Below are 60778 nucleotides of genomic sequence, written 5' to 3' on the forward strand. Positions count from 1 at the left end.
GAATATTTTTTAAAAAATCTGACCTTTTTTTCTAATTTTGAAAATTTACTTTTTTTGTATTTTGAAAATTAAATTCCAGAATTTTTAAAAATCTTTTTAATTTTAAAAAAATCTGATTATATTTTCTGATTTTTTTCTAATTTTTTAAATTTCCAAAAAAATCTTAATAGTTTTTTTTATAATTTTTAAATTATTGAAAAAAAAATTTCGATTTGACGTGGAAAATTTTTTAAAATTATTTTTCAATTTTTAAATTTTTTATTTTTGAAAATTATTTTTCGATTTTTTACATTATTGGAAAAAAAACTGAATATTTTTATGTTTTTTTTTATTTTTCTAAAATTATTTTTCGATTTTTTAAATTTTTGGAAAAAAAAACTGAATATTTTTATGTTTTTTTTTATTTTTCTAAAATTATTTTTCGATTTTTTAAATTTTTGGAAAAAAAACTTAAATTTTTTTATTATTTTTTTTGATTTTTTTGTTTTTTAAAATTTATTTTTAAATATTTTTAAAAAAAATAAAAAATGAAAAAAAAAAGCCAAGTCAGCGCCACGTCAGCGAATCTGCTGAGTTGGAGGGGGGAGGGGTGTTTTCCGGAAAAAAAAAATTTTACAAGGGTGTAATTCAAACAAAATTTTTTACAGGGGGGAAAACCGAAACTCGCCCAAATTACAGGGGGGTAAACACATATTAACCCTTTTTTTATTAACAGAATTAAATCCATTTTTTTTATTCTCGGTGTATAATTTATAGAGCTTATATTCTACTGTTTGTGAGTGAAAAAAATAATCTAGTTTTTATGATTTCTTTTATCTCAACGAATAAACCTACAATTTTGAAATATTTAACTTTTTATGGAACTTCTATTTCACTTTTTCCCTATTTATATGCATTGGCCAACTATTTTTTCTACGCATAATCCAATCAAAACATGTCTAATATGTATTTGTAGAGATATTTTAATAACTAATCTAAAAAGTTGATATCATACAGTTATTTGATTAGATGCAAATGCACATATAAAAAGGTTTACACAGTATATGCATACAAATTAAATCCAAATAAAAAAATTTATTTATTAATTGATTTGTTTTTAACAGAAAACTATTATACTAAACGATTAAAAATGCATAAAGGACACATAAACACGTACAGAGGAACAAAAATAATATGGAAAAAATTATATGTTACAAATAAAAGGGAGTAGATTCACGCTGTTAATAAAATAGGCCACATTAGACTTTTTTGATACATTCCTTTATTCAAATTTTGTACATGTAGACTATCACTAGATCTATACCATTCATTTTTAAAATAATAAATCCAAGGCTAAAAGTGTGTTTGTGTATGGGTACACAAATTTAACAATTTGTGCACCCTAAAAGTCGCCATATATTATACTCTTTAACCTCTTCTCAACAAAAAAGTTATACTCATTAACCATGTATTACAAAACGCATATTTAGCCATATATTATACTCTTTTGATTATAGATAATATTTATCAAAGACTTTGCATGTGTACGTTTTTTTCCTACAATTCCTTAATTAATTATAATTCAATATCTTCTATGTAAGAGTCTATTTAACCCCTACACCACTGCTATCTCCCTTCACAAATCACCATAGCAAAATATCTTCTCAAGGGTATTCAAAAAAGAAGAATTTGTTTCCTCTTGTGTCAAAAATATGCAAGTGCTAATCTCTTGTGTTTTGATTCTTGGTTTTGTTTCACCTTGTCTATGTGGAAGGTGGATTAATGGAGCTAAAATAAACAATAATATATACAATGTGATTGCTTATGGTGCTCGTGGTGATGGCATATCTGATGATACACAAGTATGTATATGTGTTTCTCTCCTCTTCTTTTAACACACGCACACACAAACACACACTTCATTAGAAACTTTAGTCTATAATGATAATGATTTGTGTATCTTCACAATATTTTTATATTTTGAATTGAATATAGGCATTTTTACGTGCATGGAATCATACATGTGGAGCAGAAGGGACATCAACACTAGTTATTCCACCAAAAAAATTATACTTGGTGAACAACTTGGAATTCAGAGGTGCTTGCAAGGCCACAAGTATTCTCATTCAGGTCCATACTTTAAGTCCATACATATCTTCTTTTTTTTTTTTGAAAGAACCATTAGATTAAAATTAATTATTAATTATTTAAAATATAACTCGTTTGGGTTGACTAATGATGTTGACTTGAGATCTTGAAATGTGCTCCTTTCAAGATCTTATGTTTGATTCCTCTTATGTCAATTTCGATAGATCTGTTCATATAGAACTTTGATCCGACTTTAAAAATATGGTCTCCTCACAAGTGGACAATAAGATTGAAACCCTCAAATGTCAAGCAAGATACCTATTTGTTTTTTTAAGGAACTAGAAATGATTTCTATTGTTCTCATAATTTCAAATAAATATCAATGATATTTTTATAATTAATAGTGTCATATCAATCATTAATTTAAATTGTGTTACATTCTAGTGTTCGTAGGAATCCTATTATTTGTTAGTGTACCTAGTACAGTTCTGATGCTTATTTTGATCATTAATAATTTTTTCCTGATTAGAAAAAAATCTTCAAATTGAATATTCTCAATTTTTTTCTATAAAATATGATAGAGGCCATTGAAAACAATTAAATATTTTTATACAAAAAATATTAAAATAGAATGAAATCAAACTTACAATAAAATATCGTCATGTAATATTTAAAGAGGATTTTAATGTATTATTACTTCTGATGCTTATTCAGATGGTAACAAATTATAAAGAAATTTGATATGCTGGTACACAAATTCAAATCAGTAACACCATATTATTTATAATTAGTGTGAGTTTTACAGTTAGAGTCTTTAAACTTAAAATGAAATCATGCTATGAGGTTCCTCATCTTTGCACTTAAGGGGGTACATTTTGCTCCTTTAACCAGCAATGAGATTTTTCATTTTGGTAATTAAGCATGTCTAACTCACATTTTTATTTATTTATTAACTTTTTTATTTTGCACTCTCTCGTGCATTGCAGCTTAAAGGAAAAATAGTTGCCCCTCCTAAAGAAGCATTTAAGGATGCCTCATATTGGATTAAGATCCAATATGTAAACAGTCTCACGATTGATGGCACACGCAGAGGAAGAATTAACGGCTATGGCTCTACTTGGTGGCAATGCAAAAGTTGCCCTAGACCTAGAGTATGATTATTCTACATGTTGTGCTACAAATACATTTTAAAATTAAGAAATTTCAATTGAAGTATATTGTAGTCATGATCAAGAGATTTGTTGTAAATTATTTTGTAAAACAATACTTTTTTAAAAGGCACTCTTTAAGCATTCCTAATGAAGAAATTATTCTTTAAAAAAAATAAAGACTACAATTTCCAATGCAATAAATGCACAAACTTTCATAAAATATTACCACTTTAGGTGCTTAAAGAGTGCCCCGGGGGCACTCGTTAACATTTCCCTTTTTAAAATAATCACTTTACTTTCATGTTGATGGTGCAGATATTATCTTTCCATGCCTGCAATGATCTTAGTGTTCATAATGTGAGAATCACTAATAGCCCAGGAGCTCATGTAACCATAAATGGTTGCAACCGTGCAAAATTCTCCAATTTAGATGTTCAATCTCCTCCATATAGCCCCAACACTGATGGATTTGACATTTCTTCTTCCAAGAATATCTTGATAGAAGATTCCACTATTCGAACAGGTAATCAAAGTTTATTTTTATCTTATAAAATTTAATTTAATTATTTTGAGATGAGTTTAGTATATATGTGCAATTTTTAGATGAGTTGGTTTTCTTATAAACAGGTGATGATTGTATTGCCATCAATGGTGGCTCCTCTTATATAAGTGCATCTCGTGTTGCATGTGGACCAGGTCATGGGATAAGGTTATTTTCTATAATGTGTATTTTATTTTCTTTAAACTTATAACTGAATTGTAGTATATTCCATTATAACTCATATTTCCTTGAGATAATATTTATAAAAAGAAAATAGAGATCATATGCAGTATGATATTGTTATTATTTCAATATATTTGAGAAATCTCATAAAATGTGTGAATTAAACAGTATTGGGAGCCTTGGTAAAGGCAATGCATATGAGACGGTTGAAGAAGTTAATGTACGAAATTGCAGCTTCACTAATACTACAAATGGAGCAAGAATCAAAACATTTCCTGTGAGTAACTAATATCTGGGTGAGAATTTATTATAATTCAGCGACTTATTTTTAGAAGTGTAGGAAGGAATAGTTGCCAATTTTAAATTGTATAAGAGCCTAGTTTAGATTTGGTTTTTTTAGCAGATCAAGCTTATATATTGAAGAAGGAAAAAGTACAATTTAGGTATACTTTAATCCGATGCAAAATGAGATACAGAGCTTAAATAAATCATTTTGCAATGGGTTCGAACTCAAAATTTTCCACTTCACAGTTGAGATGATAGCTTAGTTTTATACTCTCATATAACAGAGTTCAAATCATTTCGTAATGGTGTAAAATTGTCATTAATATCATTTTAATTAGCAAACATTTCTCCCTTTCCCATGAAAAACAAAAAACAATCAGAAAGTAAGAAAACTAAAGAAGATACTCCCTCCGTCTCACAATAATTGTCTCTTTAGCATTTTTTATTTTTCTCAAAATAATTGTCACTTTACAATACCAATGCAACATTTATTATGTTTTTCCATTATTATACCCTTATTTATTGAATTTCATCCAACTTAACTACTCCACTAACTACATTTAATAAGGGTATTTCAGTAAATGCCACTAATTTTACCATTGAAATCAACACAACTAATCATTTCCTTAATTATCGTGCATAAACCTTAAACGACTAATATTGTGAGACGGAGGGAGTAATGTTATTTTGTGACCTCCAAATCACTAAGACCAAAGATTTTGTCCCTAAATTATCAATCTTTCAAATTTCGTCCTTAAATTATATAAGAACTAATATGACATGTTTATATATATTTTAGGGACTAAACTAATGAATTTCATATAGGATAATAATTACTTATTATTTTTATATATTTTAGACACTAATTGAAGATAGTGATATTTTAGAAACTTTTAGGCACTAATTGAAAATAGTAATATTTTAGAAACTAAATTGGTTGTTCATTCTCAATTCTATTAACTCCATGCTCTAGATGTCTAGTCTAAAACACCATAGGTTCAAAATTTAACACTAACATGACAATAACTTTTAAAACATAAGGGGTTTAAATTCCAATTCTAACACAAGGGGTTCAAATTCTATCCATAATTATCTCTCACGTATGGATTTTCTCTTTATAGGGTGGATCGGGTTATGCAAAAAAGATTACTTTTGAGCAAATTCAACTTACAAATGTTGAGAACGCAATAATTATAGATCAACACTACGGCAGTAAAGTAGCAACGGTACATATTTTACTCTAAATTCATATATATATATATATATATATATATATATATATATATATATATATATATATATATATATATATATATATATATATATATTCATTTCAAAGATGTGTTTTCCTATTTTTTTTTTGTAGTGTCGAGGTTTGAACCCCGGACCTTACCTGCATTGTCCCTTTGTCCCTAAACTCACGAGGACATTTGTTTTCCTATTTCATTTCATATAATAATATATCATAATTATGTTTAGGAATCGGCCGTGCAAGTGAGTTATGTGACATATCGTCGGTTTAGTGGAACTTCTGCCGGTGATTTAGCCATTAATCTGGATTGCACGAGTTGTTTCAATGTTGTATTGGATCAAGTTTACATTTTCTCTTCTCAAGAGAAAAATGAGGTTCATTCCTTTTGCAAAAACTTTCATGGAAAAATTGGCTCCACTATTCCAAGAGTCTATTGCAAATAAAATGTTAGAATCATTAATTGGTTGTCATATGTAAAAAGTTATGTCATAATTGTATCATGTATCAAATTTCAATGAGAGTTGTAAAAATTTATCAAGTCGCAATGTAATATCGACACTTCTGGCTTTCTCATAATATGCCATTTCTAGCAAATCAACATTTGAATTCTTTTCATCCATGCAATCACCAACTTGGATAATAAGCGTATAATCAAATATAGTTGATTCTAACTTGGTATTTTTGATTCCAAATTCTTAAAGTCAATTATCTCCCTCACTCTATTATCTCCCTCTCTCCATCCTCTCTCGTCTCTTTCTCATTCCCCTTTATGTCTCTCTCACTCTCTTTCTCATCAATTATATCTACATCTATTAAGGATGTTGTAATAAATTTGAACTTATTTTGTTTGTGATGTCCATTGTCAACCAAACATCTTACAATATAAAAAGTTGTCAAATACCTTAAAAACTTGTCATGTGTTGTTATGTCTGGTGCTTATATTTTCCAATTCATACATACCCTTAGTATTTTTGCGTTCTTGTGTAAAAAATACTTGTGTTATGTGGCATTTGATTGTATAGGGTAAAGATGCGATTCTAGCATAAAGCCTCAAATTACGTTGAAATAGTGAATGCATACTGCTTATAAACGACGTGATGTGGCAAAATAAAGAAGAGTGAAGATCAAACTTCACAATTTTTAATCGGTTCAATTTAGTATTCAATAAATAATAAACTCAAACTAGTCTCTAACAAATTGTTCGCTTTTTTCTTTCTTTTCTAAGAAGCCCTTGTGTTGCATGTGTTTATAAGTCGGGCAATCCTCACCTCACAAGCTGATTTTGTGGGGTTGTATTAGACCCCGCCACGATTTCTAAAACGCGTCTCCCGCCCTTTTTCACAAAAAAAAAAAAAAAATGTTCACTTTTTTACAATAACTTGTCTTTAGCAACGGTGAAAAAAGTACACATCTGCAAGTCAAACACCAAACAACAAACTCAGTTGATTCTCGTTTACAGTAAATGGAAGCAAAGAGTTCAATCTTTTTTTACCAAATGAAGCACACAACATTCCAAAAACACATGAATAATAAGATAAACACAACACACGAATAATAATAGTATATATCAAAATGATGATGACTACACATTGCCACAACACCACATGATAAGATCAACAATGAAACCAAACCACCAACCTTTCACAATTATTTTCCATTATTATTAACTCACTCTTCCTTAACACAGCTCAGCAACAACACGTTTCAGAAATCTTCTCTGAGACATTTTAACAAACACCTTTTGGGTAAAGAAGATGAGTTTCAGAGAAGAGAGTGGTGATGGAAGGGATCTTCAGAAACCGTTTCTTCATACGGGTAGTTGGTATAAAATGGGTTCAAGACAATCTAGTGTCATGGGTTCAACTACTTCGGTTATGCGGGATGGTTCTGTTTCTGTTCTATTTTGTGTTCTTATTGCTGCTTTGGGTCCAATTCAATTCGGCTTCACGGTTTGCTTCAATTCAATCCAAATTTTGTTTTAATCAACTCAAAGAAATTAAAAAGTTCCTGATTTTGATTTTTTTTTTTCTGTTTGGGGAAAGTGTGGATATTCTTCACCGACGCAACAAGCTATAATCAACGATCTAAAGCTCTCTGTTTCGGAGGTTTTGTTTGTTTTTGCTATGTGTATGCTTTCGAGTAAATGCTTAGTGTATGCTATAATCAAATATATGGATTTTAGTGTATGCTTGGTTTCACTTCTAGAGCGGCTAAAATTGATTTTGAGATGATTGGTTGCTTTCGAGTAGAATTGATTCTACTTGAAGATGAGATTTGTAACTTTTGATTCTAGAATTGATTCTTACAGTTCAACTCATTTTTACATAATGTATCCAAACATAAATCACTTTATCTTTAACTCAATTTTAGTCAGAATCAATTTTATAAAATCAATTAGCTCAAAACCAATTATTGTCATCGCAAAACCAAACTTTGTGAAACTTACTTTTGGCGTTGATATTTGGATAGTTTTCTCTGTTTGGATCTTTATCCAATGTGGGTGCTATGGTGGGAGCTATAGCAAGTGGTCAGATAGCAGAATACGTTGGGCGCAAAGGGGTAATTTTTCCTATTTTATGGCAGTGTTTGTTTGTTTTGAACTCATTCTGACAAAGGGATGATTGTGATAAGTGATTTTACTGTTTTTTTTGGGTTGTTGTTTGAATGTTGCAGTCATTGATGATTGCTTCGATTCCCAATATAATAGGGTGGCTCGCCATTTCTTTTGCCAAAGTAAGTAGTACTGTTTCCAAGTGGCATCAGTGGTTTTGTTTTTATATGCTATATGGTGGTTAGTTTGTATGTGTTGATCAGGGATTTTGTCTGATATGATCTGTTGGTTTTATAGGACTCTTCCTTTTTGTTTATGGGGAGATTGTTGGAAGGTTTTGGCGTTGGGATTATCTCTTATGTGGTAAATTTGATCACTTTTAGATCTTTTTATTTCTTGAGCCTATTTGCAAGGATGCTGATTGTTGAGTTTAAGCTGTCTGTGTACTGCTTTCCCCCCTTTTTTAGGTGCCTGTTTATATAGCTGAGATAGCACCTGAGAACATGAGAGGTAGCCTTGGATCGGTGAACCAGGTTGAAAAAATCGTTTCTGAATCTCAAGTCTTTTCTTTTCATTTTCTATATTAATTAGAGGGCGTGCCAGCGTGGAGGTATTGAATTTGGAATCTAATATTTATGTAATTTTTCTGGCTCAGCTCTCTGTTACAATTGGAATAATGCTTGCTTATTTGTTGGGCCTTTTTGCCAACTGGAGAGTGCTTGCAATCCTAGGTAAAATCCTAGTGATTTACTTGGCTAAGTTTTTGTTGATAGACAAATTGAACTCGTAGTGATCTTGTGGTAACAAGTTTCGTTAAGTTTTCATATAAGCATATACAACAAAAATGCTTGGAGTATGGGTGTGCTCAGAGGAGGATCCAAGTTTATAAATAAAACAGGGTCAGTCATGAGGGGAATAGTAAATATGCTTGGGGATAATTTGTGTATTCAACACCTTGTTCATAAAGTAAATTCAAAGTTGTATAGTGGTTTTAGCTTTAATCTTTCAAAACATTAATGTGTACAACATATTTATGCCTTTTGTTCTGTTGCAGGAATTTTGCCTTGTACAGTATTAATACCCGGATTGTTTTTCATACCAGAATCTCCTAGATGGTTGGTATGGATCAAATGTTATGCATTGTTCTGATTGAATTTTTGTACCTTTCTTCTTTTTAATACACATATTCCTTCCAGAAAAGGGATGGCAAAACACTCTACTCTTTCTAATTTTCTTTCTTCTTCTTTTCTATTTTCATTGGGCCGGTGGGGAATTGTAGGCCAAGATGGGGATGATGGAGGAGTTTGAGACTTCGTTGCAAGTGTTGAGGGGATTCGACACCGATATATCTGTTGAAGTACATGAAATTAAGGTATATGGCGTAATTTCATATTGTTATATGGCTAATTTTTGCTAACCAAGTAAAATATATAACAGTAAGCATCTTAATAGTATAATTTTAGAATGTTTACGTAACAAAAACATGCAATCCTAACTACTTTGCTTTTTTTAGAAAGCTGTGTCATCAAATGGAAAAAGAGCTACAATCCGGTTTGCGGATCTCCAGAGGAAAAGATATTGGTTTCCTTTATCGGTATAATACATTCCCTTGGTTCTGATTTTACACGATCTTTCTTCCCAAGCTTGTCCTTGTGTAATTTATCTGAAAAGTCGAACATAGATTTTGACTAATTGAGTACATGCAGATAGGAATTGGATTACTCGTACTTCAGCAATTAAGTGGTATCAATGGAGTTCTGTTCTATTCAACTAGCATCTTTGCAAATGCAGGTTATCATTGACTTTTTTAGAATTTTAAAATACTAGTATTTTTCATATTGATGTCGAGGAGAGGATGAGAGAACAGGGAAACATAGGTGATAGTAGTTTAAAACCTTCAAATACTTCAAATAACCATGTTTAGTATAATACAACATTGTTTGAGATGTTAGAGATACATTAGAAAATTTATGTTTAATAGGTTAGAATATATAAAAGGAATATATAAAAGATATCTCAATATATATCAATATTGTATCTTTATTGTATTTTAGTCTTCATACCCTTAACCATCCAACTAAGAAGACAACCTATGTCAAAAATCTTAGATCATTTAATCCCACTGCCATGTCCTCCTTCCGGCCTCTAATATAGGTACTCTGTTCTTGTCTCAATCTCTAAACCATCCATTGTTTTCATGTTCACTTTTCATTATCAATCATTCTTCTGGCTTCTTTCCTACCAATGTTTATATTCTAATGTGTTAGTAATTAATATTCCGTGGTTCAGATCAGCCTCCAATTGCCACAACCAAAACCATAAAGGGAAACAAATGGCAAAAAGAAATAAATTTGGTTTTAGAATTATTTTGGTAGTCATAACTCACAACCAAAGTTTATTAAATCATGAAACTTTGGAAAACCATTTTATTGAAGAACTGGTCTACAAAAACAAACATGGATTCATTTGTGAAAATGGTTTGCAGATGAATTTGTAAGTTGCTGGCATAATGGTCACAAACATGGACACTGACATGTGGACACCAATAATAATTGAATGTACTCACATGTGCTGGTGAGTGATGTCTGACACTGACACATGTCGGACACCGGACACTCATTCAGACAGAAGTGTCGTTACTACAGAGTTTATTACTGTAGTAGTGTTGTACCCATATTTTATACTGATATGCCCAGATATGTATCCAAGCCGCATCTCCTGACTTTTTTTTTCATTATTGGAATGAAATTATTGAACCATTAGTTTGGGATACCCTAAGCCTTAAACTCGCCCTAATGCATTTTGTACATTTTGAAGTATGCCTTAATTCTAGGATATTTTGCAGCATCTTAGTATCTCTTAGGGAGGGTTGGTTTCCATGTTTCTTTATTTAATTTCTTATTCAATTAGGATTAAGAATATAGTTTAAGTATAAACAGGAATGAGTGTTGTCTTTTGTAACACGCCAACACATTTCAAATCAAGTAAATTTTAAGTTGAGTATTTTGGTCCATTTGACTTGCTAAATAGTGAATAACTAGGCTGGATAAGAAAAATTGTTCCATGTTTGATTTCTTTCTAAAATAGTCATGGGAAAATGAAATCTAGAGGTGAGGTACAAGACAGAACTCTAAATTTTATTACGCCACAAACCATGGGATAAATTTTTGTCCCAAAAACTACTTGACAAGACGAAATATCCATCTTCTACTCAGCAACCATTCTCCTCTTTTCCCTCCCATATAGTAGAAAAGATGGTAGAAAACAGGCTTAGGTGGCTTGGACATGTAGAAAGAAAACCTATAGATTCTGTAGTAAGGAGACCAGATCAGATGGAGGATAATCATATCACTTGAGGCAGAGGAAGACCTAGAAAAACTATCAGGGAAACTATTAGGAAAGATTTGGAAATTAATGAGTTGGACCAAAATATGGTGTATGAGTATGATAGAACATTATGGCGTAATTTGATCCATGTAGCTGACCCCATTTAGTGGGAAAAGGCTTGGTTGTTGTTGTTCTTGACTTGTATTAGAATTATATAATGGCCATCCCGCTCTCCACCACTGTTAAATGTGTATTATGTTTTTTTTTTTTCGAAAGAAAATGTATATTATTATATATTATATAATTTCATATTATAATATTAGTAGGAAATAAATAATGTATTATACAAAGACTATTGTAGTAAATTTCATGAAATTTTGTTTGTGTTGTGTTGTGTTGTGTTGTGATCACCAAACTGTATACTTGATAAAATGCTTTGTGCATCTGTGCGTCAAATGTACCCTTAGTCTATAATCTCTATTCTCTTACTTGCATCCTTCCCAACCTAAATCTGTATAATTTCAATGACTTTAGCTGTTTTTTTTATTCTAATGATGTGTTGTGGGTTTTTACCAAAAGGAATGTAAAGCACTATTTCCGTTCTGTTTTTACTATATCTTTCTTTCAGTGGTTTGGGTTAGAAACTAAAATGAGGTTTTAGATGACAGCCATAATACCTCCAGATCTAACTTTGTTTCTGTATTTGACTTCTGTATTGTAACAGGAATTTCATCCAGCAATGCTGCTACCGTTGGGCTTGGAGCTATTCAGGTTGTAAAATAAAGCCTTGGACTACAAATTGGGTTTCATGTGAATTTATAGATACTATAGTGAACTCAATTCTCATAATCAGCATTCTTTTCCAGGTCATAGCTACTGGAGTAGCTACTTGGTTGGTGGACAAAAGTGGGCGGAGGATGCTCCTAATAGTAAGTATGACGTAGCTTTCGTTACTTCATTATACTGCAAGAAGCAAATGGAATTTAATATTTGAGATCCATTATAACTTTGCAGATATCCTCATCTTTAATGACAGCCAGCCTTCTCGTTGTATCCATAGCATTCTATCTGGAGGTTGGTACAAGTAATTATAATTGCTTAATTCAATTTCCAGAACTTGGCTATCCTTTTGACACCTTTATTACATTGATACCAGGGAGTTGTAGAAAAGGATTCACAGTATTTCAGCATTTTGGGAATAATATCTGTTGTTGGCCTTGTGGTATCTTTCTTGACTCCGTTGAATTTTTCTGTGAAAGTTTTAAGATTTTTAGTGCTCATCATCAATTTTATCCTCCTTCTTTTTAAGGTTATGGTAATTGGGTTCTCTCTAGGACTTGGACCAATCCCTTGGCTTATAATGTCTGAGGTATGAAATACTTTAGTATTCATAAGCTAATAATCTGAAGAAGAATCAACTAATTGTTGCACTATTTACAATTTTAGTCGATGCTTACAATTTTCATCAGTATTTTTTGTTGTGAGTGCACCATCCTGCTTTTGGCATTGAATTATGGTTGCAGAAGTCGAGTTAATTTGTGTTATTGAACATATTGAAGTGTATGCAATTTCTCACTTGTTAATCAACCTTTACAGATACTTCCGGTGAATATAAAGGGTCTTGCTGGCAGTACAGCAACCATGGCTAATTGGCTAGTTGCGTGGATCATCACAATGACTGCAAACTTGCTTTTGACTTGGAGCAGTGGAGGTTTGTATTTGGGTTTTTGTCTTCATGTCTGCTGGGTATATTCATGATTCATACATCTCTCGTATACTTGTCGATATAATGCTTTCTTCTTTTGGTTGTTTACAGGGACATTCTTAATCTACACAGTGGTAGCTGCTTTTACTGTTGTATTTACGTCACTCTGGGTACCCGAGACCAAGGGAAGAACATTGGAAGAAATCCAGTTTTCCTTAAGATAGAGTATGTTTTGGGAGAAGCATTCCGGCATGAAATTATGTGTGTATGATATCATGTATTTTTATAGTCCTGTGTATTCATTAAGTTTTCTGTAGCAAATGTAAGAACAAAAAATGAACAATAATCAGTGCATTGTTTTTTTTAATGTACAAGCTGCTGTGGGAAAAATATATAATAGTCAAAGAATGAGAAAGAAACTTGTTTTCTAGTCTTAGGATAGCCTCACAATTTACCAAGTTCATTTGTATTATGAGTTACATTATGCCCTGATTATTGGGAAGAAGTAAAGAGCTTGATGCACCAATAGATATGGGGCACTCCAAGTTAATAAAGGGAATAGGTTACAACATTGGTAGATAGTGCAATCTTGTAGCATTTTCTGTTTGTAATCCAAATATATCAATAGTGCAATCTTGTATCATTTTCTGTTTGTAATCCAAATATATCAACCCTGAATGGAATTTTATGAAATAAACTCACAAAAAAATGAAGAAACGCAATTGAAGATTATAGGAAGTTACATAGTTTAAATAAATAAGAAATACAAGCAACTAAAATTTGGAAGGAGAGCATACATTGATATAAAAGTAGAAATTTGAGAATCATTCTTTTGATTTTTTTTTTTTTTTTGGGTAGTATAGACATCCATTTGATAGCTTTAATTATATTTATGATATGGTATAAGACTTGTTTGATTAGCTAAAAAAAAATTAAAATATTATTTTAACAATAGTTTTTTTTTGCTCATATCATGTTCAAATAACCCAACCACACGACAGGATCTTGATCCGATTATAACAATGAAACATTAATTAATATCACTCCTACTAACATGCATCCTTTTTTGAGGGGTGAGAGTGGATATGTCACATGATATCATTTGATTTCCACATTTGTCGTATGTCCACTTATAAGCATCTCATATCCTATTTGTTCCTGCTTAATCAACTTAATTGTTAATTAGTGTTTTCTACTAACACAACACCTTAATTAATTCAAGGTTCAAACTCATCAACCAACAATAATTTGATCTTGTACGTAGAGATCAGCAATGCCTGTGGGGAAAGACTATGATGATGTTAGGATCCTTAGGAAGCCATTTGTCAAAAACAACATTAACAATGCTGGATCTGGTTCTTTTTATATTGTGCTATGTGTTCTCATTGTAGCTTTGGGTCCTATCCAATTTGGTTTCACGGTGCTTAATCAATGCATCCAATTTTAATTTGTTTTATATACTACCATGCACATGCATTTATAATGTTTATTTATTTATACAGTGTGGCTATTCTTCACCAACTGAAGCAGATATGATTCAAGATCTTAATCTCACAATTTCGCAGGTATTGTGGATTTTTCTTCAAAACTTGTTATAACTAGAAAATTTTATTTTAAGTAAAGAACAACACCAAAAAATACTTCAAAAAAAAAAAAACCTAAGGTTTGTCTCTTTAATTTTTTTTCCTTCTAATTAAGTTTGTTTTATATCAAATAATTAGTAACGTTTTGAATATCTTACCCCAACAGTTTTCATTGTTTGGATCATTAGCCAACATTGGTGCAATGGTTGGAGCAACAGTCAGTGGTCAAATAGCAGGATACTTTGGGCGTAAGGGGGTATATTATACCATGATGTTCTTTACCAAAAAAAAAAAAATACCATGATGTTCTAACATATTCATATTTTTTTTTTTTTGTTAATTTTGTTTAGAACTTCCTTTTGAATTTTTTTTACTCATTTGAAAAAAATTGCTAACAAGGTGTATTTTAACTTCAAATTTCTTATTGTTATATTAGGATTAAATGCACTTTTAGTTTTTTTCCGTCATTTGTTCCTGATATTAGTCTCCTCATTTCTAAATAAAAAAATATATACTCCAATTTTCAAAATGTTTCTTCACTATTGAATTTAGGGTTAACTTTTGCCAATCTATCAAGTTAAATTCTTCACTATTGAATTTTGGGTTAACTTTTGCCAATCTATCAAGTTAAATAAAGTTGAAGTTAAAATGAAAGAAGTACCCTTTCTTTTTAAAAATGGAAGTGTTTTAGTTTCTTTTTTTTAAAGAAAAAATGGAAGTGTTTTAGTTGTGTCATGTATTTCGTCCGTATACATTCTCAACGTAAATAGTTTTTGCAATATCGATTAATTATAACCTCAAAATCATAAAAATCAACTGTCTTTAATCATAACTAATTTTAAAATCACATATAAATAATTGTGATTTGTTGATAGTGTAAAACTTTTACATAATGATATATTAAAATTAAACATACTTATTTGCTCTGGGATTTTATTTATTTACAAACAAATGGAATCACATTTTCCTTCTTAAAATAAATCAAAATTTTCTTTTAGTCTCCTAAAACTTTAGGCATTATTTATCTTGGAATTTTTTTAATCTTGAAATGTATCTTTGTGGAATGTTAAATTGCAGTCACTAATAGTCGCAGCAATCCCAAATATATTTGGATGGCTAGCCATCTCCATAGCCAAAGTAAGTACTAATAACATGTGTAGTTTTTTGTACCAAGAAAAACCATGTCTAGTTTTTTTTTACCATGAATGTGGTTTTCAACAAGCAAAATTCTTACTTCCTTACGTCAAGTTATATTATTTACTCCTTTTTCTAGGACTCGTCGCTTCTATATATGGGAAGGTTGTTGGAAGGTTTTGGAGTGGGAATAATCTCTTATGTGGTAATCTTCATTTCCTATATCTTTTCATTTCTTCATTATAATACTTGGCCTTATCATATTATATACACTTCTATTTGAAGAGTTATTTTATAGGAAAATTGTAAGTGGTTGATACGTTCGAGGAGTATATCACCAAAAAAAAAAAATGTTAGCGGAGTATTGTGATTTGTTAATAGAGGTTGAGTCCGGAACCTCATGCATAATAATCATTCGGTGTTTTCTCCTTCAAAAAAATCATTCGGTGTTTCTAAAAAATATAACTCATTTAGTGTGGTTAACTCATGTTACTATATAATGAATGGTAATTGAAAAAATAGAATGAGAATAGAAGTTGAAACAATTAGAGAGAGAATAGAGTTTGTTGTAATGTGGTTTACAACTTATATTTATACAAACATGACTTGTAGGCCAAGTTATTAGAGTTAACTGACCAAAGTCTAACTAATGCTTAACCAAAATGGAAAATCAGTTTTATAACTAACTTTTAGTATTATTATTATTATTAGGGGTAATAGTCACTTTGATCCCTGAATGTGTAGCAAGTAGTCACAATAGTCCTTCAATGTATCAAAATTCCAAAATAGTCCCTGATTGTCCACTTTGTTGGTCAAAATAGTCCCTAAAACTTAAATAACCCTTTAATACTCACAATAACTCTTTTGATATAAGGACTAAAATGATAATAAGTAAGTACGTATAAGGACTAATATGACAATAAATAAGTCTATTGAAGGACTAATATGACAATATTAATGAAATATTTTAATATCAATGACTATTTTGACTAACAAAGTGCACAATCAGAGACTATTTTGCTATTTCGATACATTGAGGGACTATTGTGACTATTCGTCACTCATTCAAGGACCAAAGTGACTATTTCCCCTTATTATTATTATAGATTAACTATCTAATAGTTACTAAGGCTATTTGTAAAGTTTAATTTTGATGTTATATCAATAATTTTGAAGGTGGTTATGAACTTATGATCAACGTTAAATTTTTTTAATAATATAATTATTTTGATTTTGATTTTTTGGTTTGTTTAGGTACCTGTCTATATAGCAGAAATATCACCGCGAACCATGAGGGGTAGCCTAGGATCTGTGAACCAGGTTGGATTTATGTTGCTTTGAAACAGAGAATTACATGCGTTCATTTTTATTATTCTTGTCATTAATAATTGATACGAATATTTCTTATGTTCTTTTCTTGTAGCTATCAGTTACAATTGGGATCATGCTGGCTTATTTGTTAGGCATGTTTTTCAAATGGAGAACGCTATCAATACTAGGTAAATTCTTTATCTTATATCGATTGAAGTTGTTTATTGAGTTTACATTGTAAGGTTGGATGTATATATGTGCTTCGGGCACCATCATTTTATGAGTTAACTTCTGCGAGATAGATTTAAACTCATTTGATATGGTGTCAGAGCCGGCTAAGGACGACAATGTGAGAATTGAGTCTAGACCCACGCTAAGCGTAAGGGTGGACAGAGTTGTATTAAGGTCACATTGCCAAGGTTCTCTATATAGGTTGCAGTACCCTAATCTTACAGACTAATAGCTAGCTTTTGAGAGTGATATTCAAGTCCATCTAACAATATCTACCGCAAAATTACAATACATTACCATTTTCTATTATCATATTCTTTTATAGAAACTGGAATATGCAATTTTCAGCACTCTTTTTAAACTAATGAAAAAGTAAATAAAAAAGGATTTATCAATATAATGAAGCATTACCGTGTTTGGTTTTGCAGGAATTTTACCGTGTGCAATATTAATACCCGGGCTGTACTTCATTCCAGAATCACCTAGATGGTTGGTATGCATCATATATACTACGTTGATTCATTTGATGTATATACTACACTATTACCTATTTTTGTCACACTTATATTAAAATATTTTAAATGTGTAGGCCGAAATGGGAATGATGGATAAGTTTGAATCTTCACTACAATCTTTACGAGGACCCGATGTTGATATTAATATTGAAGCACAAGAAATACAGGTACTTGCTAAATTAATCTAATATTATTACTATATAGTGCCAAAATTGGGCTAAATTTACTTCATTGGACCTTTTTAATGAGAAATGTTCATGTTTATCATGTAAGGGGTCATTGGCATCGAATAACACAACAGATACTGTCCGCTTAACAGATCTTAAGAAGAGAAGATATTGGTTTCCTTTGATGGTATGAATTCTATTTTTCTTGTCAATTTTTCTCACCTTCCTCCTCAATTGTTTGGTCGATTTAATTCACAAGTACTTTTTGTTGTAATGATTTCTTATATCATCAATAAATTATAACTATCAAATCCTTACAAATATTTGACTATAATCGTAACTATTTATAAAAGTAAAATGTTTGGCGTACACAGCCATATTGGGGTATACACCTCGAGAGAAAAAGAGAAAGGAGAGGGTAATATGATAGAGAGGGTGTTTTCATAGCCCATATTTTCTACAAAGCGTCCAAAATTTCCACTCGACGCTCTTATGATAGATTATGATTTATTGACAGTTCAACAAATCCATATAACTTGTGGAAACTGAGAGCATGCACAATGTTGCAGGTAGGTGTAGGATTGCTTGTGCTGCAACAACTTTCTGGTATCAACGGTGTATTTTTCTATGCAAGTAAAATCTTTTCAAGCGCGGGTAATCAACTCTATCTTTTCACCAACTGACTTTCATTTCTTTCCATTTTATAGACAAATGTTAGTTTTTTAATTTATATCTTGAATTTTTCATGGTATAATTAATAGGAATTTCATCCAGCAATGCTGCTACATTTGGGCTAGGAGCTATTCAGGTTAAAAGCTATACAATAGACATGCCTTCGTATATATGAGTATAAAAATATCAATAGCAACAAAAAATCATTTACAAGCTATTTTAATTATGCAGGTTGTAATGACTGGGGTTGCTACTTGGTTAGTAGACAGAAGTGGTAGAAGGGTGCTTCTTATAGTAAGTATTAAGACAAAGAGAAATGCTAGCAACACTCTCTTTTGAGCACTCTCTCTAGCACCCACTCTTTTATTGGGTCAAATCATTGTAGGACTAACACTTTGGAAATGGAACCCACATAAAGTGGTGGGACATACATTGATTTCACCCAATAAAAGAGTGAGTGCTAGAGAGAGTGCACAAAAGAGAGTGTTGCTAGCATTCCTCTTAAGACAAATTAGTTTATCATAAATTTCTATCAAACCTATTTTACACATAAAAAATTCTATAGTCATTAAGCATTTTAATTAATTTTTATTAATCTCTTGTAGGTATCTTCCTCTGTGATGACTGTTAGCCTACTGCTTGTTGCTACAGCATTTTATCTACAGGTTGGTAATTAATCACATCACTTGAAATTCAATTCAATTTTTATACTAAATAAATGATGTTATTTAATTGAACTCAGGGAGTTGTAACAAGTGGCTCTGACCTTTATAAAATGATGGGGATGCTCTCAGTTGTAGGGCTTGTGGTATGAAATTTATTGATTTGCCATATGTTTCTTTTGTGTGAGGGGTTTAATTTTTTTTTTCTTCTTCTTTGTATTGTCAAATTAACTATTTACTAATTGTTTTTAGGCTTTGGTAATTGGTTTTGCTCTTGGCATTGGACCAATCCCTTGGCTTATAATGTCCGAGGTATGCACAAAGAACTATTTCCACTTGCAGAATTTAAATATGGTTCTTGCTTCAATTTTTCATAAAATCAATTACTGTAAAGTATCATGTCATAACTCATTAGAATCGCCGACATATGTTATAGCACTCAAGAAAAGGGTGATGTAACCATAATCTATTCTTTTAATGATAGTAATTAGATAAATTTATCTATTTACTGTTAGTAGGGGTGCACATCTTATAGATTCAAGCCCAAAAACCCTAATATGGCCCAAGTCGACTTCATGTGTTATATGACCCACTTTCGTCCGTGGATGAAAATTGCTCTCTAGGTCACTTATATTTGCTCAAAAGCCACTCAATTTATCGGAACGTGTCTCCTGATGGCATGAACTTATCAGAAGATACCTTCCGATCATCTTTTTCCATCGGAAGCTATCTTCCGATCGACATTTTACAAAGGTTGGAAATATTGCGGTAAGGGTGGTCTCGGGTGGAACAGGTTGAGGGTTCGGCCACTTGTTAGGCAGACTAAATTTTGGCCCAATTCATAAACAGGTTTTTTTGGGCAATTTCTAGCCCAGTTTATTGATTATTAAAGAATGGTGTGGTTTTCAGATACTTCCACCAAATATTAAGGGGCTTGCTGGAAGTGCTGCAACATTTTTGAATTGGTTCACTGCCTCTCTGATCACCATGACTGCACATTTTCTTCTAGATTGGAGCAATGCAGGAACATTTACAATTTATGCAATTTTTTCTGCCATCAACGTTGCTTTTGCTCTACTTTGGGTTCCTGAGACCAAGGACAGAACATTGGAAGAAATTCAGGCATCGTTTATTAGATAATTTTGATGATTAACTATTTTATTCTATACATAATTTATGTGTGTCCATTAAATTTTGGTACACACAAATCCATTTGTGTTACATTAGTCTTGTATAGGAAAATCTGGAAAAGAATCCTCTCCAGTAATTGAACGCATGCAGTCAACAATCTCGACTGTCAAATGTAAAATTAACGGTTGTTTATTGCAACATTGTTATGATTTTATCCACATCGACAATTATGTTATCTTACACAAGCTAATCATCTTAAACATGTAAATTTTACCTGCATAATAACTATAGACAAAAATTATGTATAGCAACTGTCTATTATGATTTGAGTTATGTTAACAATATACAGCGAAAAGATTATCGCGAAAGCACACAATATACAGGGAAAAGATTATCGCGAAAGCACAGTGAATTGTTTTTTTTTACCAATTATCAAACTTTGACTACCCATATGTTCACCATGATTTCTCATGATTTTCGGAAGTGTCATTTTACTTAAATAGTGACACGTCATTTCGTGATGGATTTCAGAAGAAAAACTTCGCCAAATCATTGCTCTTTGGTAAAATTTATTTAGATTTCAACATCATTTTTAACCAATACTAAAATGTGCAGCGTAAAGAGTTTGTAAGAAAATGTGTTATTAGCATTCCTCGCTACGGGTTTAGATTAACCTCAATAGGGAAATGGATTTCCTTCTATACAATCGAATTTTTTATCTTTACACAGTTAATTCTTGCTGCACGCTAGTATGATATTTCCATAAAGTCCTATACTCTAGTTCCATGCTATAATATGCTATCTAATGTAGGGTGTGTTAGTTGTTAATTCAAGTTAGTATAATTGATTAGTGATTTATCCAAGCCTGTTTGGTTAAATCACATAGTAATCAAGTTAGTTTTAGTTTGTTACAGTTTTGTTTCATTTTAGCTTAAGGTAGTTAGGGTTTGAGAGATGATTTGTTTCTCAAGCAACTTAACAAAACCATGTATATAAGCACTTGTATGTGTAATTCACAATCTAATGAATTCACAATTTACATAACTTTAATCTTCTCATTCTCTCTTCTTCTTATTCTTCCAAAATTTCAATAATCAAAAACCCTAAAACCCTAGCTTGTTTCACAAGCATTGTTGTGCTGCGCTAACAGGGTGTAAATTCCCGATATATCTTTTTTGGGAAGAATGTTTTAATTAATTTTGAAACAAAGGATTGTTATATTAAATTAAATTAAATTCTTTAAAAGAAAGTTATCAAAAAGTATTTATTATTAAAATTTCAAAATATTAAGAAAGTGTGTTTTGCTCAAAATTAATGTACTAAAAGGAGAGGAAGGAACAATATACCACACAAATAAAATCATCTTATTATATATGAAAGGAATAAAATACAATGAATATATCAAAGGTGTTGGTCTAGCTGAAGGAACTAGACTTCAAAAACGTGTGACGAACTAAAATTCAAATATCGGCTGGAAAAAAAAAAAAAAGAGTACCCACTTTTTATGTCTTGATTAACTTATGTGAAGGGAACAAACCAAAGAAAATTAAAATATACAGTTAATTTTACAATTAATCAACTCCAATTTAATTCATTAAGCTAAGACCAATAACCAGGGCAAATTATGAAGTTGAAGAAGTAACAATTGAATAATAATTATTTTGCTTCATTTGACGCCAAGAAGGAAGCAATAAACTTCTTGAGACATCTATTGTAGACACATGGTCGCTCCAAGTGAACAAGGTGACCAGCTTTCTTTATACCTTCAAACGTTGTGCCCTCTCCTAGTTGCCTGTCATTTGATACATAAGAAATATCATACATACATAGTTATCTACTATTCAATATATAGAGAAGAATATATCAAGTGGGGGAAGAGAAGGTGAGATGTTGTGTAGGGCTTTTGGTTGGTTTTGATGGTTTTTTGGAGGGCTTTTGGTGCGAGTAGCGGATGATTGGTGTATGTACTTGTTTTTGTGGCCATCCATGAAGTTTGAGGTTATGTCTCAACTTTTGGTTTCTGCAGTTGTGTGGGGGTTTGATGTTAATTTTTGGTGTTGACGTTGGTGGTTAGTTTTTATTGATTTTGTTGGTAGCAATCAGTTGGGTGATGTTTTTATTGGTGTTTAGATGTGCGAGGTGTAAGGTTATCTTTTGGGTGTTTCGTGTATATACAACGTCTTTTTTTACGTCGTTTATGTTTTACCGGTCTTTGTTCGTTTTATGCAGAGACTGGATTTTTAATAAATTTTTCCGTTTGAAAAAAATACAGAAAGAATATTATTGTCATGGAAATTAAATAGATATCAATATCATCTCTATAATTCTTGTATGTGTGTGGAGTATATAAAGAGGTAGAGCCTTACTCTTTCATATTTTGAGCAAGTTCCAATTTGAAAATTTGATCATTTTCACCCCATAGAAGATGTATCCTCTGTAAAGCCATGATTAATGAGTAACAACATACTAAGAATATATATGATCAAAGCAATAAGGTTATAAAAAGCATGTAAAATACAACCAAAATGTGGTTGAATGAAGTCAAATTTTTTTTTTTTTGATAATTTAAAATTTTAAGCAATCTTGACACTTTAACTGAATTTCCTTATTCATAAGTATTTTTTTTAGTGGGCAAAGTAATTACTGATTTAATGTTGCGTGATTTTTATAATGTCATGAATTTTGAAGGAAATATAGAAATATCAAAAGAAATGTGGTTCCAAATAAGAATTCTAAATATTTGGGTCAAAACTCAAAAGGACGTGGGATTGAAAAAATTATATAGACCAATTTATGAAATGAGGGAATTTCAAATTAATGTTTGGGTATTATTGAAGATTATTAGGAAAATAGAAAATGATTCTTCTTATTCAGAAATGAGAGTTTACAATGCTTATATACACAATATTGAAGGTGCATGGAAAGTAAACATAAGCTAGCATGTAGTAAACTAAGATTGCTTGGGCTGCAAGTTATCTTGTTCCTTTGTATTTTTAGCTTCTTCCTTATCAGTCTGTGATAGCCCCCCCCCCCCCCCCCCCCCCCACAGATGGAAGTTGATAAAGATCTTTCAACTCCATCTTGGACAGAAAGAATGAAAAATGCTTGGGAAGAAGTGACTTGGTAAAGAAGTCAGCTAGTTGATCCTGAGAAGCAACTGGTAACAATTTCAGTATGCCATTGTGAAGCTTTTCTCTGACTATATGGCAGTCAATCTCAAGATGCTTGGTCCTCTCATGGAAAACAGGATTAGCAGCAATATGGAGAGCACTCTGATTGTCAAAGTAAAGAACAGGAAGCTTAGAACAAGTGATGTGAAGATCATGAAGCACGTAGAGGATCCACTGAAGCTCACAAGTGGCTGAAGCAAGAGCTCTATACTCAGCTTCAAAAGAGGATCTAGAAACAGTGGTTTGTTTCTTTGTTCTCCATGAAATGAGGGAGTCTCCCAGAAAGAAACAATGACCAAAAATGGATCTTCTGGTATCCAAACAACCTGCCCAATCAGCATCTGTAAAGCCTTGAATGTGTATGGAAGATTTTCTAGGAAAGAATAAACCTTTGCCAGGGCAACCCTTCAAGTATCTGATAGTCCTCAAAGCTGCATTATGATGAGTGACAGTAGGCTTGGACAAAAATTGGCTCAACTGCTGTGTGATGAAAGTGATATCAGGTCTGGTGTTGTTGAGATAGATTAATCTGTCAATTAATCTCCTATAAGCAGGGACATCTGCATATGGTGTGCCAGAATCATTATGAAGTTCAATGGCAGGATCAGATGGTGTGGAGACTGGTTTGGATCCAATGAAGCCAGAGTCAGAAAGTAAATCAAGGCAATACTTTCTTTGGCAAAGAGAGATGCCTGACTTGGAATGAGCAACTTCAATCCCAAGGAAATATTTGAGTTGGCCAAGATCCTTGATTTTAAACAAGTCATCCAAAACAGTTTTGATATGATGAAACTCAGAAAGAGAATCACCAGTGAGGATGATATCATCAACATACACCAGTAACACAGTAAATGACTGATCAGTTTTCTTGATGAACAAGGAATGGTCTGAAGATGCTTGAACATAATGTTGTTGAATCAAAACTGATGTCAACTTCTCATACCATTTCCTATTAGCCTGTTTCAAACCATAAAGAGACTTTTTAAGCTTGCACACCTGATTAGATTTGGTGGATTTGATGCCTGGAGGTAGAAGTATATAAACATCTTCTTGTAAATCACCATGCAGAAAGGCATTGTTAACATCCAGTTGATGTATAAACCAGTTATGAATGGAAGCTAAAGCTATGACAATTCTGACTGTAGTCATCTTAGCAACAGGAGAATAGATGTCAAAATAGTCAAGACCCTCAATTTGTGTGTAACCTTTAGCAACCAATCTGGCCTTGTACCTTTCAACTGAACCATCAGCATGATATTTAACCTTGTAAATCCACCTGCAGCCTATAGGTTTGACATGAGGTGGCAGATCCACAATATCCCAAGTACCAGTTTTCTCAAGAGCCAACAACTCAACTTGCATAGCTTGATTCCAACAATCATGCTTGCTTGCCTCAGCATATGTTTTTGGTTTAGGATGAGTTTGTAAAGAAAGAACAAAAGAAGCATGGTTAAGAGACACATTATTATAAGAAATATAATTAGACAAAGGATAAGGAGAAGTATGAAAATTGTTACAAACATAATCTTGTAAATGAGATGGAGCATTTCTAATTCTTGTGGATCTTCTTGGAGAAGAAGGAGTATCATCATGCACATGGGAAGATGATACAGGTGGTAAAATGTCATCAATGACAGGAGGGGATATAGGGTTTGATTGGTCAGCTGAATCAATAGAGACAGGAGCAGAAGAAGTAACAAAATACTGCCAATCATGAGTGGTGGAGGAGGAATTTTGAGGGTAGAGAAGGACATTTTCATGAAAGGTGACATGTCTGGAGATTGATATCTCTCTAGAATGAAGATCAAAGAGGACAAATCCCTTATAACCAGACTTGTAACCCAAGAAAATAGTTTTTCTAGCTCTTGGTTGAAGTTTGGTTCTGTAGCTGTGCAAAGTGGAAGCATAACAAAGACAACCAAAGACTTTGAAAAGATTAAGGTCAGGTAACTGTTGATGCATAATGAAATAAGGAGACTGATTGTTAAGTAAGGGAGTGGGGACTCTGTTGATAAGAAACACATCATGTAAAATGGCATATGACCAAAAAGAGGGTGGTAACTTAGACTGAAACAATAAAGATCTGCTAACATTGAGAATATGCTGGTGCTTTCTTTCAACTCTCCCATTTTGTTAGGGAGTTTCAACACAAGATCTCTGGTGAACAATACCATGAGATGCATAGAAATCAGGGAGTAAAAACTCTGGTCCATTATCAGTTCTTATGTATTTAAGAGTAATGTGAAACTGGTTTTGAATCAAGGTAATGAAGTTTTTAACATGTATAGAAACCTCAGCTTTAGTCTTAAGTAAGATAACCCAGAGGAATCTGCTATGATCATCAAGTATAGTCAAAAAATATCTATGGCCATGAATAGAAGCAGTAGAAATAGGGCCCCATATATCAAAATGAATGAGTTCAAAATTGCTTGAAGCATTATGTTTGCTAATAGGAAAAGGTAAGTGTCTATGTTTAGCAAAATGACACAAATCACACACAGATTTATTATTGATATTGATAGATGGATACAATGTGGATAGTTGAAGTAATCTAGCATGAGATAAATGTCCAAATCTGAAATGCCATAAGGCATCAGAAGGTACAATTTTGTCTGAAAGACAAGAACAAGTAAAACTACAATTACAAACTTTATTGTCAACATGAAAACTAGAAACAGAAACTGAAGCAGGAGCAGGAGGGTAGTAATGATAGAGGCCATTCACTTGTTTAGCCAAACCAATCATCTTCATAGACAAGTTGTCATGTATCATACATTGATTTAGTGAAAAATGAAGGCTGCAAGATAAAGATTCACATAGTTTGGCAGCAGAAATAAGGTTCAAGTGAAAATGAGGAGAATATAAAACATGATGAAGATGAAATTGAGAGGTAAAAGTGATAGTGCCAGCATAAGAAACAATAAGAGAGGTACCATTGGGTAAAGTAACTTTGACAGGTTTTATTCTATAAAATGCACTGAAATAAGACATAGTACAACTGATATTCTCATTTGCTCCTGAATCAATGATCCATGAAATAGGAGGGGAATCAAAAGGTATACCTGAAGAGGTGTCCTGAGGAGCAGTGATGCTTGAGGACACAAGAGGAGACACAGTGATATTATTGGAAGCAGGACCTGTAGGGGTAGAGGCAAGGGCAACCAAGCTTGCTTGTTGTAACAAGGATACAAGTTGAGCATATTGTTCCTGAGAAAGACCAGAACTGGAACTTGTAGATGCATTCAAACTTGCACTAGTGGTGGAATCATCAGATTTTCCCTGCACCCCAGAGTTTGAACGAGGCTGCTGCTTGTAAGAGTTAGGGTATCCATGCTTTTCATAGCAAAAATCAACAGTGTGATTGTTGCGGTGACAAAAAGTGCAATATCTGGCAGGTTTGTTTGCATTATTGAAAGGTGCACCTTTACCACGAGGTGGATACCTTCTAGCATCAGTAGCATTTAATTGAATAGAAGCATCTTCACTAACACTGAGAGAGGGAAGTGAAGCTGAATTACTCTCTTCTTGAATTACAAGTGAGTATACTTTATTCAAAGAAGGAATGGGATCAAGTAGTAAAATCTGAGTTTTAACTACAGAAAAATTTTCATTCAAACCAGTGAGGAATTGCATGATTTGTTCCTCATTTTTATGATTTTTAGCAACTTTGGTGGCTTCACAACGACAGGGATGAACACACACACAATTAGGTATGGGACGGTGTGAAGAGAACTCTTCCCAAAGAGCTTTCAATTTAGTGAAGTAATCAATAACTGTCTTGTTACCTTATTTCAACGAATGGATAGATACACGTAGATTTGAAATACGAATCCTATCAACCTTGCTGAAACGCTCATGCAAATCATGCCAAATTTCCAAAGCAGAATCATAGAAAACCACAGTTTGAGCAATAGAGTCAGAAAGAGAATTAATAAGCCAAGATTGCACCAAATGATTACAATGTTCCCATGCAGGACGAAGTAAATCATCACTATCAGGTGCAGGAATGGTACCATTGATGAAACCGAGTTTGTTCTTCGTTCCTAATGCACGTTCCATAGAACGTTTCCAAGCTAGATAATTGGATCCATTGAGTTTCGGTGAAACTGCGAGAGAGTTTGGACCTTCGCTTGGATGAACAAAATATTCAGATTCAGTGTCTTGTTGTATTACACCGCGCGCCATGGATGAAAACAAGCAAGATCCAAAGAAGAAATTCACACAAATTGTGAAAAAACGAAGAACAAGTTCAATTGAACAAAATCAATTGAAAAACAGAGTAGAACAAAAGCAAGGAATTCGCAACAATTGATTGCAGATACTGCAAATCAATGAAGAAGAAACACAGAAAAATGGATCAAAATTGAAAGATCCATGAAGAAGATGAAGAAAAGGTGCAACGAAAAGTGGTTATGGATCGTAACTAACTTTCCCAAAGAAGGGAGAAAAAGCTCATGATACCATATTAGGAAAATAGAAAATGATTCTTCTTATTCAGAAATGAGAGTTTACAATGCTTATATATACAATATTGAAGGTGCATGGAAAGTAAACATAAGCTAGCATGTAGTAAACTAAGATTGCTTGGGCTGCAAGTTATCTTGTTCCTTTGTATTTTTAGCTTCTTCCTTATCAGTCTGTGATAAAGATTTTCTTCAATAAAAAAAAGTATTATTCAAGATTCTCTAAATTCAGCTTTAACAAAATGACTCATGAATCACTTTTTTTAAAAAATTCCAAATTTATATATCAAACAAATATTTCATATATTTCTTCAAAAAAAAACAAATATTTCATATAGAATTTGAATTACGAACAAAAATTATATTATCTCCTTGTAACAAAATTATATTACCTGGGTGAAATTTGGAATGTTGACGTCTTTATTGCTAATTACTAAACCATCTAATAGCTCACCTCGTTCTTTCCTATTTGTGAACATCACCTACAATGATCCACGTAGTTAAAGTCATATATACAATTCAACAAAAAAAAAAAAAAAAAAAACATACGTGAAAGACAAAACTACTTTTTTATGAGAGAATGAAATTAAAAAAGGATTAAGGAACAAATCTGAGAATATTGACACCCCATTACATCAAACCTAAGCTTAAGAGATAAAAAAAAAATAACATGGTTAAACCCATTACAAAAAATATATTTTAACAAGATGAAATTATAAATTTCAAACATGGCAACTTTAGGCCGCTCAACAAACTAATACTCAACTCAGATGCATTTTTTAGGCAAAACCAACCATGTGCAATCAATTTCATTATTCAACCACCACCATTCACCAACTCAAAAATTTTAAACGTGAAATTCTTCCTCTCCAAGTTTTCTTTTTTCATGTCTCTTGTGCCATATCAAACTCAATATATAATAAAAAAAAAAAGTTGAATCTATAAATCGTTACACTTCCTGTTTTAACTAATAAGCAGACTGGTTGATTCAGACCACTTTTAAAGCGCACAAAAGATACAAAATTTTGCATCAAGTACAAATTTATTTTGTCATTAGATTAATAAGCCTGATTATTGGATAAAGTGAGATATGATGAACATATTCATCAAATTGTAGAAATAAATTTGCTATAGTCGAGGGATATTGCATAATATACGTAAGAGTAGAAGTTTGAATCTCAAAAACACCACTTATTTATCTGATGAATTTCTAACTATTAAATTACTTGACTAAAAAATCTTAATCTTTTTAATGTATAACAAAGTTTGATCTAACCTAAATATAACGTAAACTATACTCCCTCCGGTCACTATTATAACCAAATTTTTACTTTTTAGATTCATTTAATAAATGATGTATGTGGTCTATATTGTAGACCACATACATCATTTATTGAATGAATCTAAAAAGTTAAAATTTGCTTATAATAGTGACCAGAGAGAGTATCATATACCTCTGTTGGTCAACCTCACATATCTTCCTATATGGGTGTGTGAGACATTATTACTTTATTTTTGGGTAAACAATCCAACTTTATTATTATTAGGTAAAGTTAGTTGAACTAAGCCTCATTGCTTTAATTTGTTTCAAAAAAGAAATGTCCCATTCTTATTTTTATACTCCATTATTTATGGTCATGTTATCTTGTTTACTTGTCTTATATCGAACCAATCGTTATCACAGCTTGAATTTATTTTAGAGTATATGTGTAGTCAAATTTAGCCCCACCTATCTACTAACATACAAAATTTAATTTGGCTGACATTTCCATACCTACGAAACACGAAAGTATCAACCGAGAACAGTGTTGTTTTGTATCATTGTACTTATTCAAGTGCATTTTAGGGATGATATTAGGATGTGTGTGAGTTCAACTCTCATTGTCAATATATGAATTTTTGGATTATAACTTTTTGAAACTTTATTATTATTCTTTTTTATTTTTTGAAACTTTATTATTATTCTCTTGAGTCACTATTAAATGCAAAAAAAAAATTAAATTAATTGAATAATGATGTATATGAACTATATTATAATTATAATCAGATACATAAGCTATTCCATAAATTCTCTCAAAAAAAAAAAAGCTATTCCATAAATCTCAAGAAAAAAAGTATTTGTGATGTGAGCTAGAGACATCATGTTATCATTAATGTTACTACTATTTTAAAAATGGAAGAAATAAATCCTCTAGCAAGGAAGAAATTAATGAAGTGATGGGTACAAAAATAAAAAAGTCATGTTTGTTGGGAGACAATCTACAATAAATTGGTTGCTGTCAATCTCAAGCTTCAAGCTGTATTTTGTTGCCTGTGATTGATAGGGAGCTTAAGAGAGGTGTTGAATAGATTGGAGGCATTTGGCGGTTGTAGTTTTTTCTTCCACCCCAGTGCAACATTTGTGCTCATGAATAGTGCTATTGAGTTTGAACCTATTTTGAGGGATGGGGATATATAGTCTTAAGAGTCTTAAAACTGTGTGCTGTATTTTTATCCTTCCATGCACTGCTTGGTTGGGTTTTATTGATTGCATTTTATTTAGACTTGGCAAAAAAAATATAACATTATTTCGGCCTTCCTTTCAAAAGAAGAAAGCATTTAAAAACTTTTAGTGTTTAAGCTTTAAAAAAAAAAAAATTGACAGATTTAAGCTTTAAAAAATTGCATGGTTATATTCCTACAATTTTAAAATTTTGTATACAATATACTATCAAGACTAATAAATGACTTCATGGAGCAAAACTTTTCAAACAGTTATCCAACTATAACAACATTTTATTTTCCACAATTCCTTACGTGTGAAATTCTATAAACTAAAATACTATGCAATCAATTTATCCAAAATAAAATAAAAATTAAATACAATGTCAAAATATGAAGGAAAAAAAATTATTACAATAGCTATATTTCCCCAAATTTCATTTGTTTAATCAAAATATTTTATTGAGAAAAAAAAAATGGTGCAAAACTAAGGTTACATACCTCAAGAAAGTCTTTGTGTAAACGATCCGGGAACCAAAGTTTTTTGTGAGCAGCAACAGACAAAAGTGCTTTAAGTCCTTTAACAGAATTAGGTAACAAAAGCTCAGAAGAAGAAGAAAAACCAAGTTCTTGCAATGAACTCACACTAATAGAATCAGTCATAGCCAAAATGGATCCAGATATAACCAAAGCTTGAACCAATTCAGGATACATCTCAGCCATTTTAAAAGCAACCATTCCACCATAGCTAAAACCAACAACAATACATTTTTCAACACCAAGTTTCCTTAAAGCAATGGCTAAACACTCTGCTTGAAACCTAGGTGATCTTTCTGTTTTGTCCGTGGTTGAACCTCCGAAGAATAGAAGATCTGGAACATAAACAGCGTACTTTTTTGTTAATGCACCAACTTGAAACTGCCATGTTACTATTCCTTCAGAGGCAAAACCATGTACTAGAACAACCACGGGTTTATTTGGTTTTGCAGTGATTTTGGGTTTTTCTTCTTTTTTCTTTGGCTTTGTTATGGTCTCTGAAGGTACCCAAAAATTCATTGTTGTTCCTGATTCTATCTCTACTGTGTAGGGACGTATCCCTGCCATTTTCATTAGCCCATGCATCAATGGCTTTTGTGCTGCCACAAGATTCACCATGATTTCTATCTCTCACTACCCTATGTGGTTAAGCAAGGAAGTTGATGAATGATGACTATAGGAAGAGTGTTTTATTTATATACTTGTACATGAGTAAGGAGAAATGTTTGGTTAGACACAACCATAAATCAAAAGTATTTGGACGCGCACATATAAATGATAAAATTTAAATGAGTAATAATTAAGTCACATCACTTAATATCATTGATCATTTTTAAATTTTATCATCCATGTTTGTACCTAAATAAATTTTATTTAGGTTTATAAGACCCTTTTGAGAAAAAAATTTGTCCATTTTTATAAGACTCATTTGATATTTCCAAGTACATTAATTATTTCTTTACCAACATACCCTTATTTATTTTGCATCTTTTTCTTCAATCAACAATAAATATTATGTTGAAAACATAAATTAATTCTCTCTCTTAAGGATAAAATTGTAAAAACAATAGTAATTATATACAAATTTAATACTACAACCAACTTTCTTAATCTCCGTAATTTTTGCAAAAGGCACCTATATTTAGGGAGGGAGGTAGTACTTACTTGTCAGTATTATAATAGTAAAAGGAAAACTAGAAAACAACAAAACCAATGCAATTCAATTATTGTAACATCAAAAAAATCAAAAAACAAAAAAAAATGTATTGTAACTTTTTAAATATTTTACAGTACTTATATATCCTTATAAAAAGTTGTCAAACAATAAATATATTAACTAATATTAAAATTATTTTAAGTAATAATTAGATTTTTAGTAGATCGCCAGACATATTCAATTAATAGGGATGGTTCAACTGTCCTAATAATTAAATTCAATGGTTCACATCATATCATACCGTCAAAATGAAGTGTCAAAGCCAATTTGCTCTCCTTTTAAATTCCCGAATAGATCATCATCAAGATATTGATAGATTCTCTTAATTATTTAATGGGTCATACTAACTTATGCATGTTAAGGATTTTATAAATGATAAATATTTCCTGCAAAATACTTCCTTCGTTTCAAAATATAAACAAAATTCACTTTTTAGGTTCATTCATTTAATGATATATGTGGTTCATAATATGGACCACATACATCATTAAATGAATGAACCTAAAAAGTGAATTTTGTTTATATTTTAAAACGGAGGGAGTATTAATTTTCAATCTCTAAAAAAATAAATTGACTCAATTTTCTAGACAAAATTTCCACTTTCGATTCCTTAACATGTGTCCTAATGACACAGTTAACATTTTGCTTGTTTAAATTGAAAACATAGAACATTACTTATCTCAGCAGAGCTCTGTATTTTTAGTGTCACTTCCATAAACCGAAGATTTGATGCAAAAATCAATATAGAAAGGTATATTTATCACCTCACAATTAAGATTTTTCGAAACTTTTTGTCAAACTTGAAAGTTAATTATATAAAATGATTAATAACTCTTAATAATGTTTTTTTTCTTTAAAGTACTATACCAAGGAAAAAAAAAAATCACGTCCTTTAACTATGAATTTCTTAATTATTCTAACGAGTATTAAGTTGGTTGCTTGCGATTTTTGACTAACAACTTATGCTCTCTCTGGTAAGACATGAATTTGAGTTTATGAATTATAGCTTATAAGTTCGTATGATTAAAAAAGACATGTTTGGTAAATTTTATTTTTTAATGAGTTTATAGCTTATTTTTATAATAGTTTGTGATGAACTAATTCAAGTGGCTCATAGCTTCTCATTTTTATGACAATTTTAGCCCTACAATCTTAATTGAGAAAAAATAAGTATTAACCAAATGCATATTTTTTTATGTCATTTCATATTTATATGTTACTTCAACTGCTAATTTTATTTAACACTATAAATTCATTCAACTAACTTATATGTTATCTACTATTTTTTAATCAAACATACAGCCTTAGAATAATTTTAGATGGAAAGAACTCTATATAATTATTGGATTTGGATATTGGATTCAAACATGATTATAATTCCACTTAGAATTGAAAGTCAACATAAAGCTCTAGTTAGGCTGTGTAGTTGATCAAAACTTAACAGCGTTTGTAAGCCGCTAAACAATATATTTAGAAGACGAGCAAGTAAGTAACGTTTATACGTTGCTCACGCAACCACCACTCATGCAAAAACCATACAATCAAGATTGAGTGCAAGAAAGTTCTATAATCCTTTGATTAGATTTTGTTAGCTTCAGCAATGGCGTGTGGTGTATTCTTTCTTTCTAACACTTATATTGTCAATTAATAATAGTAGTAATGTTTTTTTTTTTTTATCCTAAACATTGCTTCTTCTATTTTTTTTCAACATTTCTTCTTATTCTTTATTTTGTCAAATATATAAACAAATTGGAATTTTACTGTTTATTTAAGCAAAATTTTAAGTTCTAAAAAAAGAGTAAAATAAACTTTAATCCCTATGAACTTTCAAGTATTATGTAGTACGATGATTGAGATTGTTGTTTTTGGATTTTCAAACTGTTATATTTGAATTTCCAAATTCTATTGTCTACCGAAGTTGTTACTAGGTTGAGTCACGACCAGGTCGCTCTCTTTAAGACGTTTCGTGGCACTGCCCAAAATTGTGCAAGACAGACTATCAACCACGCCGCCTCCAGGATAAAACAAGCTCAGCTACAACTGTGCGGTTAACTACTGCACTGTAGAAAACCATTCGAGATTTACACCTTCAAATATGGTACTAAGACCACTCTTTAATACTGAAACCACTTTAATATGGTATTGCTACCACTCTGTTATGGTGCTGAGACCACTCAAATATGATGTTGTCACCATTCTAACTTTAATTTCTCCAAAATATCAATATGGCACTACGACCACTCAAATATGGTGATACTACCATTTCCACTTTTTAACTTCTCCTCAATTAAAAAAATATTGAATGAATATTTATATACCGTTAAGATCATTCTTAATTTCGACAGGACATTATTATTCCAAAAAGGGACTATGATCTTAATAGTACTCTTTATTCCGAAGGGACTTATATTATCGAAGGGACTGTGTTTTTAAGACCATTCTTAATTTCGAAGGGACATTAAATCGAAAAAGGGACTATGGTCTTAAGAACACTCTTAATTCCGAAGGGACGGAAAAAGGAGATGAAGAGAAGAAAGACTCGTCAACACAAGTCAAGAAAGGGAGAAGAGAGAAAGAGTTCCCGACAACTCAATGAAACTCTTTGGTGTGATTTTTGAACTAGGTGAGCTCTCCTTTTATAGGGAGAGTTTGTAACTAATTTGGAGAAACTTAAGAATTAAGTAAACTTAAAAATTATGCAACTCGCAGATCAGCTCAAGTAACAAACTAATCGGATAAGTTCAAAAAGAAACAAACCCACAAGATTAGCTGAAACAAACTAATGAAGGACAAATAGGAAATTCAGTTGGATTCTCAATCTTATCACAACAAACATAACCTAAAATTATGGGAAGTGATATTCATAAATAAAAAATAATAATAATAAAAATAATTATTTTCATCATTATCAGGTATTTAAAATTAAATACCACTATTTAAACACTACTAATGTGTGTGTTCTATTTTATGTGGGACCTCCACACTCTATCGGTACCAAAAACCGGTGCCTTATCACTTGGCTTTTTTTCAATTCACACAACACTAGATCAAAGTTTAATAACTTGGTGTTTAATCTTCCAACCTTCCAATTTATTTCCATCTTCACACCAATGTTCCAACAGAGATCAAATAATGAAATCTCTCGAAGACTCGTACTACCATAGCTTATAGGTTAGAAAGTAGCTATCAAGTTTTTTTGAAAAAGTTCCAACATATTTTTCTCTAGAGTGACAATCAAAATGTTGGCTACAGTGTTTCTCTATGGACCGAGGATAAGGGGTGCTCTTCTGCAGTCTCTGTCCGTCTTGTGCAGAGACCTGGTTTTAAATAAAATTTTACTGATTCAAAAAAAAAAGATCATATCAACGAATATAAAAAATACAGCTACAACGTCTAGTATCACGATCTTCCATGACTATATTTTGAAGATCTATTTAAGCTAACTTTAACATCAATTTGAAGTTGACAAAAATAGTCCAAGACTGAATAGGAGTTCAATTTGAAGAACTAAGTTGTCAAAAATATAAATAAAGGAAAAAAATAACAATTTTACAAAATTAACCTTATCAATCGTTGTTGATTGTCGTTACTATAAATGTAAAGTGAAAAATAATAATTTCAAAATGATACACATAATATTAATTAAAGAGTATAGTTGAAAAAGTATTTAATGTTACATTAAAAAAATGACAATTAATTTAAAATAACTTTTTTTTTTACAAATAGAAATTTTTATTATAAGATAATGTAAAGTGAAAATAATAACTTCAAAGTGATACACATAATGTTAATTAAAGAGTATAGTTGAAAAGTATTTAATGTTACATTAAAAATGACAATTAGTTTAAAATAATTTTTTTTTTACAAATAGCAACTTTTATTATAAGATAATGTAAAGTGAAAATAATAACTTCAAAGTGACACACATAATGTTAATTAAAGAGTATAGTTTTTTTTTTTGAAGAAATTAAAGAGTATAGTTGAAAAAACATTTAATGTTACATTAAAAATGACAATTAGTTTAAAACATTTTTTTTACAAATAGCAATTTTTATTATAAGATAATGTAAAGTGAAAATAATAACTTCAAATTAAAGTGATACACATAATCTTAATTAAAGAGTATAGTTGAAAAAGTATTTAATGTTACATTAAAAATGACAATTAGTTTAAAATAATTTTTTTTTTTACAAATAGCAATTTTTATTATAAGATAATGTAAAGTGAAAATAATAACTTCAAAGTGATACACATAATGTTAATTAAAGAGTATAGTTGAAAAAGTATTTAATGTTGCATTAAAAATGACAATTAGTTTAAAATAACTTTTTTTTACAAATACCAATTTATATTATAAGATAATGTAAAGTGAAAATAATAACTTCAAAGTGATACACATAATGTTAATTAAAGAGTACACCCTCCGGTCACTAATATAAGCAAAAATCAACATTTTGGATTCATTCATTTAATGATGTATGTGGTCTATAATAAAGACCACATACATCATTAAATGAATGAATCTAAAATGTTATTTTTTGTTTATAATAGTGACCGGAGGGTGTATAGTTGAAAAAGTATTTAATGTTGCATTAAAAATGACAATTAGTTTAAAATAACTTTTTTTTACAAATACCAATTTATATTATAAGATAATGTAAAGTAAAAATAATAACCTCAACGTGATACACATAATGTTTATTAAAGAGTATAGATGAAAAAGTATTTAATGTTACATTAAAAATGACAAATAGTTTAAAAGAACTTTTTTTACAAATAGCAATTTTTATTATAAGATAAGATAGACAGAGTATTGTTTGTCGTTAACTCATTTATAAGTTACCGTGAAATGGTAAACTCATATTGTTTGCCGTTAATCTTTGCCTTGGAATTTCACAACTTTTTTGGTGCTTCTTCGGATTTTATTTGAACTTTTTCTTCCTTTATCACTTCCCCCTCTTTTTTAAGTACCTTCTCTGAAATACAAAATAAATTAGGTTTTGCGATTAGGTTTCTGATAAAATTGAATTCGGGGTTAAATCTGTACAATTAGGTTTTGATAAAATTGAATTTGGTGAATTGGGGTTAAATCTGTAATTGAACTTGAATTAGGCGATTACCTTTAATTGCGGCTTCTCCAATTGTCGAAGACACACCGGAAATCACACCGGAACCAACAATGGAAGCCACGCCGTACAGGGTTTTTCCAATCTTAATCATCGTGAAAAGTGACGCAAGATTCTTCCGAAAAAGTTGGAATCTGGGAAAATGTTGGAAAATGAAGGAAAACGCGATAGAAATGTTGGAAAAAGTGACAAACCCGTGAAAAGTGAAATTTGATATGACGTGGTGTAATATTTCTCTTTCTTTGCTGTTTTTATTCTATATGTGATGTGACTCACTATAGCACTCCTTAAGACACAATTAATGTTTTTCTTTTGATGTTTTATTCTATAGTACTCTCCACCATTTGATGTTTTAGGACATAAAATTTAATGTTGTTTTTTTAAGTTTACCCATGTTGAAAAACATACCACATATTAGTTGTACAAATATTTAATATTAGTTAGATATTCGTACAAGGGTAAACTTTCAACAAGGGTAAAATTAACATTAAACATCTACATAACATTAAACATCAGTCTATGTTGATATCAACTTAACATTAAACATCTACATAAATTCTTTTTAATCGAGTTTGATGAAAATAGGATAATGATGTAGATATTTAATGACTAAAATTATCAATTTGTAACGAAAAAACTTAAATAACTAACTTATTATAAACATATAACTTAAAGGAAGATATATGACATTTGATATATATATATATATATATATATATATATATATATATAAAGTTTGCTGACTTAGACCAACAAAAATTAAGAAGGTCCAAGTTAGCAGAAAGTGCTCCTTTTCATTGGACAAAAATAACCTTCTTCTTTATTTAAAACTAATAACACGAGGGTTACCTTAATAATTTTCATTAAAACTTATTCATTAACTTGCACCAATTTGCTAACTTAGTCCCACTTTTATTTTATAACAAATAGCTTGAGGGATATTTACTAAACTACCTCTTACTTTAAATTGGTTTACACTAGTGGATATTTTTTTATAACTACCAATTTGCTAACTTAGACCCATAATTTGTGTGTGCGTGTGTGTGTGTGTGTGTGTGTGTTTTATGTGCGTAGTTGGAGAGATTAATCACTCGAGTTAGATATGAATATAATAAATGATAAATTGATATGAACTAGATATCCTAGATGCCTAAATCCAGAGATTAATCTCTCGAGTCAGATAAGATTACAATGAATGACAAAATTATCTCTCAACACACATGAGCGCACACACTACTGTGCAAATTAAATTTAATACACGACAACTCTCGTAATTTTTTACCACATATCCGAATTGAATTGAAAATCATTATCACATAAATTATGTCTTTAAAATTTAACATTAACATGATATCATTTGATATCCCAATGAAATACATCAAAATTAATGTCTTTTTTTTTTTTTGAGAGATCAAAATTAATGTCTTATAAATATTATAATGCAGATATGTGATAAAAAAAAAAAGTTATTTGATGTCATAATACTCCTTCCGTCTTAAATTAGGTGTCATCTTTTTTAATTTTTTTTGAGTTGTATTATTTGAACATCCATTTTTTTTACAACCATATTTTTATAAAGAAATGTATGTATTGACACGAAAACCAAAGCAATAGAGAGAGAAAGTAAAAATATAATACCAATACAACATTTCCATTAACATACCCTTATTTATAATACCAATACAAACATTTATTATTTTTTTCCATTTCAATCATCTATAACTTTTTTTTTTAAAGAATGATGCTTATAGCATTTCATTATTAATAAAATGTTTAATGCAACGAGGTTAATGATAATAAATCTTGGGACTAGCTGATAATGTGGCAACCCTTGCTAAGGTGTGAGCTACCTCATTTGCTTGTCGCCTACTAAACTCATCCTTAGAGTTTGTAAAGTATATGGTAAACAACTATCGGCATGCCGTAAGGATATGACCAGTCTTTGTAACATCCACTCGATTCTGATGAAAAGCATCCACGGTAACCTTTGATTCGGAGCAAAAATCAACGTGGTCAAAGGACATATAACTCAACCATTCCAAGGCATGATAAAGAGCTAGAGCTTCTCCTATGGAGACTGAACACAATGAGGAAATAGCAATCACTTTAACTAAGGCAAACGTACCTTCATCATCTCTTATGCAAATGCCAACCCCAGTGTTGTTCCGCTGATCCAAAAACGCGGCGTTCACGTTACATTTTACTCTACCATGAGAAGGGGGATGCCAATGGACCTGATTGTGCGCTGAGCTTTCTGCAATAATAGGAGCATTCTGATGTCTTTGCCCTGGACCTGATGTGATGCGCGAATCATAATTGGTGTTGTCGCCAAAAATAAAGCGCAAACTGTTAGTGTTTGCAGAACAATTGTTTGCTATCTTCCAATCTTCCAATATTCGAAGAGCACGATCCACAACCTGAGCAACCGTTTCTGAAGCGTCATCCCAAAGTGTGAGGTTCCTGTGTTTCCAAAGACTCCAAATATTTGCAACAAAACGTTGTTTGCTATCGGAAGGCAAATTATGCAGTAGCTGAAACATGGGCTGGACTGCTGTCACAGTGTGCTGAAGCGCTTGCTAAATCACCTGCCAAAGGCCGTTACGCTGCCAAACCTGCACCACAAATGGACAATTATAAAACACATGATGCAGATCTTCAGAACCAGCCTCACACGAAACACAATTCAACGGACAATGTACCCCCTTTATCTTGGAGTCTAACACGCGTAGGAAGACAACCGAGACAAATACGCCAGACTAAATTCTTAAATTTCGGAGGGCATTTCAAGCTCCAAATATTAGACCACTTACCCGATCTTCGAAGATGGGATGTGTCAACTAAGTCTTCAACACAAAGCTGATATGCACTCTTAGCCGAATACACCCCATTCTTTTCTGCCTTCCAAACCAATTTATCTTCCGCCACTTGCGCTACAAGAGGTGTGCGAACAATAGACGCTGCAATATCAGCGCTAAATACTTGTTGTATCACATCATAATTCCAAAGTCTTTGAACTATGATCAATTAAGCTACTAATAGAGAAACCGCTAACAAAGTGAGCGCCCACAATATTGTCTTGAATTCTATCCCCATTCACCAACTAAGGTTCAATATTGATTCTCAATTTCCTATACACCACCGAGCCCCACCACGCACAGTAAATCTAGATTTCAAGATAATTATCCAAACATAACTCGGGTTATGCCCCAAACTTGCATTCAGGTAATTACTGTTGGGAAAATATCTAGCTTTGATGATACGAGACACCAAAGAGTTTGGTTCAGACATGAATTTCCAACCTTGTTTTCCAATCATAGCCAAATTGAATGTTGTCATGTCTTTAAAGCCCATTCCTCCGTGTGTCTTGTGCATAGAAAGCTTCTCCCAGGACAACCAATGTATACCTCGATTTGTAGCACCTCTAGTCCCCCACCAAAAAGAATTCATCATTTTCTCTATGGTAGATATTAATGATGTAGGTAGCAGAAAAAATGCTCATCACGTACGACAGGATAGCTTGCAACACATTTTTAATCATCACCTCTCGTCCTGCTTTTAAGAGACACTTGCTACTCCACGAATTGATTTTTTGCCAGACACGGTCTTTGATATAAGAAAAGACAGAATTACGATCTCTTCCCACGGGAGGCCAAGATATTTACATGTGCCCAACACGGCTTGAACACCCATAATAGACGTAATCTCATTCCTCAAATCCTCAAGCACATTTCGACTGTAAAAGATTTCGGACTTGGGAAGACTTATGGCTTGCCCCGGCACTGCTTCATACATAGTAAGAATATCTTTCATAACGCGGCCTTGGTGCGCCTCAGCTTCGAAAAACAGGAAACAATCATCCGCAAAAAGGAGGTGAGTAACAGGCGGAGCACCTTTAAAGACAGAAGTACCTCCGAGCTCTCCTTGTGCTTCAACTCGCTTGATATGGCACGAAAGCCCTTTTGCACACATAATAAAAAGATAAGGGGAAAGGGGGGTCCCCTTGTCTCAATCATCTATAACTATTCCACTAACTATAGTTAATAAAGGTGTTTTAGTAAATGATACACATTTTACCATTAAAATCAACACTATAAATCATTTACTTAATAACTGTGTAAAACTCAGATGAGACGTCAATTGTAAGACGAGGGAGTATTAAATTGGAAATTGCGATGTCAATTTTTTTTTTTTTAGGGAGAAAAATAAGCGATGTCAATTGATATGTGTGTGTTAGAGCAATCTATTAAATGTTTCTCAATTATAAGCACTCTTGGAGAATATATTTTTCCTAAACAAACTCCTAATTAATACTACTAACTTCTTTTGAAATAAGAAAAGTCAAATTTAATACACATACAGACGAATGACAATTTAATAATATTCACACACAGAATAGAAACATTAATTGTACTAATAATTTTTCTTAAAAAATGTGATAAAGACAAAGTAGACTTATATATCCAGACAGAGGGAGTAAATATCATGAAACCCAATACTCCAAGGAGTACTAATAATATGTTGATAATTGATGATGCGTACTCACGAAACCCACGACAAATTCACACTAGTTAGAAACTGTGAAAAGCCTCGGGAAAAGAAGACTAAAAATGTGCCCTTAATTATTGATCATTTCATGAAGGAAGTAGAAAGAACATTACTATAACAGCTCCACCACACCATCTGAAAAATCAAGCTGAAGTAGAATCCACACTAGACCCAAGCAGCGAGATAACTTCCTACCAGATGAAAACCAACTAGGAAACCCACCCGAGAGAAAACCCCTTTGCAGTTGGACGATATATTTTCACACCTTGACATGCATCTTCATGAACGAGAAGTAAAAGATAAAAATATTGTTCATAATTGAGTTAAGAATGACAACCTTGCCACTAAGACTAATATACCTATTACTTCAATATCCGAGGTTAAAAATGAAAAGAAAAAAAAAATCTGTAAATAAAATGGGCGTAAACCTGGTAATTTACGGCTACTAATATTTTAGCAAATGTAATAAGCAAAACCCACTTTAAAAACATAAGTATTTTTTTTTTTCTTCTAATAAATTAGTATGAATTTCTTAATCAACACAAATTTTTAACTTCTTTCCTAATAAAAATTTGCAGCTTGATATAACCCTCTAATGATTGTTGGTATGACAATGAAAAAAGAGGACTTATTTTGGTTCAATTCCCAGCAGCTGGCGTCACTGGAAAGGTTTGATTCGATGCAGTAAACTAAAGACACTTCAATCTTACTGTTCTGAACCGCACGGTGTCCGCATGAGAAAAAACAGTGATCCTACAACTTCACTCAGTTTCACTGTGACACTGTCTATTTTTCTGAAAATGTATTTTCCACTGTACTAAGTATGAAGCTATATGCTAGTATATGAAATTCATGAGTCTTTTTTTTTTTGGTTGTGTAAGTTCATGAGTCTATGTTATGTGGAAATGTAACTCTAATCAACTACTAATATTGAAAAAAATAGCATTTCATAGTTGATTTACTTTAATTCTCAACATCAATAACCATCGTTCTAAGTTCTAACTATACTGATTTAACATATATAGTAATCTTAAAAAAAAAAATGTTAAAACAACAAACAATCAAGTTACAAACTCGACTTTGGGTTCCCTTGCACCAAATCATCAAAAGTATCAAAGGGTCCACATGTGATATTTCATCATATATGGTCATCGCCAATCTAAAATAGTACTCCCTCCGTTTCAAAATGAGTGTCGCTTTAGCCAAAAAAATTTGTTTCAAAATGAGTGTCGCTTTACATTTCCAATACAACTTTAATTTTTTTCTTCCAACTTTACCCTCTCCAACTTTTCTCTCACACAATTTTCAATGCAACTTTAATTTTGTCTTTTTCTTATAAAGTAAGGGCAGTTTAGTAAAAGCGTTATATCCAATGATTATTTCATTCTATTTCTTAATCTGTGTGCCAAAGCCTAAAACGACACTCATTTTGAAACGGAGGGAGTACTATCAATAGGAAAAGAGAAGGAACAAAAAGGTTGAGTTGAGATTACCAAGTAACTGAAAAGAAAAAGTTGATTAAAGACAGAGAGAACAAACTAACAAAAAATATTACATAAATAAATAAATAAAACAAAAAAGAACTAATTGAAGTTAAGAACATATATAGAAATAGAATTATCTGATTCTCTCTCCATATTCTTAAGCAAGACAGAGAGAGAAAAGAAAAGAACAAGATGAAAAAGAAAAAGGTCAAAAAAGTAAAATAAACCGTTGACGAGACCATAACCATAACCATCACAATCAAAAACATCTACATCGTAAAACATTGTCGTACACACCTACATCTACATCATCATTTTTTGTCTTCTTTCTGTTCTATTAACGTAGGAATATTAAGCTTATGTCATCATCATTATCATAACTTCTAATTCCAATGTTTCATCTTGTGTAATCGTGAACAAGACTTGTGTTGAGTCTCCAAGAAAGGAAATTTGGAATGCCATTTTCTGATTCTGCATCTGAATCATCCATGAAACTTAGCTCATTGCCATACATTTGACTCTGTGGTTGTGAGTACCATGAATTGTTGTTGTTGTAGAAGTTTCCTGACTCCATTATGCCGCTGTTAGTCGCGGCTGTAGTGGCAACCGCGGCGTTCGCTCTTCTCTCTTCCTTCTTGTATCTAATCCCGCAAGCATTGCATAGTGACTGCAAATTCAATTCGACCATTATTACAAAACATTCTTAAAATAAGATAAAAAAAAAAAAACAAGAATAACATCAAGAAACAAAAAATTATTATTAATAACAGTGACATTGGCTTGTACTGTATAAAATTTTGTCTCCTACCTAACAAAGTCAAACTCTTAACACTGAACTGAGACCTACTAGACTATAAATGTTTTTTTTTTCCGAACATTTATAGTCAGTCTACTACAAGGTCTCGGTTCATATATTTTGAACATAGACACAAAGATAGTAATGTATTTTTACCTTAGGGCCACGAGGACCATTCCTCCAAAGGGGTGTAGAAGTGGTGTCACAGCTAGCACATCGACGAGAAAGAAGAGAATCATTGTTAGAGTTACTACCAATATTGTTTCCTTTGCTTGACTTGGATTGAGATTGAGAATTATGTTTAGTGTTGGAAGATTTGCTACAAAAAAAATTAGCAAGAGAAGAGCGACGGTTTCGTTTATCTTGGTCTTCAGATAGACGTGTGGAAGGGGTAGCAAGAGAGAGTGTGCAATCAACAGAAGAAGATGGAGTAGTGTAAGAGTAAGGGTCAAAATCATAATGATCATTTTGTTGGTAGTTAGAGTAAAGCAAGGAGTAGTTAGAATTTGTTTGAGGATGAAACATACCACATGTGCATGTTCCTCCCATTATGTGACCTTGTTGAGAGCTACTACAACAATGATGCATCATTCGCGTAAATGAGTGATGATGATTATGAAGTTTTTTTGAGTGTGACAATATTATGTTGCAATGTTGTATGGAATGGTTTGAATTTATAGGAGGAGGAGAAGAAGAGTGAGAGAGAGAGAGTATAATGAACATAGGAAAAGGAAGGAAGAGAGGATGAGTGAGTGAGATTGATTGGGTAGTCAAAAGTGGGCACGTGACAGAGGGAACAGTCTTCCAGGATCTGCCTTCTTCGATCACGAGGCTTTTATTTAGCTTTACTAAATCCAATTCTATTCATCAACTCTGTATCCGTATCTCTCTGCCCCAAAGAAAATGGAATACTACTACTGCTAGTGGTACTACTTCCCTTTTCCTCTCTTCTCTCTTTTCTGCTTATTAATATTCTCATGCCTCCTTCTCTTCCCTCCCTCCTCAATTAACCTCGCTCTAATCCCAATATTAATATTAATGTTAAACATACACTCCTCTACCTGCAGTGCAGTCTTGGTAATCCAATGCCTTCATTAATTGCCAAAACTTTCATATTCCTAATTCTTAATCCATTGTATCCCTGCTTCGATCAATGCTAAAAAACACTTTCTTATTAATCCAATCTCTAACATTCACTCTCCGTTGGATGAAACATTTTATGTGAGACTCATTACCAAAGTGTGGTATCCGCATGGATTTCATCCAATAAGAAAGTGATATAAGTGTTAGCGAGAGTGTTCATAGCACTCATCCTCCTCACTTTTCTCTTTTACGATAAGTGTTAACGTAAATGTGTTGGATTTCAAATGTGAGTGATTAAGTCTTATATCATCTATGAGTAGATAAAATATTATATATACAAAAAATGATTTATATATCTAATGGCTTAAAGTTATTGGTAGAGATGGGTCGTCTCCCTCTTTCGTGGTCTTGAAGGACTAACCTATTGTTACTCCCGACACACTCATGTACTCCTCAACAAGATTAGTATTAGAGCTTTTGGTTTAAATATGTTATATTTGGTTGCAACATTAACTTTGCCCTTGTGGAGTTTTCAAATCAATAATGTGTTGATACAACAAGGATTACATAAGGTGTTCATTAGTCTGCATGCATTGATTAATAATAATGTAAGGTGTGCTATGAGATTATGCCAATGGTTGAACAGTTTCTTGCCAACATGAAAATTGTACCATAAGTTTTCAACCTGATTTTTGACTTGTGAAAATTCTTAGAGTGCTTTAACTTCAAGTGTCAACATTCTTTATAGAGCATGATTGTTCTTTTAAACTATAATTGTTGGTGTCGACAATAGAAACAACTGTATCGTTTTCAATCAAGGTGAAGACTGTTGGAATTGGTTAAAAAAAAAACATGTTAAAATAATTTCACATTTCTTAGAATTTGTAAAGGAACATGGAGATAAAGATTATATACATAGACTCTAGTTCTTCGTTACAAGATGCACCAGTCGAAAACACTTTAAGTTTGTATTTGACATTTTCTTTTCTCTTATACTCTTGTCTTAGGATTTGTTAAATGTAGTTAAGTATTTTCTCCGGAGGGTGAGAGAGTACTAGGGTTGGTGGGTGTTTAGGAGTAGTCTATATGTTGTACAAATTCGAATATAGGTTTATTCTCTTATTGTCATTAGACAATGGTTTTGGCTTTTTTTCGGTTTCCATATTATATTCGTGTGACTTGATTGTGTTCCTTTATTTTCACTATGTCCATTTTTCCTAAAAGCTGGTATTAGGGCTTTGGTTCAAGTAGGTGGAGAAGCGGGAGTGAGATTATGATGTTTGGATCAAGTATAGGAGGTAAGAACTCACACCTGAGGGGAGATTGTTGGGTTTTAAGTCTCAAATTATGTCTCGCATGGTTTGTGAATGAATGGATATAACGGTAGATACATAAGAGATGTGACTCTTATACATGATGTCTTAAGGTTTTAGGTGGAAATATTACATCTTCCTCTCTTGTGGTCTTTAAGCATTGGTCAATTGTTGCTCTCGGTGCTCTCTTGGACTCCCCGACAAAATGTTAGGAGTATATGTCTAAATTGAGAGTTTAACTCAAGATTAAATCAAAAATTTAGTCGTTTAGATGAGATAACTATTCGATTTACAAGTCTCACATTTTATGTTATCAATTTTTTGTAGAATTTTTGTTTTTTTTTAATACAAGAGGGTCGAAGCTTTGAGAAAAGAAAAAAAACTATTGGTTAACAATATGTGGAGTCAAATACCAATAATATCTGCTAAAAGTAAAGAACATGTTCATAAATAATCAAACAAAAACATCCATCACAATTAAAACACATTATTAGAAAGAATAAGTATAAAGGGAGTTTCAACTCAAAATATTAGTCTGCTAGATAGGAGAAAACTAATATATTTCAAATTTAGGCAAAACTGCTCTATACCCTGATCGTAAACTCAACAGAGTTACTCACTTGGCCCCATATTATATACGATACTTAAGTTGTGAGACAACTCTTAAAAAAGAAACTAAAAACTAATATATTGGATTTGATCCAACTATTTGATATAAAAAATTATTATCGATCCATTTTTTAAATTCAAATCGAATAAACCTTAAACAAAATTTGTTGAATTTTATGGTTGAAGTAATGTATTAGATATATTTAATAATTTTTTTATTCAAAATATTAGATATAAATTTTTTTAAAAAACTAATAATAAAAATCATTAATCTTTGTTTTTTTTTGTTGTTAAAATTGATTCTTCCATCAATTTAGTCTGGTCGAACTTCACAACGGAACATTCAAAACTACATTTCGCTTCTGGCGTGGAATATCAAGCAATATTGCAACCAGAAAGCGATAAAGAATCCCTATTTGTGGACATAACCAAAATCTCTCATTCTAAGCAACGTGGAACATTTTCAATGTGTTTATTTTCAACCACAATAACAATTATTGCGTTCAATTGTGAGTGTTTAAGTTGTACTTTGTATATGAATGAGTAAAATGTTCGATGTATAAGAGAGGGTGACACATAAATATAATGTCTTAAGATTTTAATTAGATGTGGTGTCTCATTGTCTTGTGATTCCGAAGCATTTGCCCCCAACGCTCCTCCAAACTTTCCAACACCATTGACTAAATTGTGTTAACAACATATTTAACAAAATTAACCATTTGATTTGTTACTGAATTTGAATTCTTTGCTTATGATGTGCATGTTTGGATGAGAAGCGAGATTGTCAGAATCAAGATGAACAATCATAACAAATTTTTTTTTTTTAAACATCAACCATAACAAAAGTTATACTTTATAAATACACAAAATCACGGTAGTTTAGTGTGATTTTCCAATCTACGTTGATCTAAACATGCACTCCTACTAATTTCTCACACCTAAACCGTGTTTAGAGCTATACTATATTACTATATGAGGTTCCTTGGTGCCGTACCGAGGGAATCACGTGATTGTAAAACAAAGCCAAGTAATTCGTGAATTGTCATGATAGTATCCTCATGCTCCAAATCCAACCTGAATGCTTTTTAGGAGTAGTTTGATGACGAGGGCAACAGTATTAGCCGTATAGCAAACAAGATGAATCGATGAATCCTGAAATTTGGATCACAATATTAAGAAGAAAAAGCTAAAGAGATAAAGGTATACCCTGCAATGATCAAAGCAACACTCTCTTGGTTTCTTACTTGGCTTGTTATGCGTCTAGTCCACTAGACAACAACACATTTCAATGGGTCAAAGATAGAAACTACACCAAAAAGAAAAAGACTAGCTCAAGTTCAAATACATTAAAGCCAAAAAATAGTATTATAAATATAGGGTTAAGGGACCCTACATTCATGATAGCTAAGTCCAAACAATCTCTCCTATGGAATATCGACCAAAAGATTCAAAAAACATTCAAAGAGAGAATCAGATCGTCTAGAGATTGATGAACAACAGTTCGACAAACGGGAATTAGCACCACTTTCCAAAAGATGCTCCCTATATTCGCTTTGTGAGTGAAGAAGTGAACTACGATTTGCCCAAGAAGCAAGCAAAGCAAAAACAAGTTAATCGTTTTTTCTGTCATTACATACATTTTCTACATTCTCACGCAACCTCACCTAACATGGATCAACTAATCTTGTGTTAAACTCAATTAAATTTCATATTTATTAACATGGTTTCTCCAAACAATTTTTTAATTTCATTGAATGAGTAATGTATCTATCTAACCTATATAAACTAAATACGTGAGTTATTTAATAAATATAAAAAATTGTGTGTCTATAAATATAATCGAAATGAGTATATTGATATTAATAAATCATTCTTATTTATCTCTTCATAGAAAAGAAAAGAAAAATATTAATAGTATAAATCACATAAGGATTTGATTATTATTTTTTGAGTCTTGCTAACTTGTATCTTAAAAGCACAAGATAAAAAACTAAATGTAAAAATTTAATCTTAAAATTGTACTATATTCATAACCTTAAAAACTTATCTTTTTAATGCAATATTTATTTTTTAATTAATTTTATTTTTATATCTTTATCTAGTTAGCATTTTCTTTATTTTTTTAATAAGTTGGAATAAAGAATTACTTCAAGACGAATGTGTGATTGCTAGTGGTTTAATTAATGGGTCACCGCCTCTGAACAAACAGTTCATGTTCTGCACAGTCTTATATGTAATGCTCTTGCTAATCATAATGTTACGTGGCTCGTTGGATTTTGTGGGGCCCGTTTATCACAGTTTTTAACTTTCCCAATGTGAAGGGTAAAAAGAAAATAAAATACTAATAATTGCCCAAATCGTATCTATGTACTAATAATGAAGTACAATGTCTAATGAATTGTTTATGGGTCATGTTAACTTATGCCCTTATGGCACAAGATAAGGAACCTAAAAGTAGAAATATTCCCTTAAATTTTGTGCATTCTATTTATTATAAATTCAAAAATTAAATTGAATGCACACATTCCAACAAAAAGTTACTATGTTGGGTACCTTATCTTGTGCCCTAAGGGCACAAGTTAACATTTCCCATTGTTTATAGAACTAGATAACAAGTTGGTGATGGACAAATTTCAAATAAACTTGATCACAAGTTAAAATTGGATGGTGTTTTATTCTAAGTGTTTGTAGAAACTCGATTTCTCTTTTTAAAATTTTAGGATAAATTTTTTTTTTGACGACAAATCAACAATGTTGATTATTAGTTAGCTAGAATAGTGTTGTTATGTTAGTCACAACATTTTTAATTATATTTCATCTTGTATTATGACTACTTTAATAATAAAATGAGCTAATTTTGTTTGAGGAAAAAAAGCGTGATACAAAGTTTTTGGAGGTTGATCTAATTTGACTAAATGAAATCTTTAAATCAACCAATTATTTTAGAGAGGAGGTTTTAGAGGACGCAAACATGTAGACATTTTACTTGATCACATACTCATATTTAGAAAAGGATAAAGCTAAATACAGCGAAAGAAAATTTCGTGAAACATAGCGAATCTTTTATAACCATTGGATAGGGAGGATTGTTTTTTGATTTCCATTTTTTCATCAACTACCTCCTTGTATTCCGCCAAAGAACAAACTGTCATTGGTTAATATTGTGTGGGGAAGCATTCGCTGTGTTTTCTTTCCCACTAAATAGCATTGCTCTTTAGAAAAAGTAATCAAATAATATATAATTTTTAAATATTTGAATGATATATATTTTTATGCATGAGCGTCTAAATGGTGTGTCATAAAATTGTTTGTGACCATTCAAATATATTTTTCTTGTTTAAGATTTGGGTTGAGCTCCTACGTACGATAATCCGAAGAAGATCCTATCCTATAATTGAATTTTTTTTGTTACAATCCTATCCTATAATTGATTTACTACCACTATAATAATTATTTTTAGTAAATTATATCGTCCACAAAGATGCCACGTGGGTATCGTGAAGAAATTCACTTGCATGCATGCAAAGATGTTGAACAAATAAGCCAGTCATTATAACAACATATTGTACCAATTCTACCATATATAGTATATTATTCATTAAAAAAATAAAGCAATAATGGTTATGATAAACTTCGGGAACACATAAAATTATATTCCTCAAAAGCAACAAGATACAACTGGAATGTCTGTCTTTATCTCACATTCTCACTTGGGGCTAGGGACATTTTTCTCTTTGTGGTTCAAAGATTCATTGAGAATAAAGAGAGAGCTTTATGGCTAGGTGGATTGGGATTGGTCTAGTGATTTTGTTGTTGACGAGGGTAGTGAAGTGATCCATAAGGTTTCAAAGTATACCAACATTGAAGAAATGGAATAAGAATGCGACGAAGGAAAATTAAAAGAAAGGGAAAGAAAAATAAAGTATCAGAGGTATGGGTGGACCAACATAGTATCAGTAAAGCGAATTACATATTTGTATTATAGGATAAACCCTTAATAAGACGTATACGTCCAATCTTAAGAAAGCTAAGTGTCAGCACTTATAAAGATCCACCTCTCCTTGCCGTCCTCATTACTACATTCACATACTTCAATAATAAAATTTAAAAGTAAAATCTGCATTTTTTTGTTTGTTGAAATATTCGATTTCTATGATCGAACAACCAACAATGTGTTGAATGCAGGAATACGAAGTTTTCATGATTATAAGAAAAACTAAATTCCCCAACAATGTGTTGAATGCAGGAATACGAAGTTTTCATGATTATAAGAAAAACTAAATTCCATTTATATAATAAAATCATATGCACACTATGTTCATCGTATGTAACTAATAATTGTCTTCTATAAGGTTTACAACCTTTTGGTCAAAGATGTTCTTAAACTAATGTACATATTTTATGTTGCTTAGTACTTCTTTGGTGCTATTTATGAAATTAGATAAATTAAAGATGTGATATAATAGCGACCAGTGGTGGAGCCAGGAAATTTATCGTAAATTCACATGTGATATAATATATAAACAGTCATAAATTGAAAGAAAAGAGGTTCGTCATTTTGTCAACAAAAGTATAATTTAAAATAGAGTTATTAATTGAAATTGACCATGTAATATACGTGAAGACTGAAAAATTGACTCTGTAATTAAATAACATGTATTCTGAACATGTAATCCGAGATTTTTATTATTTATAACCATGTAATATACGCGAAGTCCAAAAAAGCAACCAAGAGAGTGAATTTTTCCATGATTTCTTAGAGGCAAGTTAAGAATGTTAACATATGGCTTTGCACAGAAAAAATTATAAATTTTCGACAAACGACAAATTAATTATGAATTTTTAAAGTGTCAAAAACTCAAAAAACAAAAGAACAAGAATCTCGACCTATAAATCGAATTTTGAGCTCATTATTTGCAGAGACATCTATAAAAATACATAAAAAGGATCTGTATAGTTTCATATCATTTCGAAGTTGTTTAAATTTATTTTGATTTTTCAACCAAAACGTGCAAAATTGAAATTTTGTTCCACGTAAGCGTATACTCACAAGTCAAATTTAGTTCCCTAATTTTGTAGGCATGACTAGAATATGATAAGAACCTTCACAAATTTTGTAGTTTTTAAACGAGATACAAATTAATTATAAATTGTTTAAGAAATTCATAATTATGAGGGAATAAAAATTCATAATTAATTTATCCCTGGTAGAAGAAATTTAATTTTTTGTGTAAAGCTATATTTTAACGTGCTAAACATGTATGAAAAAATAGTGAAAAAATTCAACATGTAGATCACATTTTTAGACTACGCGTATTTTATAAGGTGGTCAAAAATAAGAAGAAATTCAAGTTACAATGCTAGAATATATGTTTTGTATTTTACACGGTCATTTTTCAGACATAATGTATATTACAGGGTCAATTTGAACAATTAACCCGTTAAAATAAGAGAGATGAACCTGTCAATAGTGTGCTAAATAAAATTAGGAGGTAAATGTCTTTTCCGATCCTATTTGCGTGTGAGAATTTTCAGATTTTGCCCAAATTTTTCTTTTTGTAAGTGTGTTAATGGCCTTTTGGATTGAGTCTAATATCCAAAAATTATCGATTAAGCCCGGACGACCGCCCAGGTCGCCGGGCGGTGAAACCGCCCCTGATAACGACATGATAAGCACTGATCATAGCAATAGAGGCCTTGAGAATTTAGTATTAATCCATAAATAGTATGTTAGATACAAAATTCAGTTAGTTAGTTAGTTAGTTAAGCATGTTTTGTTTGATTAGCAAGTAATCTTAAAAATTATGAAAAAAAATTAATTGTCAGGTCACTTTTCTGGAATTTATCTTTAAAGAAAAAATAGGAGGTCAAACAATAGGAAGAATCTCAAATTACATGGTAGAATCTATGTTTTTTGTACAGGTTCATTTTTTAGACTTCACATATATAACATGACCAATTTGAACAATTAACCATTCTTTAAACTAATGAAAGATATTTTTAAAATGGTCGATACAATTGAAACCCCAAATTTCTTCATATGAGTTGTCTCCCACGAAGCATGTCATTAGCTTTACTCCTCTACCACTCCAAAACAAACAAAGAACACATAATCCCTCTTCTTGTTCTTTAGATGAAATTGGTGAACAATGCTTATACATTATTTATAACTTTGTCAATCTCTTAGCCTTTTCTCTTCCTCGTTGCTTTTTTTTTTTTTTTTGAGGTATGTTATTTCGTTGAGTAGTTTCTTGATGAACTTTTCATGCTCTCTTAAAGAGTTATCAATGAACTTGAAATCTAGAATATACAATAGTTATAGCCTATGGCTCACATGAAATAATCATAACTAATGCACCATATTTGGTAGTTAATTTTGATCCAACAATACACTCAATTAACGTATAAATATGCTTTCACCTATTGGCGCATTATTTATACAAATAATATTTCCGTTGTCCAACATTGTTATTCCATACTTCAAAAAAATAAAAACATTGATATTCCTCTTTGGAGATTTTCCCTTTCCTATCATCAAAAGTTATATATAAAATAATGAAAATTTAATTAAAAATAATAATGAATTCTTATAATATAATTGATAGATTTTTTATGTGACCTCCTTACTAAGTAGGCCAAAGGGACAAATACAATACCTTGATGTACTTAAAGAGAAATTTAATAATGATAATTATTTTAGAAAGGATTTTTAAAACTCCATAAACGCTAAAAGCTATTTAACTCGTGTAAGGAGATTGTCATCTCTATAAATTATAAAGTGATAAAATCGCCATTTACATAAAAAGGGTGAAATATGGCTGAACTTGTCAAGTTTTTTTATGTTATGATTAACTTTCTTTCCATATTTGTTGTTGCAAAGAAATTTCCACGTAAGTCATTTTTATCATTGACAAATTTCCTCCTTTTTTTGTACAATATTTTTTTTCCATTTTAGTTACATTCTTTTAATTACAACAGGTAATATATGTTTTAAAGATGCTGATTGTCCTCAAGATATGTGCTCATATCCTTTTATACCGAAGTGTAATATTCACGGCTATTGTTCATGTTAAACATATGTTTGCACATATGCCCAAAGGTTCCTATATTTAGTGATTGCCCCAAGACATCATTTCATAAGTTGTCATTTAGTTATTGTTGGTACCCAATAGTCTTATTTATTTATTATTTTTTTTTTTGTATAGCCACCAACCTTGTAGTTAAGACTTTGTACTCTAAGATGAATGACAATGAAATGAAATAAGACAACAAATAATGTTATTTTAATTATATTTTTCTTTCTCTTAATTATGAAGATATCTTCGTGGCCTTCCACTAAGGTATATTACATTTTCTTTCCAACCTTATTGCCTACCAAAATATCTTTAAGGGTCATGCTAGTTAAGAAAGTTAAAAATAAAAAAATTCATTAAAAACAACTTTTAACTTTCATAAAGCCGAACATTCAACTTTTCACTACATCTCAAAGCAAAATTTCCATATTTGTTTTCTTAGCTAGTGTCGTGGGGCACTGTAGCATTTTCCTATCTTTTTATTAAAAAAGTTGAAAAATAACTATTATGGGTCTTGCTAACAAGTGTCATAAGGACATTGTTTAATGAATCCATAAAGAGAAATATTGTCTTGAAAATACAAGTCAAACACATGTAAAAATCTTAACTATACAACTTTCAGCTGCTACATATTCCGCATTAGTTGTGCGTTGTGGACAAAGCAACACTTGTTTTTTTTTTTAAAGTACGTGGAAAAAAAATGGCACAAGTTAAGTATGGTAATTTTATTAGCTAATTTTTTTTAGGCAAATTGGATACAGATGGTGAACCAACTGCAATACCCTGGATATATATAAAAATAAAAGAAACAAGAACAAAAGAGAAGGGGGACTAGACTAAAACCTTCTCAAACGATAAAAATACAGACAAAAGACAAATGTCAAACGCAGAAAATAACAAGAAATTAAAAGCAAAACAAACAAAAGGGAAAAGAAAAGGAGCAAGAAAAGATAAGTAACTCAAAAAAGACCATGAATCAATCAGGTAACCTACCCTTGAATCGAGTATTATGGATCAAGTATTAGAAATGACACAAGTTAAGTATGGTAATTTTATTAGCTATCTGTTTTCTAAAATATAAATAAATATAAAAGCAGAGGTTCAATTCCTAAGTCTTTTTTTTTTTGTGGTGGTTGGGGTTTGAACCCCAGACCTTACATATATTATGCATTGTTCCTACTAACTGAGTGAAGTTCGTGAGGATATATGCGGAGTAAATATAAAGATAATTTAAATTCAAATTACAATTATGACATATTAATTAACAATAGTTGTTATTATTTAGTTAATTAATTATTCCATTTATGGTAGAGTTGTTAAAGTTGTTTTGTACGAACAATCAAGACAAAGTTTGTCTCGTGTATGATTTTTACCATAAAATATAATTAGTATATTATAATTACTTTCATTTTTTCCCTCAAAAAAAAATTACTTTCATTTTAATCTAGAATAATTAATTCAAAAATTAATTAGTTAATCTCTAAAAAAACCTCATTGATAAGTGACAAATATGTATCTCGTATATTAGGGGTTCATTAGGGGTACGAGGAATGACATGCAACATCTCTTGAAGTTTTTGGTTGATAATGGTTACGTTTATCATTGTAGGAAGTATCCTGATTCTGAGGATGTCAGTGATGTTTTTTGGGCACATCCAGATTCTATCGAGTTGTTTAACACGTTCTCCACGGTGCTTGTGTTGGATTCAACATACAAGATAAACAAGTATTGTCTTCCATTGCTTGAGTTTGTCGGTAACACCTCTACCATGAAAACATTCTCTATTGCTTTTGCATATACGATGTCTGAGAGACAAGACAATGTTTATTGGGCTCTTGAGAGGTGTCGTGAGATGTTGCACTCCAAAGATCTCTATCCCAAAGTAGTTGTCACTGATCGGGACAATGCTTTGATCAATGCTATGGAAAAGGTTTTCCCTAAAGCTACTACTTTGTTGTGCTCATATCACATTGGGCAAAATGTGAGAGTAAAGTGTAAATTGGATTGCAAAGTGACGAATCTCAAAGGCAAGAATGGGCAAGCGATTAAGTCTGCTTAGGTGGTGAAGACTGTGATGGCTGCATGGATGGATATTGTGGACTCCTACACGAAGGAATCATATATTGATAATTGGACCCAGTTCAAAGTTCTATGCGCAAAATTTCCCAAGTTTTTGGAATATGTTGAAACGACAATTTTAGATCCGGTTAAGGAGAAGTTTGTGAGGTTTTGGGTTGACAAAAACCTTCATATGGGGAATACTACAACAAACAGAGCTGAATTTGTACGCTCGGTTGAAAAAGTATATGAGCAGTAGTATGGGTAATTTGAGTACAAACTGACAATCCGTTCATAACATGCTAGAGTTGCAACATACCGCAATACATGCTTCATTTCAGACGAGCATAATAATGCTTGAACATAGGTTCAAAGGAAAGGTGTTGTGGTCTAATTTGATTCGGAACATTTCAAGGGATGTTTTGCATCATCTCGTAGTGGAGTATAATAAAACACTTGAAATTGGTACGGATAAATCAAGATGTGGTTGTTTGAGTTTGATCACTTACAGATTACCGTGTGCGTGTATGATAGCTTTGAAGATCAAGAACGGCACCGCAATCCGTTTGGATGAAATTCACACCCACTAGAAGAGGTTGAGGTTCGAGTACGAGGTTGTGTAACACCCCGTTTTCCCAACGTAAAATTTTCATAAATAAAATCAGAGTTTTTCATCACGAAAAGGAATGTCATATTTCTTAAAAATCATAAATGGAATAAATAATAATTTATCCTTCAGGAATGTCATATTTCTTAAAAATCATAAATGGAATAAATAATAATTTATCCTTCAAAACGTTCAACAACATAATATTTAAAACTTCGCAGCGGAATAGTTTGACAACTTAAATAATCTTTGGCACAAGGGCCTCAATATAAAATCTCATAAAACTTAGTTCAACATCAATTCTTGAAAGATTCATAAAGTAATACGTAAGGAACATAAAGTAAAGACATAATCACATCCCGTTACGTATCAGAGCACCTAAGACACACACACTTGTGAGGAGTCCACTCACGACCGCAACTAATCTTGGTTACCTGCAAGTTACCCATACGAAGAGCAACATTTTCAAGCAGAAGGGGTGAGATTTCACAAAACAATAATATTAGGCATATAATTCAACAATTATATCTAACATCTTAAACTTCATTAACTAGCATCATTAATCTTCCTACATTAGTCATAAACTTCATCATACATCATCAAAAATACAATCATAAACATCATCATATATCTTCATAAATATAATCATAAGACATCATCAACATAACATCGTCACATATCATCAATTAATAATCATAACATCGTCACATATCATCATCTAATAGACATAGACATCATATCAAAAATCATATAGCATCATATCATAAATCATATAACATCAATATAACATCATCATCATCATAAACAACTTCATAACCATTCATCATAAACAACTTCATAATCATTCATCATAAACAACTTCATAATCATTCATCATAAACATCTTCATAATCATTCATCTATAGTCACTTCGTTAAAACATCACAACTTAACATCTTGACTCGACAATGCATCTAAACTCGACTATGCAACTCTTAACGTCTTAAACCATCTCGAATCATCATGAAATGCAAATGCATGTGGTACCATTCTTGGGCATAAGCCCTCATCGTCGTGGGTTGAGCATAAATATACTCCTAGGGCATAAGCCCTCATCGTCGTGGTTGAGCAAAAGCTCTCATCGTCGTGGGTTGAGCAAAAGCTCCAGGGCATGAGCCCTCATCTATAAATGAGTATGCATGGACTCAACATCTTACGTCTTAGAAACTTCATGAACATCTATGACATCTTAACATCTTGACAACATAACATCTTAACAACTTGACGACTTCATAACGACTAGACGACTTAACAAGTTCATATCATCTTAACGTCTTAACATCTTAACATCTTAGCATCTTAAAACATTATATTTAATTCACATTAATACTCATATAACAATATCACATTGATAATATTAACAACAACATGACAGCACACAATTAATTCATCATATATCATCGTATTCAAGTATCAACAATTCATCATGCATCTTTGTAAGAACATAAATAATCATGCACAACATATTTTCATGTCAAACCAAGGCTACTGGAAAGATATCACAATTATCAACAACTTTCATGTTTACAACAAAGATCAATTCAAAACAGAAACATATGAACAAAACGCAAAAACATGAAACAGAGAATACTGTCACCGTACAATTTTGCTAAGACCTCCTTGGAGTATTTTCATCATAACTCAAAAACTAAAAATCATATTCATGTCAAACCAAAGCCACTGGAAAGTTAACAAAATTATCTAAAACTTTCATGTTTACGCCTAAGACCAATTCTGTACCGATCAATACCAGTTTTCATTTTAAACTCGGAAAAGTTGTGCTGAAAGTCCATAAAAATTCACTGTGACCTACGTGCAGTAATTTGACCATAACTCAAGTTCTATAAATCCTTTTGAAGTCAAACCAACGGCATTAGAAAGCTAACATCCATGCCTACAACTTTCGTGTTTACACCTAAATCCAATTCAAAACTGAAATGTGTGAAAAAGATGCAAAAACAGGAAACAGAGAATGCTGTCAGAGATAACTCTCGGGAAAACTTCATTTTTCATCCCAAAATCCCGATTTTGAATCCCCTAAGCCCAAATTTGGTCCCAAAGTTTGTTTAAACGTTTCTAAACATGAAAAGACACCCAAATCCATATAAAACTTGAACTAAAACATCATTTCAACAAAAATCACCATTTGACCCATTTTTCATGAAAACCTTCAAGAACAACATAAATTCACTTCAAGCTCTATGATTATGATTACCCATGGATTATCTAAGGTATGTACACAATTTCTACATCAATCTAACGGTTTTCCATCATCTAATTATCAATTTTCACTCAAACCCTAATTTCTCATAATCTCACAAACTCATCCTACAACTCGTTAAATCCAATCATTAGTATCATACACATAATAGAATTGTATGCTAGTCTCACCCTTACCTTAACAATCGATGCAGCCTCTTCTCTCTTCTCTTTGTCTTCTCTTCTCTTCTCTCTAAACCGTGTTTTCTCCAAAAACTGATCGTACGTTCTATGTCTTTCTAAACCTAACTTCTCTTATTTATAACCCCTCATCTAATTTCTCTTACACCTCAATATTACTCTTTTCCTCATAATCTTATTTATTTCTAAATTAAATATATATCTCTCCCACTTAATAATATTAATACACCAAATAACACATAATAGCATATTTTATCAAAATATACATGTATGTAGTATTTTTACACCAAATAACAAATATACCTCTTCACTGAATAACAAATATATTTCTACACCAGATAACATATATATTTCCACACAAAATAACAAATATATTTCTGCACCAAATAACATATATATTTCTACACAAAATAACAAATATATTTCTACCTCAAATAACAAATATATTTCTACACAAAATAACCCCACAACTTAATATTTATTTTATTTTCGAATCTTATTTTATTAAACAATAAAATAAGTCACAACGTCTCATAAATTTATCTAAAATCATATAAATCACATAAATCTTATAAATCACACTAATCATATAAATATATTCTAAAACTCATTAAAATAATTAAATAATCGAAACGGGCGTTACAGGTTGACCCGAAGCTGAAAAAAAGGAAGACATCTCTCTATTGCCAAAATGGGATATTCTTCAGGTAATTTTTTTAAAAAAACTGTGTTACTTTAGGTTCTGCCCAGGATTTCTGTTTTAATTTCCTGTACTGGTGCAATCCGGATTTAATAATACGGACCATGATAATGAGTTCCGAATTATAAATTCCGAAAGGTAGCATTTACGCCTCATGCAAGCGCATTTAAGGCTCATGCAAAGGGTGTATCGGGAAGTTCCGGATTTTAGATTCCGAATTCGATAATTGAATTCCGGAATTTAAAATCCGGAATGTATCAGTGCACAGACCAGAATGCATGTTTCTGCCTATTTTTCAACAACCGCCAAAATAACAGTTTTCTTACACATTGCAGGCTCGGTTCAAGGACGCCGATTACAACATGAAGTTGCATTTGAAGGAACAATTCCGACAATTTGTTTTACCAGAGACCACCTCTATGCGTCCACCGCCAAATAAGGTCACCACCAAAGGAGCTCCTATGAAAGATAAGCAAAGCATTCGTTCGACAAGGCGGTCCCCTTCGCTATGGGAGATTGTTGACTCCCAGGAGCAAGAGACACAGGGTTCCCAGACAAGATCAACAGGGACGAGTAGAAAGAGTGCACGGAAAAGCAACATGTCTCCTAC

At 31.7% G+C, this 60778-nt stretch overlaps 6 protein-coding genes, 2 long non-coding RNA genes and 1 pseudogene across 12 annotated transcripts; 5 read left to right on the forward strand and 4 right to left on the reverse strand.

The window, feature by feature from the left end:
• Positions 1-1691: 1691 nt before the first annotated feature.
• On the forward strand, positions 1692-5922 carry LOC146900814 (putative polygalacturonase At3g15720). Its single transcript, XM_085734711.1, has 8 exons — positions 1692-1841; positions 1975-2109; positions 3054-3218; positions 3534-3741; positions 3846-3927; positions 4111-4219; positions 5349-5453; positions 5707-5922. The coding sequence occupies exons 1-8, from the start codon at positions 1692-1694 to the stop codon at positions 5920-5922; spliced, it is 1170 nt and encodes a 389-aa protein (XP_085590837.1).
• A 1247-nt stretch (positions 5923-7169) lies between these two features.
• LOC146900815 (sugar transporter ERD6-like 6) lies at positions 7170-13481 on the forward strand. Of its 4 annotated transcripts, none has more exons than XM_085734715.1 (18): positions 7170-7428; positions 7522-7606; positions 7949-8038; positions 8153-8212; positions 8328-8393; positions 8498-8563; positions 8686-8761; positions 9085-9149; positions 9310-9402; positions 9544-9624; positions 9737-9821; positions 12082-12128; positions 12224-12286; positions 12372-12431; positions 12514-12579; positions 12667-12726; positions 12954-13068; positions 13174-13481. In XM_085734715.1, the coding sequence occupies exons 3-18, from the start codon at positions 7985-7987 to the stop codon at positions 13284-13286; spliced, it is 1170 nt and encodes a 389-aa protein (XP_085590841.1). In that variant the 5' UTR covers positions 7170-7428; positions 7522-7606; positions 7949-7984; the 3' UTR covers positions 13287-13481. The 4 variants fall into 4 exon arrangements, with proteins under 4 accessions (XP_085590841.1, XP_085590839.1, XP_085590840.1 ...); XM_085734713.1 differs by having other exon boundaries at positions 7522-7584; XM_085734714.1 differs by having other exon boundaries at positions 12514-12726.
• Positions 13482-14232: 751 nt separating this feature from the next.
• LOC146900816 (sugar transporter ERD6-like 6) lies at positions 14233-20686 on the forward strand. The gene is made up of 17 exons (XM_085734716.1): positions 14233-14482; positions 14565-14627; positions 14812-14901; positions 15723-15782; positions 15919-15984; positions 17034-17099; positions 17203-17278; positions 17750-17814; positions 17911-18003; positions 18110-18190; positions 18573-18657; positions 18765-18811; positions 18907-18969; positions 19281-19340; positions 19418-19483; positions 19590-19649; positions 20247-20686. The coding sequence occupies exons 1-17, from the start codon at positions 14336-14338 to the stop codon at positions 20475-20477; spliced, it is 1419 nt and encodes a 472-aa protein (XP_085590842.1). The 5' UTR covers positions 14233-14335; the 3' UTR covers positions 20478-20686.
• A 1128-nt stretch (positions 20687-21814) lies between these two features.
• On the reverse strand, positions 21815-31787 carry LOC146900817 (alpha/beta-Hydrolases superfamily protein). Of its 2 annotated transcripts, XM_085732709.1 has the most exons (4): positions 31084-31787; positions 28494-28583; positions 22835-22902; positions 21815-22260 (listed from the first exon to the last, which is right to left on the reverse strand). In XM_085732709.1, the coding sequence occupies exons 1-4, from the start codon at positions 31735-31737 to the stop codon at positions 22125-22127; spliced, it is 948 nt and encodes a 315-aa protein (XP_085588835.1). In that variant the 5' UTR covers positions 31738-31787; the 3' UTR covers positions 21815-22124. The 2 variants fall into 2 exon arrangements, with proteins under 2 accessions (XP_085588835.1, XP_085588836.1); XM_085732710.1 differs by lacking the exons at positions 21815-22260; positions 22835-22902 and adding an exon at positions 28104-28291.
• A 7584-nt stretch (positions 31788-39371) lies between these two features.
• LOC146900818 (uncharacterized) lies at positions 39372-41430 on the reverse strand. The gene is made up of 5 exons (XM_085736980.1): positions 41124-41430; positions 40272-40418; positions 40064-40073; positions 39587-39921; positions 39372-39538 (listed from the first exon to the last, which is right to left on the reverse strand). The coding sequence occupies exons 1-5, from the start codon at positions 41428-41430 to the stop codon at positions 39372-39374; spliced, it is 966 nt and encodes a 321-aa protein (XP_085593106.1).
• Positions 41431-43593: 2163 nt separating this feature from the next.
• LOC146900819 (GATA transcription factor 18-like) lies at positions 43594-44974 on the reverse strand. The gene is made up of 2 exons (XM_085732711.1): positions 44443-44974; positions 43594-44157 (listed from the first exon to the last, which is right to left on the reverse strand). The coding sequence occupies exons 1-2, from the start codon at positions 44875-44877 to the stop codon at positions 43888-43890; spliced, it is 705 nt and encodes a 234-aa protein (XP_085588837.1). The 5' UTR covers positions 44878-44974; the 3' UTR covers positions 43594-43887.
• Positions 44975-47874: 2900 nt separating this feature from the next.
• On the reverse strand, positions 47875-49028 carry LOC146900820 (uncharacterized). The gene is made up of 2 exons (XR_015022109.1): positions 48498-49028; positions 47875-48372 (listed from the first exon to the last, which is right to left on the reverse strand). It is a non-coding gene; the product is annotated as an uncharacterized LOC146900820 (long non-coding RNA).
• Positions 49029-54046: 5018 nt separating this feature from the next.
• Positions 54047-54581, forward strand: LOC146900821 (uncharacterized). The gene is made up of 2 exons (XR_015022942.1): positions 54047-54181; positions 54270-54581. It is a non-coding gene; the product is annotated as an uncharacterized LOC146900821 (long non-coding RNA).
• Positions 54582-60530: 5949 nt separating this feature from the next.
• LOC146900822 (uncharacterized) overlaps positions 60531-60778 on the forward strand; it is a 1037-nt pseudogene continuing 789 nt past the window's right edge.

Source organism: Medicago sativa, chromosome 8, assembly GCF_051527215.1.
Source record: "Medicago sativa cultivar Bolivia chromosome 8, Bolivia_mono, whole genome shotgun sequence".
Lineage (NCBI taxonomy): Eukaryota > Viridiplantae > Streptophyta > Magnoliopsida > Fabales > Fabaceae > Medicago > Medicago sativa.

What these genes read in the sequence shown, in the direction of transcription:
- LOC146900814 (XM_085734711.1), top strand. Translation starts at nt 1,692, where the DNA reads ATGCAAGTGCTAATCTCTTGTGTTTTGATTCTTGGTTTTGTTTCACCT. An exon ending in GCATATCTGATGATACACAA is followed by an intron (nt 1,842 to 1,974) that starts GTATGTATATGT and finishes AATTGAATATAG; the next exon opens with GCATTTTTACGTGCATGGAA. An exon ending in AAAGTTGCCCTAGACCTAGA is followed by an intron (nt 3,219 to 3,533) that starts GTATGATTATTC and finishes TTGATGGTGCAG; the next exon opens with ATATTATCTTTCCATGCCTG.
- LOC146900815 (XM_085734712.1), top strand. Translation starts at nt 7,234, where the DNA reads ATGAGTTTCAGAGAAGAGAGTGGTGATGGAAGGGATCTTCAGAAACCG. An exon ending in TTGGGATTATCTCTTATGTG is followed by an intron (nt 8,394 to 8,497) that starts GTAAATTTGATC and finishes CCCCTTTTTTAG; the next exon opens with GTGCCTGTTTATATAGCTGA. An exon ending in TTGAAGTACATGAAATTAAG is followed by an intron (nt 9,403 to 9,543) that starts GTATATGGCGTA and finishes TGCTTTTTTTAG; the next exon opens with AAAGCTGTGTCATCAAATGG.
- LOC146900816 (XM_085734716.1), top strand. Translation starts at nt 14,336, where the DNA reads ATGCCTGTGGGGAAAGACTATGATGATGTTAGGATCCTTAGGAAGCCA. An exon ending in CAGAATCACCTAGATGGTTG is followed by an intron (nt 17,815 to 17,910) that starts GTATGCATCATA and finishes TTAAATGTGTAG; the next exon opens with GCCGAAATGGGAATGATGGA. An exon ending in TAAAATCTTTTCAAGCGCGG is followed by an intron (nt 18,658 to 18,764) that starts GTAATCAACTCT and finishes TATAATTAATAG; the next exon opens with GAATTTCATCCAGCAATGCT.
- LOC146900817 (XM_085732709.1), bottom strand. Translation starts at nt 31,737, where the DNA reads ATGGTGAATCTTGTGGCAGCACAAAAGCCATTGATGCATGGGCTAATG. An exon ending in ACATTCCAAATTTCACCCAG is followed by an intron (nt 22,903 to 28,493) that starts GTAATATAATTT and finishes ATGGCTTTACAG; the next exon opens with AGGATACATCTTCTATGGGG. An exon ending in CTTGCTCAAAATATGAAAGA is followed by an intron (nt 22,261 to 22,834) that starts GTAAGGCTCTAC and finishes ATCAAATGACAG; the next exon opens with GCAACTAGGAGAGGGCACAA.
- LOC146900818 (XM_085736980.1), bottom strand. Translation starts at nt 41,430, where the DNA reads ATGTGTGCAAAAGGGCTTTCGTGCCATATCAAGCGAGTTGAAGCACAA. An exon ending in TCAAGCCGTGTTGGGCACAT is followed by an intron (nt 40,419 to 41,123) that starts GTAAATATCTTG and finishes CTGATATTGCAG; the next exon opens with CGTCTATTGTTCGCACACCT. An exon ending in TTGCATAAGAGATGATGAAG is followed by an intron (nt 39,539 to 39,586) that starts GTACGTTTGCCT and finishes CATTGTGTTCAG; the next exon opens with TCTCCATAGGAGAAGCTCTA.
- LOC146900819 (XM_085732711.1), bottom strand. Translation starts at nt 44,877, where the DNA reads ATGATGCATCATTGTTGTAGTAGCTCTCAACAAGGTCACATAATGGGA. An exon ending in ATGGTCCTCGTGGCCCTAAG is followed by an intron (nt 44,158 to 44,442) that starts GTAAAAATACAT and finishes TTGAATTTGCAG; the next exon opens with TCACTATGCAATGCTTGCGG.